The 72,089-nt window shown below is 37.8% G+C and overlaps 2 protein-coding genes across 2 annotated transcripts; both read left to right on the forward strand.

Annotated features, from left to right (window-relative positions):
• The first annotated feature begins 2,277 nt into the window (after positions 1-2,277).
• LOC134540422 (troponin C, isoallergen Bla g 6.0101-like) lies at positions 2,278-28,011 on the forward strand. The gene is made up of 6 exons (XM_063383161.1): positions 2,278-2,465; positions 4,924-4,951; positions 8,987-9,130; positions 14,270-14,389; positions 15,991-16,122; positions 27,090-28,011. The coding sequence occupies exons 1-6, from the start codon at positions 2,463-2,465 to the stop codon at positions 27,122-27,124; spliced, it is 462 nt and encodes a 153-aa protein (XP_063239231.1). The 5' UTR covers positions 2,278-2,462; the 3' UTR covers positions 27,125-28,011.
• Positions 28,012-36,968: 8,957 nt separating this feature from the next.
• On the forward strand, positions 36,969-53,779 carry LOC134540094 (troponin C, isoallergen Bla g 6.0101-like). Its single transcript, XM_063382572.1, has 6 exons — positions 36,969-37,050; positions 40,021-40,048; positions 41,622-41,765; positions 47,123-47,248; positions 49,529-49,660; positions 52,552-53,779. Exons 1-6 carry the CDS (start codon positions 37,048-37,050, stop codon positions 52,578-52,580), a joined length of 462 nt encoding a protein of 153 aa, XP_063238642.1. The 5' UTR covers positions 36,969-37,047; the 3' UTR covers positions 52,581-53,779.
• Positions 53,780-72,089: the final 18,310 nt, after the last annotated feature.

The following is a 72,089-nucleotide window of genomic DNA, read 5'->3' on the forward strand; positions in this document are numbered from 1 at the left end:
AAGGCTGTATAGACTTAAGAGGTTAACTTAAAAGTGTAATTAATTTTGGTACGTGAACACTGTGATTTTAAATGTCAAAAGGGTAGAGACTTGTGAGATAAACTTTATACGTGTAGTTTACGTTAGATTGTTTTTTATTTGTTATTTCAGTTTATTCAGCTGGAGATCGTGATTTAACATCAACAAACTCATAAACTCGAATTTATAAAACCCCTAATAACACGTCAAGAACTAAGCACATTTTGTAGAGACCATAAAATATCTATCCGTGAGAAAATATATCATTCTTTTCAGTTTTAATACAGTTATATTTTTCACTCAAGTCCCAATTGCAAGAACTCTTCAGAGTCGTATAGAACATCTTGAGAAGTAGGCTACCCTAATTACTAGGAAGCCTTCAATCAGGTCGAACATTGTGTGACATTTACAAGATTCTCGTACAGTAATATTCTCGTACAGGCATCCCACTATCTCATTCATTAGCTAATACTCATTGACAACTATAATGGGATAGCATTTGAATTCAGCACATTAAAACCAAGTGCTGGTATAGATATGAAGATGACACATTCATTATATAGAGCAATGGTGAGCATCACCTAACACTCTTCTTAGAGAATGTAAACAATTTACATCCCAAAATCGAATGACAATGGAATTGGAAAATAAAAATGGAAAATTTGCCTATCTTTCGTGTTATGGTCTTCAAAAGTTCAAATTAAAAGGTAGGTAACTGGGTGTATTATAAACCCCTCCTGCACACACAAAAAAGTGTTCACAATGACCAACTAAGTCAAAAAAATCACTCAAGAGTTTTAATAAAATGAAGAATTCAACCATCTCAGTAATCAATATGGTGCAAAAAATACTAATAGAAAGATAAACATCAAGCCATAAACCAACTACTCACTATAAAAACTGCAGAGAAATTTATTAATATAACGGTGATGGTATTTGTACAGAGCTAGAAATAACAGTTAATTTTCGGACTTTGCAACCAAGAAATAAACGAAGAGATTTCAAAAATTTCAAAATACTGAATCTTCCTAGAAACCGTACCGTATTTCAACTTAAAGAGTTTTAAGTTTCGTTCTTGACGAAGTTGAACAAAAGAAGAGTTTTCTTCCTGTAGACGTAGCCAGTTTTTGATTGTTTTGTTAATGTACCAAGAATATTATTTTGTATTCAAGTCCAAATTAAGTTAACTGAATGTCCGTAAATTTACGAAAATACCCGAAGATTTACAAAGATACCCTGATAATTTGTAACGAGCGATTTCCTAATTTAGAGGTGAAAATTTTCAACAGTGTACAAGCAGTAACCAACCAGCTAGCAAACGTTTTTAAGAAACGCGAAGACCATCAATAAAAACGTCTTGAAGCTTGTCTCCTTCAGTAGAGTGTACAGTTGCACCCGAACAACATGCTATAATACTCAAAATGCCATGCCTGGTTTGCGTAACACAGACAGAAAGTATGGTGACTACAATGATAAGAGCACGCCAGGGATAAAAAAACGAGAGAAAAAAAATTGGCCATAGCTAAACATTCATTCATTACCAGTAAAAGTGTAGATTTGAACCAATTTTAAACCATGCGTATCATGGAAAATTACAGGAACAGGACAAGACTTTAAAAATTTAAAATAGCCAAAAAACATCGGAGTAAATGGCTTCGAACCAAGTAAAATAAAAGCAAAGCTTATGGAACTGGGAAAACTGAGCATAAAGCGAGAGAATCGAAAGCATATTCACAATGTCTCACTTAAATGGGCCAATGATTAGAGGTCATATATAATTGGCCAACGGTAGGAACAACCCTTTTTCCAAATTACCTGGTAGGAGATCCCTCCTTTAATTGGCTGTTAACGTGAGCCAACAGGTAAAATGACCTCTCGTGATTGGCTACCGGAAAAAAATATATGTATCCAGAAAATACTTTCACCGCTCTACCACCACCGACGAGAGAAAGAAAAAAAAATTAATGTTAGCGTATGAGAGGGCCACCTTAGGCCTTTCTTGCACCGATGAACTGGGGCACCAGAATCGCATTCTTGCTTCTCCTCCGACGCACAAGTGGAGCGGGGGTGGTAGCTGGGGGGGGGGGGGGTCCTTCTCTTTTAGTCTCGCTCCCAGTTGTTTGTAGCGGTCTCTCGCGGGATTCGCGCACGGTGAGGGAGGAGGAGGAGGGGGGAAGGAAGGGGTGGGAAAAAAGGGGGGCCAGGCTCCCACCACCTTCCACCCACTACGAGGGGGAGGGGGTGTAAATATAGCCCCTTTCGTGGGGGGTGTCGCTTCGATCGCGGCACCTCGACTCTGCCGCGCGGGAGGAAATAAAAAGGGAGGGACCCCGGCTCGACGCCCGGGTATAAAGATAGTTGTTCGTCGAGGTAGCTCACTCCGTGGGCGTCCATTTTTTTCCCCCACAGTTGAACCGGAGTCCGCCGCCACCGCACGTATCGCCATGGTGAGTTCCTTTCCGTCCACTTCTGGTCCACAGTGACGTCTCCTGCGCTCAGTGTTTCAGGAGAAACCTGGTCAACGTATCCAAGTGACGTCCGTTTACGAAAAGCACTTGATAACGCACTGTTTCCGTGTTTGGCTTCTAAGCTGTATTTTTAGGAGGGAGAAAAATGAATAAAACACGTGTTTTCGGAATAAAATTTAAGCATGAAAGCACTTAAAGAGACTTTAATTACACCTTTTAACTTTATTTCTCTGGATTATAATGTTATCGTCAGCACTCAAATCACAACTACGAGAAGAATGCGCGCCAGTCCACAGTCATGCGCTTAGAAGCGATACTGCGCCAGAAACCCCAGCGAGCGTCACACTTATCTCCCCGCCTGTCTAATACAAGCACACTTCTTACTAGGCGTGGCACAAGAAGCCCATGGCACGCCAGACACCACTCGGGTATAGCGGAGAAAAGTTTTCGGCCACGGTAGCAGAGCCAGCCACACACGATACCAATTTCCTTAGAAGTTATCGTACATGTTCCCTGGAGTCTGGCTCCGGGTATAGAAGTTTTCACATCCGTAGTCTTACCCAAAAACTGTACTAGAACGTACTCTGTTTTCCTGCTTTACTCACGTGTCGAAGTCGTCCAGATAGCAAACACTCGTGTAACACTTGTTAACAACATAAACCCGTATCTATTCACTTTCGTTAACATTAGGAGACGTACTAAACGTACTGGTGGGCCAAATGAAACTTTATGAAAGTAAAACTACCCTGGAATATATATATTAAACATTAATATCCACACAAATAAGTTATCACACGTTCTACCTAAGAAAACTGATATTACTCGTTTTAATACCACGTAGTCTATTATCAGTATTCCCATAATTTCGGTAACGTGGTATCTGGGCGTGTGGTTGTGAAACCAAAATGACAACTTTTGACGTGGTCGCTGGAAAACGGTTTACTTAATTTAAAATTAGATTACTGGACTATACAAATTTTCCTTTTTAAAATAATGTTTTACCAAAATTTTATTAGTTTATAGATTTTCTATAATAACAATAAATATATATCACAAGACGTCGGTTTTCTTATTTCATGCTTTTTATGCACATGTTCTTGTACACATAAAATATAATTTAATACTCTGTTTTCAGTAATCAAAAAAGTTATTGTTTAATTAAAACCCATGTGTTTATTAGAAAATGGATGTCCATATATTATGAACGATTAACTAACTAATAGTAATAGAAAATCCAAACCTGTTAGCCTAAATGGAAATTCCAGGTGGTTTTCCTTCACTTCAGATATAAGTTTATTTTGAGAACTACTACTATCTTAAACTGTGTGTGTTTTTTTTTATCTCACTTTGTTAAAAACATTGTTAGATACATTTTCTCTAAATATTATAATAAGAAAATAGTCAATTAAAAATTGAAAATATTTGAATCGGTATCATTTTGAATTATTACAATTAAATGAGCTTAATTGATACTTTGAATGAGCTATATGAACTGTCAGAGTTATGTGAAAATATAAATAACCTACCAAGTACCAATATATTAAGAATATGACTTTGTGTTGTGTGAATGAACGTAAGTGAAATAAGTGTACTTTAAGTGCAAAAGGTAACATAACTTTCTCTTCTACTGTGATTGCTCGAATAGCGTTTTTTAAATTAAAACTTTTCTGGAAGTTCCTTGCTTGAATTTAATTGCGCATGCTCCATTACAACACCGACATTTCTTTCTTTTTACTCTTTTATTTTAAAATCTTCTAGTAGGTCCTCACAGTCCCATTCATAAATGAATGATAGTATGCCACTATATTTTGATTTCATGATCAAATATTCATGTAGGTACATAATTTAAATTGCATTGAAACAATTTTTTTAGTCCCATGAAGTGTCAAAAAATATTTAAATAAGACAACTTTTCTGTCCATTTTCATAATATTTGTTAAAATATTATTTTTAATCTTAATTTTTTTTTTACTTTCACCAATCTCCGCCTGTCTCTCGCTCTCTCTCTCTGCTTATGTAATCATTTATCCTCCAAATAGCGCAAAATAATTGCAATTAATATCTTTTGTAAATAAAAATTTATTCTTATTTAAATATATTCTTTTTTTCACAAGAAAATAATCTAGTCATTGAGTCATTATTAAATTGTTTTATTTTTATGTGTGATTTTATTTATTGCGTTATGCATTTTTTATATGTTTTAATGAAAAATACTTAATTTATGTATATACATGTATACATGTATACTAGTATATATATTCCGAAAGAACTTTCAAATAAATGTTACAAATATTGTGCTATAAAGTCAATGACTTTAAATGGTTTCAGAAGGAAGCGTATAAAATTTAATACATGTAAAGATGTTATTTGAAGACCCTTTAAATCTTTTTTTTTTAATGTAAGCATTCAAACGGTGTTTTTTTTATTTGTTTTTCAGGATGACCTACCGATGGAACAAATTGCCCGTAAGTATCAGTTTGCAGATGTTTGGTTTTCTATATAGTTAACACATAGGATGTTTAAAGATAATAGATGTAACTGGAGAACAAATAGACGTTGGAATGGATGTAAATTAATTTCATCCACATCTTGGAAAGACAGCCACATATGATAAATTGTTTTATGTAGTTGCCTTATATTTAAGGTGAATGGGCAGTCCACTCTAATAGTAGGAGTTCCTCGTCCAATGATCTCCAAAACAACTTTATGTACATCTGTTAGTTTACATTATATCCCTCCTCCACTTCTTGTCTACTTTCTGCTGGCAATTTTCTTCTGCAAATATCTTATTGTAGTTTATGTCGTAGTTATTAGAAAATCCTTCACTTACTTCATGTTAACTCGATAAAAAAAAACTAATTTTACAAATACTATCTTTTTTATAATTTTAAGTGTATGCTCTTTATTTAAAAATTATTCAACTATTTTTTTTTTAGAATCCTGTTTTGATACTTTTACAAAATACCATACAGATTGTACAACCTCCTAAATGATTTCCATAATTTTTCTAAATATATAATATTTAACCTTACCAAAGCTTATCTAACCTTACCTAAACTATTTTAGCCTAATTTTTTTCAAACGAACTTTGAGCAATCTCATCTTAATAATTTAACATCTTATGTTCACATGGCATGTGTATACCGGGTCTGTCCGATCCGTGGACATATGTTTTCTCGTTCTGCGCACATTCGTTACTTTGGAAGCACTGCAGACGATATTGGCTCTAATTTAGCATGAGTTTAATGGTAGTTTTAATATGAAGTAATTCAGTGCTTAACTGTGTGTCCAAATAAGAATATAAGAACAAAGTTGAACAAAATAATAGATTACACTTCTTTTTAAAACTATAACTTGACAGAATTGAGTGTATTCGCGCAAAACGACAAATTTTTAACAATGGTAAGTCACAAAGCAAGGTAGTGATTAAGTAAGTAAGTAAAAGTAAGTTTTTTTATAGCAACTGATTTTGAGAAAATTATTTTTTGTTGTGTGTAGGCGTGGGCTTAAAAAGTTAAGCAATTTTTTTTAAATAAATGTTTTATTTTTAATTAGGTTTATAAACTATATCCTTGTTACGAATGAGGATACATATGCAAGTTCACTGTTCAATGTTTATTAGTATTGAGTTTTACGTTTCATTTAGTCACCAAATACGTTGTATTCTGCTTAATTTATTTATATGTTTAATTATAATATTAAATTAACATAAAACTAACTTGAAAAAATGATAAACGTATCCCTATGTATATTTTTAAACTGTAAACCATAATTTGCTGTTAATTAAAATATAAGTTTCTGTAAAGTATTATTGATAGCAATAACAAAAATTGGCGTTTGATTTTTCTAAAGAAAAGATTATTTGAAGTTCTAAAAGTGCCTTTCATGATATTTGATGCAAATTTTCGGAGGTATTTCAAGGTTTTAACCATATGAATAGAATGTTGAGTTGTATAAATTTAGCTACAAATGTGAAAAAATCATTTGAATCGTCGTTAGGTTTGGTTAGCTACATTAAAAAATACTCTTAAATTGTTTGAATGATTGTTTGGTTCAGGTAGATCTTATTTCAAACACTGTAAAATCGGGTAAAGGGTTGGTTAATGTTAGAATTTAAAATACCGTTAATTTGTATATGTTTTTTGTTAGCATTAGTTAAATAATACAATATTTCGCCGCCTTTTAATCCCTTAAGCGGTTGAATTAAAAAAAAGTAAATGTAAAAAACTGGTTATTAAATTATATAATCTACATTATTCTTGCTTTTCTTACCTCAAGCTTTATTGGCTTGGATGTATAATTATGACTATTAAAACAAATGCACCACCGTTTCACTGCCTTTGGGGTAGAATTGCAAAAAAAATGGTAAATTCCCCCTAAATCATTAATTACTTAAGTTATTCATGCTAGTTTTCTTACATCTAGCTTTACATGCTATAGAGATATGCTTTTTCACAATAAAACTAAACTCACCCCCCCCCCCCCCCTTTTACCACCCTTAAATTTAGAATTATGGCAAATGAAAAAATCTCGTAACTAAATGTGCTTGTCCATGATTAATTTTAGCCTGTAGCTCTACTTTCAACTACTATTAATTTTTTTTCAATACCTATTAGGTGTGGAATATGGCAAAAAAGTAAAATTATAATGTGTGGTTTATTAGCTTTATTTGTCTTAATTGTCGTCGTATTTAATTAGTTTTGAGATATGATTTCTCAAAATAAATAAAAACCTATGTTTTACCCCATTAGTAGTGATTTTGTATTAATAAAAAGAAACCATTTCGAACTGTACATGTGAGTTGCTTCTTTTTAGAATCTCATTTCTAGTTTTAATTTATTCGGAAGTGTTCCTTTATTCGTTTTAACTCTTTACCTCTTTACATACCTTAGGTGTGGCATTTCGCAAAATTATAAAATTGTGTTTGATATTTTACGTATGTTTATTATTTGGAGCAAATATCCATTATTTTTCTCGATATTATTTATTATAAATATTTTATTAAAAATATATTTAACCCATTTTTACACCATAAGAGTAGAATTTCGCAAAATAATAAAATTGTGATAATCGGTTTTTGTATAGTTATTTTTAGTAACCCAAATCATTTTAAATCTTGATTAGCTTCTGAAGTATAATTTATAATTTCAAAACAGTATTGACCCCTCTTTCAGAATTTAAGGGTTAATTTCGTCTAATAGAAAATTTTGTGGTTGGAAGTTTTAATATTAAATAGAACTTAATATCATCGTTTATGCTTGATTGTATTCGGATAAATAATTATTTATCTTAAAACCATATAAACAATTGTTCCTCCCTTAGGGGTTGAATTTCGTAAAATGATAAATTGTAGTTGGTAGTTTTCGTAAGTGTATTATTGGCAACCAAAATCTATTCTTATGCGTGATTATATTCGTGAGATATATTTAATCTTAAGCCACTATACCTCCTTTTTTGTACCCCTTAAGGGTGGAATTTATTAAATTGGTAAAGTTGTAATTAGTAGTTTTCGTAGGTTTATTATTAGTGCCCAATATCTATTATAATGTTTCATTATATTCGGAGATACAAATTACTATCTGCAACACAAATCTACTTCTTTTCAACCGCTTTAGTGGTTGAATTTCGCTAACAGGTAAATTGTGGCTTGTAGTATTGGTATGTACCGGAATGCAAGAAACTACACAATTTTTAAATTTTTGTCATTTTTCGCTCATTAAAATTATATTGCTTTGGTGGTTGAAAATTTTTGGTGACATTTATTTGATAAATAAAATTTCATGTGCAGTTGATAGTAATAAATTTTAGGTTCATGAAATAAGCATGCTGTAGCTGCAAAACCTATCAAGGCTTTTCCCCTGAGATCAGAGCTCATGTGTAGGGGCATGCTGATTTCGCGAAAAGATCTGAACACTTACTGGACTGAAACAAGGTATACTTGCACCTGTGGTTTCTTCCTTGTGATTGGCGGCCGTCTGCGAGAGAAGTCGTTGCCTTGTTTGACCGAGCCACTCAGGACGCGTTCATTCCCGCAAGGAATCACTGTGATTGGTGTTCGTAAACAATCGATATGTACCTGGGAGTAACTTGCCCAATCACTAGATAGGCTAGAATTCAAACACATATACCTCTTAGATAATTTTGCTATTGGCTCACTGTTCATCTGGACGAATCTCAAACAGTTATACACCCTCAACCAAAGAAGTATCGAATCACAGACAAACCAGCTGAGACGACTTACAAAACGGCAGCCAATGGAATTGCGTTTTTTCTCTCGAGTGAACAGGGGTATGTGCAGTCTATCCTGAAGGCCATCGAAACCACGAATTTGGCAGGTCTCTACCAATCACGAAACACAGACGGTGTTGCAGTGCCTTAACATTCATCTATAGTTAGTCTCGAAATCTTTTTTCGCGAAATCTGCCATGACCCTACTCGTGTGCTACCGCATCGCGGACCAGTAACGTGGTGAACTCTGTCTTTCTGTCGCCGGCGAGCAGTGCTGCGGAAGGCGTTCGAGGCGTTCGACCGCGAGAAGAAGGGCTGCATCTCGGTGGACATGGTGCGCACCATCCTGGAGATGGTGGGTCACCACGTGGACGACAAGATGCTCAAGGACGTCATCGCCGAGGTCGACGCCGACGGTGAGCCACACACACAAACACGTGCACACACTCCGTCAGACACCTTTTTTTTTTTTTTACGTGACAACGTCTAATAAATCGATGAACGCCGGCTGCTCGCACGAAAGTGTCCCGTTAAGCACATTGTCCCGTTACGCTGTGTCCCGTTACGCTCATTGTACGCTTGCGCCGCATCTATCTCTCTTCCACTCGATTGGAACAACCGTCGATTTTACTTTTTCGAGGCACATTAAACTTGAAACACTCCCATTCGTTTCCTACTTTTCCTATCATCGTCCTATCCTTAACAGAATAACACAGTTTGGAAGAAGTTAAAATAGCAAACATGTATAAAAGTTATAGTTAAAATAATCTGTTCGTTAAGGTAATAAACATATTAGAATTAATGAGTGCAAATAAAAGTAAATTTATCAATTAAAATGTAGATTCATTTCACTCCTTCTTTGTATCCATACAAAATAGTGATAATTCAATAAAAATGATTCAATTTCATTCATAAAAGTATGCAATCATTTCATCAATGTTTTGTTATGACGTTGTCACGTTGAACTATCGTCCGTAAACCGACTTTACAGACAATTATAATTTTTTTTACCTCAAATTTACGAAGAACTTTTAAGTACAAATTATCCTGGAATCTTCGTAATATTTTGACGTGATAACGTCTTATAAATCAACGAACGCCGGCTGTACGCACGAAAAATTGTCACGTTCCGCATGAGCCGAGCGTGCAAGAACCAGCCAACCACCGTGCGAGAAAATCTCTTATAATATCAAACAGGTTAAGGCGGGCTTTTTAACTAATAGTTCGTGATTATATTAAAACAAATTATTTAAATTAAATTGCAAAAAAACTGTTAATAATATTTGAAAATTAAAAAGTATGCAATGTTTCATCAATGTTTTCTTATGACGTTATCACGTAAAATTATCGTCCGTAAACCGACTTTACAGACAACCCCCCCTTTTTTTTGTAACCTATAGTTTCTAATTTCACTCACTTTGAACACGAATCAAAACATTCAGCAATTGTCTAATACTCCTGCAAAGAACACTAATATTTCTTCACACGTGTTTCTTCACCCTTCAAAAAAAAACACTCGAAAGTTGAAATACAGTGTGTGTTTTTTTTTTTACAAAGATATAGTTATAATAAATCAGGAATAAAACTCCTCTTTGTTCATTTGAGGTGGATTCATCATTGATAATTCAGTAAAAATACGATTTCTAACAGTTTACGGTGTTTAAAGATTCATGGAGACAAAAAAAACACGCTATTTACAAACTGCTCAAGAAACCAGAGAAGTGCCTGTTATTGAAGAGCTTTTTAAAAATTCTCATAAATTATATGAATCACCATAATTCTTAAGTCAATTGTAACATAACCTATTATTACTGCACTCGCCGTGCCTGGTTCCCGCGGTAGCAGATATATATTGCGTTTCATTCGGTTTGTGTCCGTCACCGTAGATAGCAGCACGGTAGGGGAATAATATTATTTTGTTTTCATAACACAATTTTATAACAAATACACCAACATTATTTATAATGTGTTACAATATTTTTTAAAACATTGTGCAAAAGATCCCGGGTATAATTTGAATTATTATGTGTAACTGTAAAACACCATTGTTCGTTAAAAATAAGTTATTCTTTCAGGAAGTATTTTTTTTTTAATATTTCTATCTTTTGTATGATAAAATTTATCTCTGCATACTTTAATGAATAGTCGGTCAAAGCATTTAGTTTTTTAACTGTAGTTTTAGAAGAGTGAAAGTGGCTGAAACGCATGTTTTCAGAATGAACTTTAGGCATGAATCACCCGGAACAGATGCTTGAAAGCAATAAAGGAGCTTACATTGCCTATACAATGTTAATTTCTCCGTTATATAATGTTGTGGTCACCACTCAAATCTCACAGTAGTTGTCCTATGCACAACGCGAAGACTTCGCATCAGTTAAAACCTTGCGTTTAGAGGCGATGCCGTTTTAGAATTACGAGCGAACGTCGCACCAATCACCTCTGGCAAGGTGGATCTCTCAATAATGAAGGTCACGGAGGTAATACATTTAGCCAGTGTGACGCTATGCCGTTGAACCTGAAGCTTTTGCGATTTTATTTGTTCCAGATCGATTGTTCATAAGTCATATATTTGATAAATTATTTATTGCATCCTTGAAAGTCTTGCTGTGGAAAGAATATTCAACCGGATAAAAGTTTGCTTGAGTTTTAACCGCAACGGAAGAAAACGCATTGTGCGAAACGAGACTTAGAATTTGGTGTGCGAAAATCTTTATCTTGTTAACAATCGAAGTCAAAACGAGAACGACCTTACGCCTCTTTTTCCAACTGGATAGCAAAACATTAGTTTTAATATAAGGTTCATGCTGACTATTTTGGTTCAAAACCACTTTGTTTAATGACTTTCATTCCATTTCGCCATTTACATGTCACTTCTCAGCAAGTTATTTTTAAGTTATTTAACTAACTTTTAGCATAAACATTTCTGCTAATGTGGTTTGTTTTACTAGCCGATTTATTATCAGAGTGACTCTACAATCCCTATAATATAGTTCATAAATATACTACTACGTCATTAGGTATTGCCTTTAATATTTTGTGAGTTTGTTTGACTCGTGATAGAAACGGATAGCGTTAATTCAAATCCATAAAAATTTAAATAGGTTTTAACTAAAGAGATGAAATTTTTACAGTGGATGTGTAAAATACAAAAATGTTTTTCGTTACAATCGGCTTATTTTTCGTTTTTATTTTTCTTTGTGGTTAAAATTATTTGGCACTTAACACTAGATTTATTTACAAAAACAATTTTATGTTACAAAGTCGTTATACCTACTTCATTTAAATAAAAATAAATGTGCTTTTACAACCAATACGTACCTACTATATCACATGACATTTTGTTTGCAGTAACGTTACTTTGCAGTATTTATTTTTAAGCTATATTTAAAAAACTATTCTATTTGTTGTGGCAAAGAAAATTCAATAACGTTTTTCGTTTTTTTGAATGGTTTTTATGACCTTGCTAAAGAAGTGTTGAGATATAAGGAATACTCATTTTTTGTTTTAAAAAAATTGTAAGAGGTGAGTTTTTAAAGTCTAAGAAGTTAAAGAGAAAATTATACGTATCCCTGCATGTTAAAAAAATATTCTACTTTTCAAAGCAGTCTTGATCTTCACCTGAATCGACTGTGTCGTAATCCTATCTGTTATTGAAAAATGGTAGCTTGAAAAATTATTTCAATTTAAATAATGTCAATGGATATAATAATCAAACATATATCAAATTCCGTTTGCATGTACAACTTATAATTAAACCTTTCTGTAGGGTATGGAATAAATCAATTCAAGAAAGGAGCGAAGGAATATTGAGCCCGCGAATAAAGAAAATAATGAAGTGTGTAAAATTGATGGGTGGAAGCCAGGTCTTTTATTTTGACCGATGGCAATAAATTATTTCCAACACAAAATGGCTAAAACCTTTTAACTGTGCCCAATAAACAAAAACCAATATAATTTGTAAGGAAAACAATTTTCGTATAGTGTGCTAGCATTGAAATAAAAAAAACACGGATAATCAGGAAGTAACTGTGAAAATTGGTGGTTTACGACACCTGCAGTAGGTTTGTTTATAGCACCACCTTTTGAAATTCCTATTTATCACTTTGTGGAATCAAAAGAGCTGATTAATCATATCCAAAGCAGCCTTACAACTTTTTTACCACTCAAATATTTACTACAACTGGCAGTTACTACTTATAAAACCTACAATCACGGAGATTATGCTCGAAGTGTATTGAAATTTAATCCTGTAGAAATTCATTGAAACCAAGCAAAAACAATACTATAGTTTGAAATATCCGAAAGTAATAACGACAAGAACATTTAAAATGTGGACTGCCAGGTTCTTAAGATTCCATATGTGCATGTTCAACGACGCAAAGACAGCACTGGTTAGCATTATGGAAGTCTGGACTCTTAAACTCAGCGATCTGAGTTAAATCCTTGGTGGGACACTACGAAATGGGAATGCGGACAGTATTTCCGTGACACGAATTCAAGTTGCTGGTTCAGGTATACATAGTTCATGTTTAAAGAAAGAAAACTTTGTACCCATAATTTACCAGATAAAGCGATAATTTTATGAAGAGCCCTGGATAATATGTACTAAGCGTTCTTGGTAAATTTAAAGGGGATAAGACCCGCCATTCCATATTATTGCTATAAGTTTAATTTAGAACTATTAAACCCAGTTTTGGGTATCTCAAGTCATAAATAATATACCCCAGAACTTCTATACCCTTATTTCAAACACATATTTACTAACAGGATCTAGTATTTTAACGCTGCGAGGAAATAAGTCATTTCACGTGGGCGACTGCAACTCTAAAGACAAACACACCAGTTTACTACTGGCTCGCTGTAGGAAAGGTTTTGACGGAGATTAAAAACTGACGAAAACTAGCTTCTACTGCGCAGCTTAGCTTCCCCCCTCCCTTCTTGGCGTCAAAGAATTTCCGTCACTCCCCTCTCTGTCGCAAAGAAGGGAGGGGGGAACCTATGCTGCGCAGTAGAAGCTAGTTTTCGTCAGTTTTTAATCTCCGTCAAAACCTTTCCTACAGCGAGCTAGTAGTACAAGTGTTGACTCCAATAACTAGCCAAAGCTAAGTCCAATGTCACGTCAAGCAAGAAAAAAAAGTACGGAAGCTGTATTACAAGCTGTGGCCGTATATTTTAAATTTCAAATATGGTGGGGCCTTGTCCTCCTCAAAGTGATTTTTTTTTAACAATGTTGAAATGGCGTATGTCCAAAATGATGGATTTTTAATTCGATTTCTCCCCCAATGCGAGAAGAATCGCTAGATTCTCCCCCAATGCGAGAATCGCTCGATTCTCCCCCAATGATAGAATCGCTCGATTCTCCCCCAATGATAGAATCGCTCGATTCTCCCCCAATGCGAGAATCGCTCGATTCTCCCCCAATGCGAGAATCTCTAGATTCTCCTCCAATGCGAGAATCGCTCGATTCTCCCCCAATGCGAGAATCGCTCGATTCTCCCCCAATGCGAGAATCGCTCGGAGGGAAGCTGACGTTGTAATTGATCACGTGGCTGCAGGTTCGGGCGAGCTGGAGTTCGAGGAGTTCGTGACCTTGGCGGCGAGGTTCCTCATAGAGGAGGACCAAGAGGCCATGCAGCAGGAGTTGAAGGAGGCCTTCAGACTCTACGACAAGGAAGGTAAGGCGGCAGGACACCCTGACACCTTGCCTACAAACACAGAAATTTCACTGAATCTCCAACGGAAAAATTCACTCCCAGTATATATATATATATATATATATATATATATATATATATATATATGAGCGGGTCTTTCAGTCTTTCAGTAATCGCCAGAGATACGTAACATCTAACCTCAATAACGACTAAAACCGCGTGTTCTAATGTTGTGAATACACTTATGTAACACGAAACTTGGGGCTTATGACTCAAAGTTTAACGTTGAAGTTCTTTTAAAATAGTGCCGAGCATGTTAAGTATAAGCATATTGTTCATTTAACTACTTTTCCGGACGTGAATCAAACGTAGTTTCCGCACCCGCCGCTAGTATTTGTTGCCGGAGCATCTAAGTTGACTATCGAATCATCCCATTAGCAAACCTGCAATTTTTAACTATTTAATGGAACGGCTCCAACAAAAGAAAAAAATACTTCATTTTTTAACGTGATTTTCGACAAGGAAATTTTTTTTAAAACACTTGTCATTTATGTTAAAATTCATTAAATAATATTACTGTCAAATTCCCTTTGGCTTTGTTAACTTTGGTTCGCACCAACAGCCAAAGATTATAACACCGTTGTTACTCATTTCCGTTCCATTCACGAAACTGCTCCTACCGAACGCCGTTTACCGAGAGCTAAGATCTAAATGTCAAAAAACAGTCCTTAATGCATTGTTAGAAATTAAAGTGATATAAAGAACACTTTAACGGAGATCTACGAATGAACAAAGAGTTATTTGTAATTGTAGGTGAATGATTCCGTAAAAATACGCTGGTTCCCGAATTACGAGTTTCGTGTTTCGTAATAAACAAAGCGAGCGAATACAGAATTTTTTTTGCTCGAGATTTATCAAGTTTTTTTTTAATTTTTAGTCTATAAACCAAGATTATTCTTGTGGATTCATGTTCAATTGAAGTTTACGTTTACGAAAATCCCTGTATAGTTTGTAACAAACATTATTCGTAAATTTAAAGGTAATCATTTTATCAGGGTAATTCTGGATGACCAGTTCATTGTGAAAAAAAAATATCTTGAATTCCGAGTCACAATTCGAATTAACACACTTCAATTTACCTTCAATTAACTGCTATTACAGCATGTCAGTGTCGCGAACTCGCAAGATATTTACCCATCCAAATGGAGTCCAACACGCACATGATAACAGTCGAGTACAAACAATGTTAGTGTATATATGCGTATACATGTACACAGGCCGCTGCGGGTCGCCAGTCTGGCGCTAACACTTTCATAGCATGGCGGTGACGCGAACCCTCAAGTTTTGACACCACCAAAAATCGCCTTACGCGGCTAAATACATTATTACTTCAAAAACACACTTTTATTCTTTCACGTGAGCGTTTACTTTGTTCATACCGAAACACAGAATTGGGAAGTAAAAAAAGGATAGTGGTTACTATGGTGATTAGATTTATCGAAGTTACGAAGCGCAGGACTTTACTATTCTTCTCAAGGTAGTTCTTCGTTTGAAAAGTCCGTAAACCGACTGTGTAGTGTCCGGCAGTGCGGGAGTGTATTCGGACCCCTCTTGGCTCACAGGTAACGGCTACATCACGACCGCTGTCCTGCGGGAGATCCTCAAGGAGCTGGACGACAAGGTGTCCAACGAGGAGCTGGACATGATGATCGAGGAGATCGACTCCGACGGGTCGGGCACGGTTGACTTCGACGGTGAGTGCCTGATCCCCGTGTCCAGTACCCGCTCCCCGTGTCCGGTACCCGCTCCCAGTGTCCGGTGACCGCTCCCAGTGTCCAGTGCTTGCTCCCAGTGTCCGGTGCCCGCTCCCAGTGTCCGGTGCCCGCTCCCCGTGTCCGGTGCCCGCTCCCAGTGTCCGGTGCCCGCTCCCAGTGTCCGGTGCCCGCTCCCCGTGTCCGGTGCCCGCTCCCCGTGTCCGGTGCCCGCTCCCCGTGTCCGGTGCCCGCTCCCCGTGTCCGGTACCCGCTCAAGTGTCCGGTGACCGCTCCCAGTGTCCGGTGCCCGCTCCCCGTGTCCGGTGCCCGCTCCCCGTGTCCGGTACCCGCTCCCAGTGTCCGGTACCCGCTCCCAGTGTCCGGTGACCGCTCCCAGTGTCCGGTGCCCGCTCCCTGTGTCCGGTGCCCGCTCCCCGTGTCCGGTGCCCGCTCCCCGTGTCCGGTGCCCGCTCCCCGTGTCCGGTACCCGCTCCCCGTGTCCGGTGCCCGCTCTCCGTGTCCGGTACCCGCTCCCCGTGTCCGGTACCCGCTCCCCGTGTCCGGTGCCCGCTCCCCGTGTCCGGTGCCCGCTCCCCGTGTCCGGTACCCGCTGCCAGTGTCCAGTGCCTGCTCCCCGTGTCCGGTGACCGCTCCCCGTGTCCGGTGCCCGCTCCCCGTGTCCGGTACCCGCTGCCAGTGTCCAGTGCCTGCTGCCAGTGTCCAGTGCCCGCTCCCAGTGTCCGGTGCCCGCTCCCCGTGTCCGGTGCCCGCTCCCCGTGTCCGGTGCCCGCTCCCCGTGTCCGGTGCCCGCTCCCCGTGTCCGGTGACCGCTCCCCGTGTCCGGTGACCGCTCCCCGTGTCCGGTGACCGCTCCCCGTGTCCGGTGACCGCTCCCCGTGTCCGGTGCCCGCTCCCCGTGTCCGGTGCCCGCTCCCCGTGTCCGGTACCCGCTCCCCGTGTCCGGTACCCGCTCCCCGTGTCCGGTACCCGCTCCCCGTGTCCGGTGACCGCTCCCCGTGTCCGGTGACCGCTCCCCGTGTCCGGTGACCGCTCCCAGTGTCCGGTGCCCGCTCCCCGTGTCCGGTGACCGCTCCCCGTGTCCGGTGCCCGCTCCCCGTGTCCGGTGCCCGCTCCCCGTGTCCGGTGCCCGCTCCCCGTGTCCGGTGCCCGCTCCCCGTGTCCGGTGCCCGCTCCCCGTGTCCGGTACCCGCTCCCCGTGTCCGGTACCCGCTCCCCGTGTCCGGTGCCCGCTCCCCGTGTCCGGTGCCCGCTCCCCGTGTCCGGTACCCGATGCCAGTGTCCAGTGCCTGCTCCCCGTGTCCGGTGACCGCTCCCCGTGTCCGGTGCCCGCTCCCCGTGTCCGGTGCCCGCTCCCCGTGTCCGGTGACCGCTCCCCGTGTCCGGTGCCCACTCCCCGTGTCCGGTGCCCGCTCCCCGTGTCCGGTGCCCGCTCCCAGTTTCCGGTGCCCGCTCCCCGTGTCCGGTGCCCGCTCCCCGTGTCCGGTGACCGCTCCCCGTGTCCGGTGACCGCTCCCCGTGTCCGGTGACCGCTCCCCGTGTCCGGTGACCGCTCCCCGTGTCCGGTGACCGCTCCCCGTGTCCGGTGCCCGCTCCCCGTGTCCGGTGCCCGCTCCCCGTGTCCGGTACCCGCTGCCAGTGTCCAGTGCCTGCTTCCCGTGTCCGGTGACCGCTCCCCGTGTCCGGTGCCCGCTCCCCGTGTCCGGTGCCCGCTCCCCGTGTCCGGTGCCCGCTCCCCGTGTCCGGTGCCCGCTCCCCGTGTCCGGTACCCGCTCTCCGTGTCCGGTACCCGCTCCCCGTGTCCGGTACCCGCTCCCCGTGTCCGGTGACCGCTCCCCGTGTCCGGTGACCGCTCCCCGTGTCCGGTGCCTGCTCCCCATGTCCGGTACCCGCTCCCCGTGTCCGGTACCCGCTGCCAGTGTCCAGTGCCTGCTCCCCGTGTCCGGTGACCGCTCCCCGTGTCCGGTGACCGCTCCCCGTGTCCGGTGCCCGCTCCCCATGTCCGGTGCCCGCTCCCCGTGTCCGGTACCCGCTGCCAGTGTCCAGTGCCTGCTCCCAGTGTCCATTGCCCGCTCCCCGTGTCCGGTGCCCGCTCCCCGTGTCCGGTGCCCGCTCCCCGTGTCCGGTGACCACTCCCAGTGTCCAGTGCTTGCTCCCAGTGTCCGGTGCCTGCTCCCCGTGTCCGGTGACCGCTCTCCGTGTTTAGTGCCCGCTCCCCGTGTCCGGTACCCGCTCCCCGTTTCCGGTACCCGCTCCCAGTGTCCGGTGACCGCTCCCAGTGTCCAGTGCTTGCTCCCAGTGTCCGGTGCCCGCTCCCAGTGTCCAGTGCCTGCTCCCAGTGTCCGGTGCCCGCTCCCAGTGTCCAGTGCCTTCTCCCCATGTCCGGTGACCGCTCCCAGTGTCCAGTGCCTTCTCCCCGTGTCCAGTGACCGCTCTCTGTGTTTAGTGCCCGCTCCCCGTGTCCGGTACCCGCTCCCCGTGTCCAGTGACCGCTCTCTGTGTTTAGTGCCCGCTCTCTGTGTTTAGTGCCCGCTTTCCGTGTCCGGTACCCGCTCCCCGTGTCCGGTACCCGCTCCCAGTGTCCGGTGACCGCTCCCAGTGTCCAGTGCCTGCTCCCAGTGTCCGGTGCCCGCTCCCAGTGTCCAGTGCCTTCTCCCCGTGTCCGGTGACCGCTCTCTGTGTTTAGTGCCCGCTCCCTGTGTCCGGTACCCGCTCCCCGTGTCCGGTACCCGCTCCCCGTGTCCGGTACCCGCTCCCCGTGTCCGGTACCCGCTCCCCGTGTCCGGTACCCGCTCCCAGTGTCCGGTGACCGCTCCCAGTGTCCAGTGCTTGCTCCCAGTGTCCGGTGCCCGCTCCTAGTGTCCAGTGCCTGCTCCCAGTGTCCGGTGCCTGCTCCCAGTGTCCAGTGCCTTCTCCTCGTGTCCGGTGACCGCTCTCCGTGTTTAGTGCCCGCTCCCCGTGTCCGGTACCCGCTCCCCGTGTCCGGTACCCGCTCCCCGTGTCCGGTACCCGCTCCCCGTGTCCGGTACCCGCTCCCCGTGTCCGGTGCCCGCTCCCCGTGTCCGGTGCCCGCTCCCCGTGTCCGGTGTTCGCTCATTGTGTCCGGTGACCGCACCCCGTGTCCGGTGCCCGCTCCCCGTGTCCGGTACCCGCTCCGCGTGTCCGGTGACCGCTCCCAGTATCCAGTGCCTGCTCCCAGTGTCCGGTGCCCACTCCCAGTGTCTGGTGCCCGCTCCCAGTGTCCAGTGCCCGCTCCCCGTGTCCGGTACCCGCTCCCAGTGTCCAGTGCCCGCTCCCCGTGTCCGGTGCCTGCTCCTAGTGTCCGGTGCCCGCTCCCAGTGTCCAGTGCCCGCTCCCCGTGTCCGGTACCCGCTCCCAGTGTCCAGTGCCCGCTCCCAGTGTCCAGTGCCTGCTCCTAGTGTCCGGTGCCCGCTCCCAGTGTCCGGTGCCCGCTCCCCGTGTCCGGTGTTCGCTCATTGTGTCCGGTGACCGCACCCCGTGTCCGGTGCCCGCTCCCCGTGTCCGGTACCCGCTCCGCGTGTCCGGTGACCGCTCCCAGTATCCAGTGCCTGCTCCCAGTGTCCGGTGCCCACTCCCAGTGTCTGGTGCCCGCTCCCAGTGTCCAGTGCCCGCTCCCCGTGTCCGGTACCCGCTCCCAGTGTCCAGTGCCCGCTCCCCGTGTCCGGTGCCTGCTCCTAGTGTCCGGTGCCCGCTCCCAGTGTCCAGTGCCCGCTCCCCGTGTCCGGTACCCGCTCCCAGTGTCCAGTGCCCGCTCCCAGTGTCCAGTGCCTGCTCCTAGTGTCCGGTGCCCGCTCCCAGTGTCCAGTGCCTTCTCCCCGTGTCCGGTGACCGCTCTCTGTGTTTAGTGCCCGCTCCCCGTGTCTGGTACCCGCTCCCCGTGTCCGGTACCCGCTCCCAGTGTCCGGTGCCTGCTCCCAGTGTCCGGTGCCCGCTCCCCGTGTCCGGTGCCCGCTCCCAGTGTCCGGTGCCCGCTCCCAGTGTCCAGTGCCCGCTCCCCGTGTCCGGTGCCCGCTCCTCGTGTCCGGTGCCCGCTCCCAGTGTCCAGTGCCCGCTCCCCGTGTCCGGTGCCCGCTCCCAGTGTCCGGTGCCTGCTCCCCGTGTCCGGTGCCCGCTCCCCGTGTCCGGTGCCCGCTCCCAGTGTCCAGTGCCCGCTCCCCGTGTCCGTTGACCGCTCCCAGTGTCCAGTGCCTGCTCCCAGTGTCCGGTGCCTGCTCCCAGTGTCCGGTGCCTGCTCCCAGTGTCCGGTGCCTGCTCCCAGTGTCCGGTGCCTGCTCCCAGTGTCCAGTGCCTGCTCCCAGTGTCCAGTGTCTGCACATTTTGCACTGTATTTCTATGTTTGCAAATAAATTTTAATTTTAAATCAAGTAGATAGCGTTTTTATGAATGTGTTGGCCACAACGTTTCCGAACCTTCTCATGTTTGTTACGTTTCCGTGCAGTGTGGATTCAACAAATGGACAGAAGAACGTAAATATATTTCTATTTCGTGTTCCGTGTCCATGGTTTACTTGTACGCATCATAGTGGAACGACCATAACTGAAAACTTTGAGTTGCTGGCGTAAACGAACAATGTCAACCTAAAATATTATGATAAAAAACGGAAGGTTCATAACGTAACTCTTCTCACTAATATAAGTCAATTCTCTGCTTGTACTTAGGCTATTAGACATCCTCCTACAATGTAGTGTGGCCAACCCCCCTTATACCGGGGTAGTTTCACACGTCCGCACTCGCCACGCCAGTCTTGTATACGCGTCACCACTGCCATGCTGATATTGAAAGTGTAGTAAAATTAAATTCAACAGACGCGCATGGACTGGTGTAACATTTGGCCAGTGCGCAAAATAAATCATTAGCATGCTAAATTTACCGACAGCCCTGCATAACCTATTGTGATAGTTATAATAATGAATTACCAAAAATAAGATGCTCAAAATTAAGTACTGTAAAAGGGTAAAGGGATCTAAAAGGTTAATTCAAGATATCATTTAAATTGCTATAATTGAATTCAACGCATGTAGCGATATTTGAATTCAGACACTCTTACAGTAAACTTAATTATATTCCAAAGTCCCACAAAGTCTATTACGGGGAGGGGGGGGAACGAATTAGTGACGTCCTTCAGTCTAGATAAATTCAACCAGCAATTCCCGTCGCTGCACTCGGTCTTTCAAACACGTCTTCCATAAGTCATACCAGCTGGGAAAAAAAGTACAAAATCCAGTTCTCGCACTTACTTGTTACAGAAGCATACCTCTGTAGTTGGTCACTGCCGAGGTCGGGTGTAAACCCCACTCACTTTTTAGCGCCTCTTGCATCGCGCTGTATCGGTGGCCCGTGCACTAGGCCCCCAAATATCGCGTTCTCGTATACCACCACTTATGTTGCTTCGCTAAAGGTGTCGTGGCGTTACCGTCATATTCAATCTTATTCACGTAACGTAACACCCGTTACTCATCGCTGGGATGCAAAAAAAATTAACTCATCTTAAAATAAACTTTACGCAAAATAAAGGTAATAGCATTGAATATATATAATGTATAGAAGTCGCGAGCCCAGGTTAAATTTTCTGTCCGGTTTCTCAGAAGAATTGTTGTAGTTCCAAGCTCCACCGCTGCGATCGCTTTCATCGCTGGGTATCGGCCGTATACGCCCCTGGTGGTATTTGGCAGAACTTGGTTAACCAGCCCAGTCGTGACATCATCCTTCACACTCCCCCCCCCCCCCCCACACACACCCAACCTTTCGAAAATCCAAGACCAACGATTCAAATTACCCGGCAGGTCTTATCAGAATCTTTAGGCGACCTTGAAGAGGAGCTTCCTTTACCGTCGTTTGAGAATGATGAAATCCCAAAAGAAGCTAGCCACGGAAATCACAGAATGATGGGATTCTGTACCCGAGTGAAGTGAAAATTAGCTATTAAAACTTTGTATTGGGCCAATAGTCAGTGTCCCGTTCAAAATATGGTTTTATTTTAAAAGTAAAATACTTATTTTAACTATATTTCGCGTTTGTACAAATTTACTTTTAGATATTGGCAAGGAAAATCAGCATACCTTAAACAACCTTCTCTTATTCAACGTTATCTATTAAGTAGTAAAAGGGGTAGATATTATTAAAAAAAAAAAAAAAAAAAAAACGGAACTCAATAAATAAGTATTGGCAAGATATATATAAATTCAATAATAAAATATGCATATTAAAATTTTTTGTATTTAACTTTTTTCGGTAATAAAAATTCAGGATGATTTTGGTTTAATTGGTTTACGTATATTGCAATATTTTCTCAATCACATAGAAAATGGAAAAGAGTACATCAGTGAAAATTCAAAAATTTAGTTTAAGTAATACTAGCCATTCCAAAAAATCAACATGCGAGATAAGAAATTTGGTAACTGCTCTACATTTCAAATAAAAATGTATTGGTTTCATGAATACTGAAATGTATGCGTAATAAGGCATATTATGTTATTATCCTAAGCATGACTATAACTAAAAAAATTACAGTAATTTAAAACGATGGCAGTCTTAACATACAATAAGTGCGCGAGTCTTAGTTTATATTTTAATTGGCTTCTTCGTCAGATGGAAAAGAGTTAAGATTTCATCAAGGAAAAATATATTCTCAAAGTCACTAAACCGGGAGATAGAAAATAAGGTAGGTACTTAATTTTAAATAAAAGTTAAAATAGGCTTACGCTAAACCAATTAAAAATAAGTCGTAAAAATATTTTTATTTATTAAATATGTTCTATACTTGACAGTTCTTTGTGTATAATTCTTCAAAAATCTTTGGAATTTAATACATACTTTTCTTAAAATGGTAGAATATCAGCAATACCCGGAAATTACGTGAGCAAAGCCACGGGTTATTAGATATACTTTTACTATAAAATAAAAACAACTATACATTTGTAGTTCACGAATGTGATATTTTGTTTATTGCTTCACAACATTCATTTGCCAGTCTCAAATTTCATCGTACCACTTGTCAGAAATGTCACCAAAAATAAGAGATTTTTTTTGACGAATTTCAATTACGAGGAAACCTTTCGCAAGATTTTTTTCTTCGCAGTAGTCACTGGGACACCATTAATTTAAATCCACTAAGATAATAAAATTGTATGTATAATGATTTGTTTTTGTATATTTATATAACTTCCCAACCAATTTTTAATGATTTTCATGTGAGTAAAAACTTGTTAAGCAATTTAATTAAGTGTGTCATAATTCTTCTGATTAGATGGAAATATTAACTTTTCATCCGTGATATACGATGATAAAATATATTTATTATTGCAAAATAATATTCACTGTTCAAATGCAAATTTAAATAGATTATTCATACATGTTTCCTGCTAATTAATGGTTTAACATAATACTTTTTAGTATAAAATCCTTTTTCTTTTGTGTTAAAATAGGTTGCTAAAATGAGGAATTATAAATATATCACTTACTAAGTCCGTTTACAGATTTACACAAAACAGCAATGTAGATAATCTTTTTTGGTAGTTTCTAATTTTCTGCCCTGAATAACATGAATTTGGTTGAATTCATACCAAAGTGAATTTTTTCAACAACTTAAATTGATGTCATAAATAAATATTTATTTTATAATAAAAATCCACAAACTGTTTTTAAAATATAATATTTTTCACGCCAGATGAAATAATAAACAAAAAATAGCTCTTTTATGTTGTCTGTGTTTAAATAATTGTATTATATTTCATGGAAATAATATTTACCTTTCGGTTATTAAAAGAAAATACATTTGTATTCAAAATACTTGCGCATCGTTTTTACGAGCATAACTTGTGTATCTAACCTCAAAGCAAGGAATATAAAGAGTGGCAACTCAATGCTATAACAAAAACTCTTATTTTCTTTAGAGATCAGGAAATGTGCGTTATTTATAAGCAACTTAACATAGTAAATCGTTAACTTTTCAGATCTATGTTGGCAAAATTGATTTTTTTAGTGGTCATTCGTTACTGGGAATATTCACCATATAACGTTTAAGATTATTTATTTTGAATTACGAAACAACCAAAACATTATGTAAAAATGCTTCATCTTATGTTAAAAAAAATTATAAACTGCATAGCCACAAAGTATGACATCATACCATTAGTTTCAGTTACTAATAACATTACGTGCACGCGTTTGAACAGTCATCGCAGCCATAGTTGTTTCATAGCTACCAAAATCATTCAACGTTGTCAAGAATTATTCCAAATTATGTTTTGCCATTTTACTCAATGCGCCACTCCGTTAACACAACATTTTATAAATTCTGAACTACGAATGTCAGTATTTTTTTTTACGTTATTACGTTTAAGAAATTTCTGTAGTTTTCTTATAATTAAAACTTAAATTTTGATGTTGGCATCTTTTAACCGCACTTTTTTTTTTCCGGTGGTCGTACTCCTCCAATTCAGTTGCGCCCGCCCGTATCTAAGCGCTCGGATTTCAACAAAAGGCACCGCCTCTCGATAGAGTGAGACAGAGAATTACGCGCATGACCTTGAAAAAAGCGACGCTACAGCGCTCTGGCGTGGAAGCTGGTAACTACGAGCACCCTCTTGTGGAAAGAAGAGCTGTCTAGCGGCGGAGCTAACAACTACCACAGTTTTGGATCCGAAAATTGGAATAATAAATCCTATCCCCTCGCAACTTCTATAAGTTATATATATTCAATGGTAATAGTAATAACCAAGACGACTGAGGCCACCACAAGTGGCCTCAGTAGTATGCAGTGTGTATTGAATTAAATAATGATTTTAAACTTTCTTGGGGTCAATGATTGACCAAGAAACAAAGAATCAGAAAAGCAGTATGCCTATTTCGTTATTAAGGCAGAATAAAGATAAGTTCAAAATTATTTTTTATATGGCCTTCCAAAAAATCATAAAAGGAATATTTTTCATTGTTTTTTTTTTGTACAATGGATTTGAAATATTTTCACATTTGCCATCGTTATTAAAATTAAATAATTCACTATTTTGCTATCGATTATAATATAATATAACTGAGCTTATTGTGGCCCGACTAAGAATTGAAATTTAACTTGAATCAAGAATCAACACATAAATGCATAACCTATTTACAGAACCAAAACTATAATAGAAAGGTTTCATGCTAATGCAAGAGTTTCTGGCAGAATGGTGGCTATTGGCTGAATTTTTAAGTTAATGTTTTATTTCTTGGCTGCCGTTGTTTGACAGAAACTCTGTCATTATATGAAATGTAAATCTTCTTTTTCAAATTTTATCATGTTTTCAGCAGACAAATCATAATTTATTAGCTGTAAAACTATTTAATAATTTGTATATTTTGATAGCGTGAGAAATTCCTAAAAAACTGACTGCTATTTTCCCAAATTTTCTTAATTTAAAATCGTCCACGTAAATAAGTTTACTTTATTTAAAAGAAATTTATTAGTTTTTCTAAAGTAAGCCTCACAACGAAAGGGAAAATTTTTATCCTTGTACTTTGTCGAATTTTTGTTGATGTCAAGGAGAAACTTATTGTAGGAAAAAGCGGATCTCACTAAAAAATTCTCAATTCCTTTATTCAGCAAAATATAGAGTGGGAATATTTTATTGGTGCATGATGTTCTCTACAATGGTGTGTTGGTGAAGTCAGTTTTAATGTTTCATTAACATCATCAGGTAATAATCTACTTGTTAGTTATACTACTTACCGTTTATTTTGGTGGTTTCTCGTTTTGAATGCATCACAGCGAAAGTTAAGTAACTGATCTTTGAGATATTCTAGCTAAGGGAGTCTATAAGTCTTAGACAAATGTTGTACTAACGAAATTTTTTTTATTCACAAAAACCTAAGTACATACAATAAGTACATAACGAACCAAAGTACATACATAAAGGCCGGACATTAAATGGTGTTCAGAAAAGCGAACAGAAGGTAGAATATGCAAATAATCCCGGACGTGAAAAATGGCGAGAAACAATGTATGCCACTAAAATATTCCTCTTCATTAGTCTTGAAAGAATTTATGTGCCTATCGATGGCAACATAATCCAGTTTCCAAAACGTCGCTCTTTTTCGTTGAAAGAAAAACTTCTTTGCTTGTCTGTGCTGTCTTCAATGAGTCTTTCAGATTCTGAGTACAAATTTGTATGCACATTACGTCTTTTAATTGTATATGTTGTCTTCTTTGCGTTGAGTATTGTATGATTTATGCATTATATTCATCATTCATTTTATAATTTCACCCCATATATGTTGTTTTCTTACCCATTTGAATCCCCCAAAAAGTCTACATTTTTACCTAATTTTGTTTTACGGATAACAATTCTTTGTTGGTCCTTTTTACTTATTGTTTTCTACTGTTTGAGTTCTAGATTTCGGTGATGACAAAATCAAAGCAATGGCTACACTCCAGCACTTCATTTACGTATCATAATCTGCAGGAATCTTTCGAATATTAATTACTTAAATATTGCCGCCTGCTTGCAAAACAAGCTACCAGCAATCATAAATGTATATGATTTTTTTTTTAGCAAAACTAGTATGATAATCATTCGATTTGCCGAGCGAAATTTAAACTCTATAATGAAACGGCTCCGATGAAAGAGAATAAGAACTCTAACTTAATTTTTGACAAGGAATTTCATTAGAATACTGGAAAACTGGTTAAAATTCACTAAACTGTTAATACCTTAAAGTTTATATTTGCATTTTTTAACATTGATTCGCACCATCCGCCCCAGGTGTCAGCACAGAGTGTTTGTTAAACATTTCCGTTACTGGACTTACGTAGAACCCACAGAATTACTCGTACCAAATAAGCTAAGGTGTAACGCATCAGAAACTCACGAAAGCCTTAAAAAAAACTGTTTCAAATATCCACGAGTCTCTTGTAGCATGCCTCACCTTCGATCTCCTTGTTTTCTCCGCAGAGTTCATGGAGGTCATGACCGGAGGAGAGGACTAGGTCTGCTCGCCGCTGACTCCCGAGGATCCTGGTATTTTTTTCACCCCAACCGCTTGAAGGAAAGAAAAAAAGGGAAGACCGCATTCGACTGTCGGTCGGCCGCTGATCCCGGTGGTTGCTGCGCCGGTCGCGACGCCTGGGACCCCACGCAACCCGCCAGACGTCCACCACCGCCGGGCTGCCTGCCAGCCAGGCCAGCGGGTCCACACACCCTCACACACGCTTCGTGTATCTCGTGCATTGTGAATGTGTTTTATACCTAACGTGATGACGAAAAATAAAGATATTTCACCTGAGAAACATATACATTTAAAAAAAGTCCATTGCTGTACATACAGTTAAGGCAATTATTTTGTTGTGTTTGTTCCTTTTTAACAGTGATGCTTTCGTGAATTTATAACTTCCGATTAATTTGAAAATTAATTTTTACAGATAAAAAATTAAGATTTTTTAAAGATTTTATACCATAAATATACTCAATTAAATAAAAGTTTTAGAGTCTTTGAATTCTGTGCATTAATACCCTACATAGTTCATTTCATTAAAAATATTTCTGGTAATTCGATTGAACTATCCTTGTCTTGTAAACTATATTGCAAAACCTGTATTTGCTGTTGTTTACATGGTGCATATTATTGGGATGAATTTCATTTTGTTAAAATAATTTTTTTGTTTATAGCCTATGCTTGTTTAAGTTCGTAGCATACAACCATTAATTTGTAACAATTTATCTCCAGGAAGATTTAATATTAGAAAAATTTTATATTTTTATTAAAGTTTTGTTTTTTATTTAATTGTAATATTTAACACAGCATTTCCTTAATTTTTGTATGATTGTGCTGAACTGACACATTCCTGTATCGCAATAAATATCACAATCAGATATATGCAATGTTCTTTATTTATTTTAAAGACAGTTCGTGTATCAAAAATAACTACAGATGTATTAAAACATTATTTGATATGTTTATAAAACTGGTGAGATGCATTACCCTAATAATCGAACTTATGAACTTACATTCAGATTTTTGTATAGGCTGAATTTCACATAAGTTTTTATATAAATTGTAATAATCAATTATAAATCATTCATAAGTTTCTTCTCAAGAATTAACACTTATAGAACTGAAAATGGGTTGAAGTCTTAAAGTAATGTAAAACTTTATCGTGGGTAATGCATTTCTGTCAGTATTACTGCATAGTTTGGGAAAATATATAATCGTAAGAAACCCTTGGGATGATCATGTATAGATGTAATTAATTAAAATTTCACCAAGATATTAAATTACAATCGTTAAGTTTTTAATACATACGTATATTTCTTAATGTTTATCTGATTTAGATATATGTTTTGGAAAATAACGAAATATATATTTTAGTCAAACATAAAGTACAACAATTTTTAAGTAACGATGTTTTCGTGGATATATTGGATGGCAAAAAAAATTGGAGCACATGCACACTTGCTTCACGTTGGAGATTTGACTACATTGCTCTGTACACATCATAAGCGGCACGCTTTTAGCCAGATATAAACAAGGAGAAGAATTGTTTACCTAATCCAATGAAACTTGCCAAAGAATGTGACCATCGTTGACTAACGAAAACTAAAAATAGGATTCATAATTTATATACTAGTTGATTATTGGCCGAAGAAATGAATTCACGAAGTAATCTTGGCTACAAACAGAGGCTGTCGATTCATTTTTATTGTGCTTAACTATAATTAAATCAATTATCTGTCAGACACTTTCGTAGGCACCGTTTATCAAGATTTCATAAAGTGTCTTTCATATATTATAAGAATAACGATACTTGAAGTTTTAATAATAATGAAAAACAATTCAAAATTTATTTTTAAATTTTATTATCATAGAAGTTGTACTGCCTGAAGTAATAAAGAAGGCATGTCATATATTTTTAAAATAATAAAATGGTAATGTCAAAACCTTCTTATACAATTACAAAAAAATAAAGAACTAATTTAGATATTATTTCTATAGATAGCATTGTGTGTAAGGCATAAATGCAAATTCCAAATTATATTGTAGCAAGATATGCAGTATTTTTTAAAAGTTATATAAGAAATTGCTGTGTTAATGTGTTTGTATTATAAAGGAAAAAGTTTTATGAAGATATTTTCTTTAAAGTACTTTACACACGGGGGACCCTAGTATCCTCTGCTACCAGCCTTACTTCACGGAGGTTAACAGAGACGAAGCCAATGAATGTTCTTTCTTACTCATGATTCTCAGAAGTATTTAAAAAAGGCTTTCAGCACAGCCTAAAGTTCAAGGTAAATTTTTAAGTCCCGAATTCTTCTAAAACTTTCTGGAAAATCCTGGAATATTCTCGAAACTTCTGGAACAAGTTGAGAATTTAATGTGAATAACAACTTATATGTTCCAAAATTATAAAATTATCGTTAAAATATTTCCTCGTATTCCTTGCAGCTAAAGTGTTTTGACCTTCAAACACGATATGTAATTCATTGCTCTAATAATAAGTAGTATGAAAATTAGTCTTGGAAGAAAGGTTTAGAAAATGTATAGAATGATTGCAAAATTTTGAACGATTTTGATAGTGTCCGTAGTGTGGAAATTAAATATTCATTTTATTGTAACCCCCTTTTAAACTCCTTGCAATGTCAGTTAGTTCCATTAAAAAAATTAAGATCAAATGGTTGATAATGTTTTGAATATTTTACAATAAATTGTAATATGTTGTATACACTAGAGTGCTTTTATAACTTATTATTACTGTAGTGCCAGCCATCTTGAAATTTTGACACCATCTTGGAAATTCGGAATTATTTAGCTATAAATTCGGGAAAAATTCCAAAATTCATTAAAAAAATCTGCAAATGATATACTGAATGATTCGATTAGTTCTTGTTCTCGTTTCGATACTTTACCAATGAAAAAAAAGTTATTGTATGCTATAAATACTCTTATTGAAATAAATACGGTGAAAAGTCCTACCAGCCTCTTGTAAGCTTATGATAACATATTGACTGCCATCTTAAAATTCTGTAATAATTTACCTTTAAAGTTGGAACAAATTCCAAAATTTATAAAAAAGATCACTTATTAATTTACTAATTGAATGGATGGATTCCCGTTCTTGGTTCGATACTTGACCAATGAAAATAATATTTTATACAAAAAATACTTATTTAATAAATCATGTTCAAAATCCTAAGAGCAACTTATGTTCATCTAATACCAGCCTCCTATAAGCCGATATAACTACCGTCTTGGAAAATTGTGTTTATTGACCTAAAAATTCGGAAAGATTCAGAAATTCATCAAACAAAAACTTATTAAAATAATGATCCATGCGACAGATCTACCTCTTTGGTTTGATTCTCGGCCAGTGATAAGAATAAATTAAGCTTTAAATAAATTTTAAATCTGTTTCCCATTAACTTCCATGGAGCTTATTATCATTCACTATATGAAAAACAACTCTGGACAAGATACCTTTCCAACAAATTAAATATGTTGTCAAGTTTCCTAACATGGATGACTACCTTTTATGCATGAAATACAGGCAACCAGTTCATGTAAAATTCAATACGTATCGACGAAGTGTCTTCGGACCACGAGACCAGATCATGAACAATGTCAGATGTAGAGGCCAGACATTTCCGAACCTCATGAACATCTTCGTCGATAGTTAATATAACATATTTTAACCAGTCAAGACAAAGTCTTCGAACTGTCAGACATAAAGTAACATAAAATCAATTTCAATCAATTAGACCAACGAAAAATCTTATATGCTTACTTAAGGACAAATAATCCCTGAAATTTTTTTTATCAAGACCAAAAGGTTTTGAACCAGTAAATATTCAGATTCACTACATATTTTGCTACGCACACTTAACAAAATGACACACACATTCAACAAAGAATAACACACAATTAACACATTGGACACACAATTGACACACAGTAAATACACATTTAACGAAAAGGATACACATTGAACACACAGTACAAACAGTACACTCTGACCAGATCCTATCCCTGAACCGTATTCCTCCGTTGAGATTCTATCCTGCGATGAGATCGCATTCTTACTGAGATGAATTTTCGTCCAAATCTATTGTAATACTACGGTATTATCAGACTAACTGAAACTGTTTGTTATTGTTTTACGTTCGAGGTTAATACCGCTTCCCGATACTTTCGGCAGTGTTTTGTTTTGTTTCACGCATGGCGGCGCGCGCAGCTCGTGCTGCGTCGTCATGACAACTGCTAAGATAAATAATCGCGCGGCGTTTGGAACAGCTTTAACGAGCCTATGCTTGAGTAATGACATTTCATTGGCTTAATTAAAAAGGACGCTAACGTGTCGCGGCCGTGATTGGCCCTTTTCAATTAACAATTTAATTTCGGCAAAAGAGAAGAAGGAGAGTGTAAAATGACGCCATTTAGTGCGTGTGGAAGTGTATTCCCTCGGGGAGTATTTTATTCGTGGCGATGCTAATTTCGGCGTTTATGGTGTGAAAATTACGTCAAAATACTGGGAAATAGTAAGCGACGCCCTGTAATTGAATGCAGAAGAATCACATTCAAATCACGTGAGTGACGACGTATTTTACGAACGACCTTAATATTCCAGAGTTAAGGTATGGTCTGCATCATAGTTATATTGGAACACTGACGTAAATTTTACCGTCAACGTATGCGAACTGTATTAGTATAAACTTTGGATAATCATCAAATTAATTGAATATTGTCTTTCGGCGATTATCAGCAAAAATACTTAAAATAGCACAAATTTACGCACACGAGTTCAGAGGTCTTAAGGTTAGGCGTTTCATGCTCGAGCAAGCCGGAGCAAGCCCCAAAACTTTTTACTTAGTGAACAATTTCAGGAACTTTATTTATTTTATATTTTTTTATTCAAGAGTCAGGTTATCTACGACATCCCATAGACTGTATTTAATATTTGTTTGTTTGTTATCATCCATGACTCGAGGTTTCTCATATTATGGTTAAAGCAATAAAAATAATTATTGATAGTGTTATTTTGTTGTTACTTCTTGATTACCTCTGGTGCCCTATTGTTAATTCCTGAGATAGCGTTCACGAGTAATTTTTTAAAAAAAATCTTAGTTTCATCAAGTACACGTTTGTGTACACTATGTTCTTTCCGTTTAATGTGCTTGCATATTGTCAACTGTTCTTTTAAATGTGCTTCCTTTTTGACGAATGTGGTTTCTTTATTGAATGTGCTTTTTTTTTTAGAAAGTTCATCCATAAGTCGTAACTCAGTAAATGATTGGTCTCGTGGTTCGTAGACGATTTGTCTATACGCTTGACATTGAACATGACCTAATTAAAATTTTTGTACGTGTACTAATAATACCTCTTGGTTCCGGAGATGCTTGGCCTATAAACCTAACATTGTACGTGACCTGGACTCGTAGTTTGGCGACTGTTGGATTATACGGATGATTTCATACATAATTTTTTTTTATATTTTTTTCCGAATATCGACTAAAAATATATCTTGGCTATTGACTGGCTGTGGTTGATCTGGTGGTGGTTTGGCCATCTACTGGACATGCGATTCTGGCTACTGCATGGACGTTGTATTGACACGGATTTGGCGTGTTAGCCTGACCAACTAACTGGATGTTCGTGCCTTTCCCAAACGACTGGCATGCGTTGTTTGACATCAAGACGCAGCTGGTCACTTTTTACTTGCTTGACCACTGAATACACATGCTTGAACACCAACTGGATGTGCCTTGCCGCCTACTGGACGTGCGTTTCTGGCCACTGAATAGGGGGAAGCCTAAGATGCACATAAAGTTCTGCCATTCCCGATTACACCCGAACAATTCACCTTCGGCCATCCTCGGGTTTATTTACGTATATTTATATTTCTCTGTTTATTTTAATGTAGCTATACTAACCTAACTAACCGTCCATAGTGTTTTAAAAGTTTTAATGTAGCTAACCTAACCAACCACTTTTAATATTTAAATTCATTTTTCCTGCGCAAAAATAAAACAAATCACGAAGTTGGCCGAAGGTGAATTGTTCGGGTGAAATCGGGAATGACAGAAATTTATGTGCATCTTAGGTCTCCCCTGAATAGGCTTGCCTAGTCACCGACTAGATTTGACTGGCCACTGACTCAGTGCAACTTGCCATCCTGCTAGTTGCGTCTGTCCAACCGACTGGAGACACGCGATCCTGGCCGACCTTTCTTACGTTCCTAGACATCATACTGGACGTGCTAGCCTGGATGTGTGTGCCTGGCCTCTGAATAGACGTGCCTAGTCACCGACTGGGTGTGACTGGCCACTGACTCAGTGCAACTTGCCATCCTGCTAGTTGCGTCTGTCCAACCGACTGAAGACGCGCGATCCTGGCCGACCTTTCTTACGTTCCTAGATACCATACTGGACGTGTTAGCCTGGATGAGTGTGCCTGGCCTCTGAATAGACGTGCCTAGCCACCGACTGGATGTGACTGGCCACTGACTCAGTGCAACTTGCCATCCTGCTAGTTGCGTCTGTCCAACCGACTGGAGACGCGCGATCCTGGCCGACCTTTCTTACGTTCCTAGACATCATACTGGACGTGTTAGCCTGGATGTGTGTGCCTGGCCTCTGAATAGACGTGCCTAGCCACCGACTGGATGTGACTGGCCACTGACTCAGTGCAACTTGCCATCCTTCTAGTTGCGTCTGTCCAACCGACTGGAGACGCGCGATCCTGGCCGACCTTTCTTACGTTCCTAGACATTATACTGGACGTGTTATCCTGGATGAGTGTGCCTGGCCTCTGAATAGACGTGCCTAGCCACCGACTGGATGTGACTGGCCACTGACTCAGTGCAACTTGCCATCCTTCTAGTTGCGTCTGTCCAACCGACTGGAGACGCGCGATCCTGGCCGACCTTTCTTACGTTCCTAGACATCATACTGGACGTGTTAGCCTGGATGTGTGTGCCTGGCCTCTGAATGGACGTGCCTAGCCACCGACTGGATGTGACTGGCCACTGACTCAGTGCAACTTGCCATCCTGCTAGTTGCGTCTGTCCAACCGACTGGAGACGCGCGATCCTGGCCGATCTTTCTTACGTTCCTAGATACCATACTGGACGTGTTAGCCTGGATGTGTGTGCCTGGCCTCTGAATAGACGTGCCTAGCCACCGACTGGATGTGACTGGCCACTGACTCAGTGCAACTTGCCATCCTTCTAGTTGCGTCTGTCCAACCGACTGAAGACGCGCGATCCTGGCCGACCTTTCTTACGTTCCTAGATACCATACTGGACGTGTTAGCCTGGATGAGTGTGCCTGGTCTCTGAATAGACGTGCCTAGCCACCGACTGGATGTGACTGGCCACTGACTAGTGCAACTTGCCATCCTGCTAGTTGCGTCTGTCCAACCGACTGGAGACGCGCGATCCTGGCCGACCTTTCTTACGTTCCTAGACATCATACTGGACGTGTTAGCCTGACCAACCGATTGGATGTGTGTGCCTGGCCTCTGAATAAACGCGTGCCTAGCCACTGACTGTCCGTGACTGGTTAATCGACTCTCGTGTGGAGATTTCCTGAAAACACATGTCAAAGCAAGCCAAAGAACTGTCTTCGCCTTTTAAGAATACTGCAGACTTCGAAAAACGCTTGTAAATTGCTTGTTCTTTTCTTTACTTGTAGATTTTCTGTAGTAAATTTTTTATTTGCAAATTAGTTTTTTTTTTCTCGATACAGTATATTTTATTTTTGGTAATTCATATTAAATTTTATTTTATTGCATCAAGCAAGGATCTAACAAAGAATGGATGTCGATTGAATCAATCTTTATTTTAACGATTGAATTTTTTAATGTTTTTTTTTTTTTTTAGTTTTTCCCGTCTTTCAGAATTTCAAGATGGCGGCTGAAAAGATGGAGAACGCCATGGTAGTAAATACTACTGCACCATATCGGACCAAAATTAAACTAATATGGTGACTGTGCCCCTTAGCAGATGGTGTTTGAACTCTAGTGCTCCGTGAATCGTTAACTGGTAAGAGAAGGCGGTGGATTCCTCTAGCATGTCATGTGTGGTAACTATCGCAACTGGAAACGTGTATTGAAAATAAAGATGTCGACCATGCCCTCTAGCGGGTGATGACATTATTTCTTCGCATTAAATCATTTACAAGTCCGAATGTGTGTGTTATTTTTTGTATAACTTAATTCTCAGTGTGGTAAGTGTCTCGATGACCATGCTGTCAAAGGCGTATGTTTTGAAGCGGCGATTATGCCATCGGTAGCTTTCTGACGGTTCGTGGATGAGAAATCTAAGTAGTTTTTTTTATGAATTTTCGCTATATTTTAAATTAATTTTTTTACAGGAAATTAAAATTATTTTGCTTCGAGCAAGAATCTTACCAAGGACAGAATTCAATCGAATTTAAATGGCGAATTTTTTGAATTTTTTTTTTTTCAAATTTCTACCTAAATATTTGCAGATTAAAAAAAAATGGGTTTCAAGATGGTGGATGTGGTGTCGTCAAAATGACCACCGAGCTGCGGACACGCCTGAATATAGTCGAATCTTCATGACCAGCAAGCCAAAAATACAGCAAGCCATCAAGCCATAGCCCCTTAAGAATCAAGCTAGGATCAAACCAACGACAAGAAGCCATCGAATCATTTGCGGGCGGGTAGATGAGAACTTTATGCCTCGTTTAGGATTGTTCCACCATATTTTATTCAATATAATATTTTTACCTGAAATTAACAATTTGCATCCGTCAGTGATTGAACCGAGGACGGAAATCAATTGAATCAATACAAATTTTAATAATTGAAATTTTTGAGTATATAAGAATTTTTTTAATTTCTAGCTAAATAATTAAAGATTTTCAAAATGGCGAACACCAAGATGGCGGGTATGTCGTCATCCAAGATGGCCAACAAAGTTTTCGATCATATTCAATGAGCGGCGGACACGCCGGAACATGATAGACTTCTGAAGATTGGTAAGCCACAACTGAGTAAGCCACGAAGTCGTAGCCCCATAAGAATAACATTGCACCAGATTTTGCCTTTTCTTCTACTTATGTAAGTATATATTGCTTTTCTTTTTGAATTCAGATATACATATTATATTAAACAAGGTTTTAAAAGTACACCGAAAGGAAGGTTTTCTGTACTTTTACAAAAATATTTTATTTTGGAAACCATTTGCCAAGAAATAGTTTGTAATACTACAAGAAAGATTTTTAACTTTGTAATACATATGACTTGTTAATTTTGCAGGATTTCTTACAAATATAGATGAAAATTTTATATTCTATTAATATTTATTTCAAGCATAATTTCTTTAAACCAAGAAAATAGTCGAATATTTAATAATTTGACTTTTCATTCTTGTATAATGCTTATTATGTGTGCAGTTAATACTGGAAAGCTATTCAGGAACCGGTTTACAAATAACAATTTTGTAGCGATATATTTTTTTCATGTAATTATAGAAATTTAAAAAAACTCTAACTCTACATGAATATTCCTGTTCCATTTGCAAATGATATGCATGATATTCACAGTTATGAGAGAGTGTCTCACAAGGATGTTTGACGTGTATGTTTAAGACTATGACGTTGACGCGTGCTACGGCAAGAGGTAAGACCAAAAGCGGGGAAACCTCGAGGGTAAGGCGGGGTTGCGAGTTGTGTGGTTTATGCGTCCAGCGGCGCAGAGAGCTCCGCCAGGTTTTTGCAGCCGATGAACAAGAGATGCCCTGGCTCTTGATAAGAGCTCCCCCTTAGACAGACGAGCGGTGGTGAGGTCCCCGCGCTTATAATAGCCGCCCGGTTACACGGTCCTCAACGTATTCCTCCGCGGGCGCCGTCGGCGAAGGGTCGGATCCTTGGGTTCGGGTCAAGACACCGCAGCAAAATGGTACGTACCCAGTTATAGCTAGAGACCGGAACAATTCGCGGTTTCATTTTGCGATATGCTAGAATCCAATCGGGTGTTTAACATTTAGCTGATTCAGCGATTGGACCACAGGTTGTCTGAAGGAATCACAGCCGATGAATAAATCCTCAACTAAAGGAGTATCGAATCAAAAGCATCCTAGTTAATAGTTGTCACGAGTCAATGAGCCAATGAGCAGATGTAATTTGTCCGAGTGCATAGATTATCTTGGAGTCTATCCTGTAGGTCGTTGAGTTCGCGAATTTTTCCTGTCTCTTTTTATGGCCTGTCCCACGCTTAGACTGCAGTACAGAGTAAATGGTAACCACTGTTGTCATATTGTTTCCACCTAGTCTTTTACTATCAAAAATTTATAACTTTAGCATTAGATAGATTTTTTTAAAAAGGCCTTTTTATAATATGCCTTTATTATATTATACTTAGGTAGCTCATGTGTTTCTTATGTGCTAAAATTTATTTTCATTTTTGTACTGATATGTTAATTCATATTTTATTTAAATGTATTTGTGGCAATTTTTAGTATGTCCAGGCAATAATATTTATCAGGCTTATATTGCATGTACCTAGTTAATAAAGATGTATTTGGTTAAGTGTAAGACGTATTTGGATAAGTGTACGCCCTAACTTCGGCACTTAAAATAAGGCAATAATTAAATAAATTAAAATTTTATTTTCTAAACCATCTATAATTACCATTAGTTTTCAATACATTTCTAATTTCACCAAATGTTGATTTTCCAAGACAATAAATTATCATCAAGTGACAGTATAATCAAAATTGTAGTAACAATCAATGCTAAACACCAATTTTTATTTCACAGGACAAAACTATTTGTAGCAGTTTGTCACTATAAACAAGTAATTCCATAAAATCATGTGCTATGGTCGAAAGAGCAACAATTTTTAATGTTAAAATTTTTTTAAAAACTTTGAAAAAAAGTTGGCATTTTAATTACTACTCATTAGAAATAAAAAAAAATTATTTTATCAGATTAGGTTCTTGGTGAAAAACTACACGCAAATATGCATTTCAAAACTTCTGGTTCCAATTTTACTTTAAAAAAAACGATGTTTCATTTACATTTTAAATATCTTTCATTTAATTACAAAGTTTTATCTAAAACTTTTTTTTGCTCCCTGGTGTAAATCTGGCAACGGAGCACACCGAAACCAATGACAGCGCTAATGGCAGAAATCTTGTATTGAAAAGAGATCGTAAATGCGTATTTCAATGCACACTTCAAGCTAAAGATGATAACGTGCAATTAAAACTGAGGATCTTGGGTGCATATAATGACAACCCTGTAAACAATGAAACCGTCGTACTTGAAACGATCCTTGCAAATGGGGAAGATAGATTCAAATCAGTCTGTTTGTTTTTGATGCCTGATGACAGCAACATATATTAGTTCCCGAAATGTTGCAACTGTTCGGTCTCAGGGAGCCTTGTGTGTTCATCCGTGCCATCGTCGTCGTGTTTTTTTGTCCAGAATATCTATTAAGTTGCGTTGCTGGTTTCGTATGTGCGTCGCTGTGTATTCCAATTTCGTTGTTTGTCTTTATTTTTCCTGTACCTCTAACAAATGTCTCGTGATCAGCCATGTTCGTCTGTAGCGTGATAATTTTTTCTATCTAATTACTTTCACAGAATTAATTCTCTGTGTTGTCAATTCATTTAACATTCTACATAGGCACCCCATGATTTACCCGACGGGTGAATTACATCATTGAGGTTAACATTCTTTAGGCTTTCAACAACACTGATATAATTTTCTAGGCCCTCAAACAATTGTTTCAACAGTCTTTGCCAGTAATTGCAATTAAGGTTTCCTTTGATAATACGGAAAATCGATCAATCGAAGCTTCGATATTCGAGACACTACTGTATCTGGAACTATGAACAACCCTTCGTTTATTTTAGTAAATCTTTTCGTTGAAAAGTTCATAAATAAACTGAAAATTCGTTAAGTAAAGAAATATTTCCTAAAAAATTGTAAAGTAATAAATCTTTATCATTCTTGTAAAAAAATATATCACGATTGTGCTACGGAGACATCTAATGTTTTTGTGTGTTCTTCTAAATACATGATTAGAGGTTCTACAAACATATGATCCAAATTCAAGCTTATGTCAACGAAATATTTACTAAGTAAATTTGATTAACTATTTTCTTGTAGCTGTAGTAAAAATTAATTTGTGCAAGAAACTTAAGAGGAAGTTACAATCTTTCAAATTAAAGTTTTTTTTTTCTAACTGAACTGTGCTAACTTATGATTAATTAATGTTGTCATCAAATTCAATTGTTTTCATTGGTACTGTTTTAAACAGAACTTGGTTTGTAAGATAACCGTAAAAAATTACTAATTTTATTCATGGTTTTTTGTAGGAAAAGTAAACGTAGAAATTTTTGGCCAATCCAGAGTGGTTACTTCATTATAAAATAACCTTTGTCTCAACAAAAATATCTTTGTTCTTAGCTTCAAACTTTCAAATTATCTCCTTTAGTTTCAACTCTCTATTAATGATAGACAGGCTCCAAGACTGGAAAGTAACCAAAATTTCACATAATTTTATGAATTTTCTGAAATAAGCTTTCATGTTTTAAATGTTTATTTTAATGTAATAACGTGTGATAGATATCAATATTAGGTTCTTTGGAAGTTATTACCTTCTATTTAAAAATATTACCTATCATAGAACATAGAGTACATTATAATAGGTGTAATTTATAACGTATTAATAAAACTTTTAGCTTGTACAGTTGTTAAAAGTCTTAACTAATGCTTTCTTGTTGCTCAAACAATACATTTACCGGAAACTTGAGCAGATATTTGCATGTTATGATTTTTTGATAATGTTTATTTATAGTTAAAATGAATATATATAATATATAATATATGTAATACTACCCATTTTGGTCTATGATTATAGGAGGAGATTCCAAAGGAACAAATGGCATGTAAGTACATATATCAAAATACACACTCTTTAATATATTAAGATAAATTATATAAACACTTAAAAATTCAACAAATAGTACCGTTATAGCTTAGAAAGAAGAATAAATTAATTAGTCTAAAATGAAGTGTTGGAATAGCTGATTTATTTTATCAAATATCCTTATACTGGTTAATTCATATGGGCGAATTATTGCCTATGAATAAGAAACAATTTAATAACAACTTCGTAAGAAAATACTTTATTTGTGATATACTTACGAATCTAATTACTCTCAAAAACTTTCGGAAATGAATTGTGTGGACATTGTTAATTTTAAATTGCTAAAGACTTTTAACTTTCGCCATATAAAGATTAAGTGAACGTTTTCCTTTTAACTGTTTATAGAACTGATGGAGCCAGATACTGAAAAAGCGCTGTTTAAATTTTAAATAAATGAATCAACAAATACTCGTAGATCCAGTATTAAAAACCTAAAAATTTACACAATCCTTTTTTTCGAGTTGGGAATTTAGCAAATCATATTTATGTTATTTTTAAAAAGTGCACTGTTGTATCAGATCATTTAACAATTTTTAAATCATAAAATTGATATTATTAGAACAGCCTTGAAAAATGACAAGTCAAGCAGTATTGTTATTGTCGAGCAATGTTGCTTATTTGTAAAAAAGGTTTTAGTGAGCCAATCATTAAAAAGAACCTGAAAAAAAGCCCAATGTATAATATAAACACACGTATTTGCAAAACTGGTGTTTGGTCCGACTCGATATTAGATGAAACGAAACATCAGCTCATCCAGATGTCGCGCCCGGAACACGACATTCGACACGAGTTTTTGACGTGAAAACTTCTATGGGAAGGTTCGGATAGGGAGTAGATTCATGTAAGTCGTCATCGACATGGTCACGTGACGTGTTAACGATAACACTTTATCTGTTCCTATTAGTGTAACTAATTATTGCGCTTTTATATCTTAAGTATACGATTACTGTGCAGTAAAAAGTGAGTATAAAATATATTAATATTTTCATATCGATATATAGTTTGAATAACGAAGAAAACAGAGTCTTTGTAGCATTATGATCTAAAAATTAAGAAGATCATTTTTTTTAATACCTACAATTACTATGCAACGCGTATTTGGTAGTAATTTAGGATTTATTTTAATAACGTGAGAAAGCATATTTGTTGTGTGATAATATTTATTCGTAAAAAAATTGCGAAACGGTTTTCACCTCTGTCGGCAGTCCTCATGACTAGGGACCGGAAAAATTCGTGGGTTTCAATGACCTGCAGGATGAACTCCACAGTTCTACGTACACTCGGTCAAATGCCACCCACTCATTGGCTGCTGTCTCGTGAGACGTTCCAGCGTAGCAGCCTGTGATTCGATAAAGCTTTGGTTGGGTGTCTCTCATTGGCCCAGAGTCATCCAGTTGAGTTGTGAACCAATAGCAGAGACAGCACTGAGGTATAACTATTTGTATTTTAGCCTATCGCGAAATGAATTCGCGAATTTTTCCGGTCTCTACTTATGACTGCTTTAAATTTCTTCTTCTTCTTCTTCCTGCCAGTGCTGAAGAGGGCGTTCGACGCCTTCGACCGCGAGAAGAAGGGCTGCATCAACACCTCCATGGTGGGCATGATCCTCGACATGCTCGGCTCCAAGCCCGACGACGAGACCCTGCAGGAGATCATCTTGGAGGTGGACGCCGACGGTGAGGCCGCCTGCAACTCCACCTCCAACTCCACCTCCAACTGCACCTCGAGGCGGATCAGCCCCCGCGCCATCTTGCGATTTAAAATACTATCATACCGCTTGAAATAAATATTCCGTGATTTTTTTGACGTTAATCCGTACTGGGAGGAAATTAAAAAAAAACAAATGACGATAAAATTGGGGGATACAGTTTGGTGTTGCAGCCAGGGGCATAACCAGGGGGGGGGGGTTTAGGGGTTCAAACCCCCCCCCCCCCAGCACCAAATCTTTAATTAATTTCTTATTCATCACTTAAACAAATTTCATATTAAAATTAATAAAATTTTTACCATTACAATATTTAAATATAAGTACCTGAAACTGCTAAAATAGCACTATTTTACACCTTAAAATCCAAATTTTTCCGGGGGAGGACCCCCAGACCCACCGCTTTAATACGGGGGGGGGGGGGGGGCCATGCTTCTTAACACCCCCCATACACGAATCCTGGCTACGCCACTGGTTGCAGCTACACATCTATAATCTACATCCAAAATTTTAATTACACCACTGGATAGCTAAAGTATCAAAGAATTCGTTACGCTAAGTGAAAACAAGTGACACATCGCGCGCGGTGGAGGGGGAAGCGCCGCCATTTCGATGTCATTTTGCTGCTTTTTGAGATCTCCATTTAATATAAACTTTTGACTCGGAGAAGCTACGACGTTCGTTTGAGTTTCAATCGTCAGCTCTCGTCAAAATCTGTAGATTACATTTATAAAACATTAGTGTAAAATAGTTACAGTGAATATATATGGTGTTAAAATACAACAAATATATTAAAACATATATTATGTCGGCCTAATGTTCAAATATGATTATAACATACATAAATAGCGTATTTTACATTTTGTATAGAAAATATTACCTGTTACGTACACGTATTCACGTACAACACGCGGCCGTGTCCACGACACAGCCACATCCAAAAAAAATTTTGTTTGTTTTGGGTCGACATGGCTTAGGACTTAGCTTTGGATACTTGTTGAAGTCAACACTTGTAAACTGGTGTGGTCATCATGACACCCGCTTGAAATAATAAGTCTTATTTCCTCGCGCCACTTTGCAGACTAGAGCCTGTTAGTAAACACGTGGTTGCAACAAGGTATGGAAGGTCTGGGATGTATGATTTATGCCCTTAAATGCCAAAAATTGGCATAAATATTTGAAAGTTTGAGTTATAAGACCAAAAGTATGGATAAAATCTAAAATAGCGGGGCATAATCTCATTAAGGCTCGGCTTCACCCCCTCCGTAATGTGTTACATCCTTTTCACGCCGTTATGTTTATTCTGGGACAATTTCTTCTTATGATTCATTACTTAGACTTTGCGTTTGTTTTCTGAATCGAATTTCATTACTAGGTACTTGCTACTTGTTAACTGCCGTTTGTAAAAGTCAGACAAATAAATATGCGTAGTTCTAACTTTTGTTTAACTTATGCTTCGCAGTCACTCACTAAAAGTTGCTTTCCTGAATTTACATAGATGAATAACAGATTCTTAATTGCGTATAGAGCATAATCTTCGATAAATATTTTTATGAAAATCCGTGATGAGCGAAAAAAAAAAATGTGGAACGCGAAGCCAAGCTTTAAGCCCCTGCCACATTCACACAGACGCATCTGTCTTATTTGTATGACCATGTAGTCCGATACGTTTTCTGTAGCAGCATGCCTGAATCACTTGTGTAATGCATCTGGTTCACATGAAAATACATAGATGGCAGTGCGGTAGCGTTTTATACATACTTATTTTGGCTTTTCCTCAGGAGGCATACCTGTTATTCTTATTCCTACAAAATTATATAGTTTTTAATTACATTTTATGTTGCTTAGTTATCCGTTTCAGCCTAACGGAAAATAAGTACAAAAAAATGGTCTCCAAAATTATAAAAAAACAAAAAATTGAAATTTTTCACTTCTAAAACCTAATTTTTTGTTTCTTGGAATACCGTCCTAAGAGTATATTTTTAATAGGACTTTGTCTGGGATCTGGAAGGGGGAAATATTTTAATAACATGATCTTTAAAATTTCATTTTGATGCTATCTGAACACTCCTACTGATCTTAAATGTATTTAATTCTTATTTGTTTAAGAATTCAGTGCTATGTGTGGAAACCTATGATTTTTAATAGGTAATTATATTTATAGTATACATGATAGTTCGCCATTGTAGCTTTTGCAGCTAGCGTACAGTTCTGCAAAATAACTGGATAGATATTTCAGATGTTTTTTGGTTGAACCTAGCTGTGGCCGGATCGTTTTGACGCAAATATTTATTCACGCTCATCAAATAACATTACATTTTTTTTTGTTTTTGGCATATTATAGCATTGACTTATTTGTTCATTTATACTTTAACAAACTTGTACTATTGAGTTTCCCTTAAAAAACATACATTAAAAAATTGTGACAAAGATTTTAAGTCTATAATTCAATACAATGAACAAAATGTATAAATAATATAATGATTTAACATAAGGCCATAAAAAAATCAGCTTTTCTGCAAAATATTTTACCTTCCTCGTTTCTGTGAATATTATAATGTGTTCAATTTTCGCAGATTAAAGTATAAAGCATGTGCTTTTCCAAAAATAAACTCATACGAATATGATTTGTATGTATTTGTGTGTATAGTTCTTGTTTTATATAATTTGATTGTGAAAAATCGTTTATTCAACATTTGTCAGCTCTTAGTCCTCATCAGCTACCTGGTTAAATGTTAATTATTAAGTAAATATTGCGAAATTAAACTTAACTTGTTTTGAGCTGGAAAAAATTTATCAACAATCAGAAAATTATTAGTTTTTTCATTATTTTAACTCGATCTATAAGTGTTGGCCACCGAAATCTTGACTCCCCAAAATGTAGTCAAATAATATAATAATAAAATAATCAATATATTTTTCAGTGCTAAATTCAAACTTACTTCGGTTATTTAGCAAAGTCTCATGAAAAAGAAAATTATTAATAAAAAAGACACTTAGTTTGAATTGTAATTCATGCACACGTAGTATATTTTATCAAGGGATTTTATAAAGTAGCTTGGCTTCTGGGTTGTAGCCATGTGTGTCCTTGGCGAATAATTCACCGACGTTTCGGTCGAAATTGCAGTAGCCATCTTCAGGGAACAGTTACCTACCGGTAAGCATGTGCTCCCTGATGATGTCGACTGCAATGTCGACCGAAACGTCGGTGAATTGTTCGACAAAGACACACACGGCTACAACCCAGAAGCCAAGCCACTTCAGACAATGGCCGTGTTAGCCTGCGAACATCATTAAGGGATTTTAGGGAAGTCTTCATTTCACAGACGAGATAGCCACACCCGAAGTTCCCCGAGGTTCATGCTCGCTTTTTTTCTCCGTTCTATCTCATTGTATAACCCGGTGTGGGATTATATTTTGCGGTCGCTTTTGATAGATTAGCCTAGCTGCATTATAAATACTTTAAAACATTGTGGATGGTTGGTTATATTAGGTAAGTAGGCCTATAGCTGCATTAAAAATACTGTAAAATCATTTTATGGTTGCTTAGCAAATAACTTTTTAACATGTAGCTATCCAGAGCTAGGAAATAGTTGACGTGATTTCACAGTATCTTTAATGTAGCTGTCCTAACCAAATCAACCGTCATCAATGTTTTAAAGTATTTATAATGTAGCTAACCTAACCTAATTGACCATTAGTTATCATGAGTTACAATGAACAAAAAAAAAAAAAAAACCGAAGATGCACGATCGGGCGTTTGGCTCTCTCGTCTATGAAAAGAAGGCTTCCCGGGACTTTAAACTTAAACTGTATTTTTTTGTTTTACCCTTGTCGCGCCGTCGGCAAAAGCGTATTCGATAGCTCCGTGACCAGAGGTCGTGGGGCGAGCTGGCGCTGTTTTAGTTAGTTTTTTTTTTTTTCGTCGGAGCGAGTCGGTGCCAGCCCCGAAGAGCGACGACACATCCACTCCTTGTCTGCAGGCGCGATCTCAGCGAGCTGCTTGTTCATCTCGGGGTTGAAAAATTCATCACCCGTCCGAGAGTTGACTTGGCCAGCGCACAGGCGGGCGATTGTGATTCGTGACCGCGATCGAAGCCAGAGACAGCACGAGACCCCGTCATTATTTTTTTTTGACGTGACAACGTCTAATAAATCGATGAACGCCGGCTGCACGCACGAAAAAGTGTCCCGTTACGCACATTGTCCCGTTACGCTCATTGTACGCATGCGCCGCATCTATCTCTCTTCCACTCGATTGGAACAACCATCGATTTGACTTTTCCGAGGCACATTATACTTGAAACACTCGCATTCGTTTCCTACTTTTCCTATCATCGTCCTATCTTTAACAGAATAACACAGACTGGAAGAAGTTAAATAGCAATCATGTATAAAAGTAACAGTTAAAATAATCTCTTCGTTAAAGTAATAAACATATTTGAATTAATGATTGCAAATAAAAGTAAATTTATCAATTAAATTGTAAATTTCATTTCACTCCTTCTTTGTATCCATTCAAAATAGTGATAATTCAATAAAAATGATTCAATTTTATTCATAAAAGTATGCAATCACTTAATCAATGTTTTTTATGACGTTGTCACGTTATACTATCGTCCGTAAACCGACTTTACAGACAACCAATTTTTATTTGTATGTAGCCTTTTTTTTAAATTTACAATTCGTTTATACTACACTGAGAATTTCGGAATAGTTGAAATACTTTTCAGTTTGTTCCTCGAATCTAAATCCTCGCTGTTCGGCACCGATTCACACTGCATGTTCGAACGGTCCAAACTCGCCAGGTCGACCCCTTCAGTTTGGGACGTTAGAATTGTATCCCCTCGGAAAGGGTACCTTTCATACTTTTGGTGGTGGTAGTACAGCTGGGTAGGAACTGGAAGACGCGCTGTGACGGCGCTGTGACCTCAGACCTCAGCCCCCGGGTGCACATTCATCCACCCCACATTCATCCGCCCCACATTCATCCACGCAACCAGAAACCGAGCTCTCCACCACAGCCGAAAGGCCAAACAGCCACCCCCTACCACAGACGCACGTAAAACAGACCATAAACGCACACACACAGGCACAGACCAAGAGGTAATGGGCGACAATAAAAGACCTGGGACTCTTCGCGAGTCCCATGGTTCAATGCCGAGGACAGGCGTGCGGACAGGGGTGGCTTGCTACCGGCAATGATGACAGTGTCAGTTCCGCTATGCACTGGTGACTGAATGTGCTTTCCGCACTAGCAACTGATCCGAGCCTTGCCTCCGGGGAGTCGAAGCCGTGGAAAGGAGTACCCGTCGTGACTGCCCGCAGGGTCGGGCGAGCTGGAGTTCGAGGAGTTCGTGACCTTGGCTTCGCGGTTCCTGGGCGAGGAGGAGGAGAACACCGAGGCCATGCAGGACGAGCTGCGGGAGGCGTTCCGGCTCTACGACAAGGAAGGTAGGCCTACTGACCAACCTGCCGTCGGCGGCTCCGCGTTCAGGACAAGATCCAGTACAACGGGCACGGGGATGTTTTCCAAGTAGGTAATGCAACATTAAGGGGCCCGCCTACCCGGGCACACACACGGTGTGCAGAGCTTTAGGAAAAACAACGTGATTTCTAAACTAGTCAAGATATCCGGGTGGAATCTGCTTACGAAAAACCATTTAAGAGTTCGCCGAGGACCGAAAAGTACTTTTGATTTCGGATGAAGTTTTTAAACTGTAGTTTCAGAAGAGTTAAAATGGCTAAAAAGCATGTTTTCAGAGTGATTTTTAGGCGTTTTAAAACCAGTACAGATTCTTGAAAGCACTTAAGGGACTTGCATTACGCCTTTATGATCATTTCTCAGCCATACAATGTTACGGTCACCGCTCAAATTTCACAGTTAACCTGTGACGACGAGAAGACTGCGCGCCAGTCGAGAGGCTATACCGCGCTAGAAATACCAACGATCGTCGCGCTTATCATCTCGCCTCACCAAAACACTTACACCCCTGACGAGGCGGGTCCCTTTACCGATTCTTCACATTACATTTCCCATTACCACCTATAATCATATAAATAGTTATAATACGTACGAATGTCCATGTATCTGGATCCACGAAAGATTCTTAGTTTTTTATCTGAAGTGGATTATCCGTTGATAACGGCCAGTTGCACCCAATCTGCTCGTCCGTCCGCGATCCAGTGATATTCGCCCAAGAATGATCCAAGGATCGTCCCGCTGAACGATCATCATCGCTCGCATGAATTGAAGTTCGTAAATTTGAAGTTACGTTAAAATTAAAGTCACGTTAAACTCTCGTCCGTGAACCGACTTTACAGACAACCAATTTTTTTTTGTCATAATAAGGTAGCAAGCAGCACATATTTCTATTTCTAGTTGTGACTGAAAAAACAACCGCTGGTTTTTAAAAGCTTTTGTCAAACTAAATAGTCTGTAAAAATGATTTATTTTTGTTAAGAAAAAGCATATACGTAATATAACAGAAATTGAAACGAAAAAAAAAGGAGCCTTATTAAAGCACTTAACATAAATTACGTACATTGAAAACTCTTAAAATATTGGTATTGTATGCGGAATGTAGTTTTGTAGATAAAAAAATATCAGTAAAAATAATGTATGATCTGATAATGTATGATACTGATCTGAAATTGGGCAATGATCTAATTTTTAAAAACCAATTACAAAAGTAACCTCCATATCTCGTATCATCGTCTCTAACCGCCCCAACTGCCCCTTTGACTCAAAATTCCTAAAGATTCTTGTTCAGCACTCGGAACAAATAATGCAACAGAAAATGTGGTTTAATGGTTGGACCATCATCAAAACCAGTTAATGAAACGAGATCACGCCTGAACTCAAACGGTGCAACTGACCATTAATGCGTTTTACGGTGATTGCAAACAGCGCAGTACTGCACAGTACAGGGACACTTACTGTATATTTTTATTGTAAACGGAACAGAAATATTGATGTTTAATAACAGATATTAGTTAATTTGTACGTTAAAATTAATTATTTTAATTACTGCAAAATTACAGGATTTTATAGTTTGTGTTGTTCCGGTACCTCCACTTTTGTAAACTGTTCCCTGAATAGCTTTACAGTATTAAACGCGGAAGTAATAAGAATGATACAATAATATAACAAGCAAATATTCAATATTTAAGTAACTTTTCTATGGTTAAAAATTATGTATATGCTTAAATGAAACATTAATTTAAAATACTCAGTAGTATCTCGTAAAACGTATCTCTTTCTCATGTGTCGTACGAAGTTACAAACTCCATCTTATAGTTAGAGACCTGCAAAATTCGCGGATTCATTCGGTGACAGGCTAGAATTCAAACACATATACCTATTCGATAATTTTGCTATTGACTTACTGTTCATCTGGACGAATCTAAAACAGTTATAAACCCTCAACCAAAGAAGGATCGAATCACATACAAACCAGCTTAGACGACTCACAAGTCGGCAGCCAATGAACTTGCGTCATTTGCCCCGAGTGTACAGGGGTATGTGCAGTCCATCCTGAAGGCCATCGAAACCGCGAATTTTGCAGGTCTCTACTTATTACAGACTATTTCTCGACAACTTCTTTCCAAATAAATCTTTCGTTCAAGCATGGGAAAAAATTTTTCTTTTTCCCTTTGTGAAGTACGCAGAGGTGACAAGTCCACAGCCGGGGTGCTCGAACGAGGACATGACCCGTGTGTCCTGCCCCGCAGGTAACGGCTACATCACGACCGGAGTCCTGCGGGAGATCCTGAAGGAGCTGGACGACAAGATCACGGAGGAGGACCTGGACATGATGATCGAGGAAATAGACTCCGACGGCTCCGGCACCGTGGACTTTGACGGCAAGTCCTGTGTGCGTTACTCGACAACTCTGCAGTCGGTCGTCTCGTCTCGACACTGATGGTTCTCAACAAGAGTAAAGTCACCAACGGCAGCACCCGTTACACAAATATCACCGACGAAATATCAATCACTAGAGACCGGGAAAAATTCGCGAATTAATTTAGCGATAGGCTAAAATGCAAATGGTTATACCACAGTGCTGCCCTCACCTATTGACTCGCAACTCTCCTGGATGACTCTGGGCCAATTAGAAACACCAAACCAAAGCTTTGTCGAATCACAGGCTGCTACGTTGGGACGTCTCACAAGACAGCAGCCAATGAGTGGGTGACATTTGACCGAGTGTACGTATAACTATGGAGTTCATCCTACAGGGCATTGAACCCGCGAATTTTTCCGGTCCATCTCAATTACGAACAACGTGAACGTTCTTTAAATTATTACGTTGAATGGGAAATTTTGAATTTAATACAATTTATTGAACATGCGCCTTTGCAGTTTTTGCACTGTTCGTCGTGGAAAAAAAATTCAAGAACGCAAACTAAGAATTAAAAAATGAAAATTAAAACCCACAGAGAACCACCGTTAGATAACTTGATGCCGCAGAGCAAAAACCCAAACATGAACTAAATTCCTCCAGCGGAATTCTCATGCTATCTGATATTTATAAATTTGAATGTGTTTCGTCTGTGCAGTCGTCGTTGTGTTATCAATAATATCAGTTCAGGTTGATCGCTGGGTTTATCTGTATGACATCAGCTGATTTAAGCTGGTCCTCTGTGGTTTTATGTTTTCGTTTTCAACAAGTCTTAGGGCCGTATTCCAAGACACAAAAATAAGGGTTTAGGTGTTGAATATGCAATACCTGTACCCTAACCATATTCTAAGTGCACGATAGGACACGGCCAGTCCCTTATTTTTAGGGCACTGATTTTTGGTGTCATATCTGTTGCCGATTTGATCCATAACTGTATATATTTTTTTTCCTTTTTAATGAACTTTAACAGAACTTTTACGATTACAATTTACCCCCCCCCCCCCCATAATATCTTAAAAAACAGAAAACATATACGGCCAAAAATTCATCGTTTATTATTGTACAACCAAAATTCAATATTTTATTTCACATTATAATTCCATAGTTTTAAAAAATAAGCTAAAATTACGATGGATTCCACGAAGTGCAACTGTTTATAGCCTCGCACAAGTCCTCGTTTATTAAAACGGCTGCCGATATGATACCTTACAGGGGTTCAGTTAGGACACGTTTTGGAATATGACTCGAGAGTTAGGGTACGGCAGTTGCCCAACAAGACAGTGCATATTCGCTACCTTACTCAAACGTCTTGGAATACCGCCCTTAGTTTAAGTTATTGAATATTTCCATGACGAACAACGCAAAACTGCAATGGTGTATATCCAAGAAATTGCATTACATCACGTGAAGTAGTTTGAAAACACCGTTGAGAGAACAACAGAGTTAGAAGGAAATTCGTACTACTTTTTAGAACTGTTAAATTTGAAATAGTTTGATGACACATGAGTTCTATAGAAGTTTATTTTTTATAATAAGAAGTAATACGCAAGATTTTATTATAAAGCATCATAAAAATGTATGCTTTTGAAAACTGTGTGTGTAGGTTTACTTATTTAAAAAAAAGTTACGTAAATATTTGTTCGTATTTAAAGTCGCATTAGTGTGGAGTTTTAATTGTTATTAGATATAAACTACCAAAAATCAACATTATGTGATATTAATTTCTAGATTTTCTCTTAAAAATGTCTGTTCATATTTTAATTCTTTATTTCTTAACCAAACTTTTACCAATAACATTTCTAGAATAATATTGAACTGTATGTATTGTAAATAATTCCAATATATATCTGTGTGTGTGTCAAACAAGTGATAACGTGAATTTTGGTTTTAAAATTTTACTCAAATATCTAAGAGTTCTATTTATAACTTAACTAAAACTATTTTGGAACGCAAATATTTAAGCTTTCTAACCACAAAGGAAATCACTCTTGTGACAAAAGTCCAAGCCAAAACAAATGACCAGAAAAATTAAATTTAAATTTGTTTTGGACTGTCAGCGATATTAGTTTAATATAAATATTGTGATGTTGCCTACATTGATACAAAAACTTGAATTAACCATGCTGGTTAGTACTTTAAATATTAACTGCTGTTTTCTACAACATGTAAAGGTTGTCTTTTAGAGCAGCAAATTAAGAAATGTGATATTTTCATTTCCGCTGGAATGTACCTGTTCACAGATAAATTTAATATATATTTATTCGGCTCTCAATCAAGTTTGATAAATATCAGAAACTACTGTCATGTATTGTAACAGGTAGCCATAACAATAGACGAAAGTAATTTTATATCGTATCATTTTTAGAAGGACTGCAGCATCAATATAAACCTTTTTACAGTATTTGATCAATTCACTAAACACAAAGAAAAAATATTAACTTTAATGTTTTCTTTAGTATATTATATTCTATTCCAGTTATTTAAGTAAAAACATTAGACATTAAAGATTATATTAAATGTTTGCTTTTATTTTAGATTAATATTTCTCCGTACAGTGGTATAAATGAGACAACCGATATGTAAATGTTTTGGATCGCCATTAGAATCGTACATTTTTTTTAATACATGGGAAACTTGAATATAGATATCCTGTTTATTTAAAACTTAAATTTAAACTCTGATCGAGAATCTTTCACATAGGCATATTTTTCTGCCTACGCTGGTATATATATTCCTTAATTTTGTTTAGTTATGAGTGTGATGGTCTTATTTTCTAATAAAAGTTTGTGAGTTGGTAATTGTTAACTGGAAGTATATGTTTGCTGATAACATTTTTCACACATTTATTTTCAGAGTTCATGGAGGTAATGACTGGAGAATAAATTCCTGCCACACACCGGACATGCAACAAAAACATCACGCTATATCTTCTGGAGAGTGCTTGGATAACATATTTTTAACGTAAACGTACTGAGCATAAGCGAATTAAAATTTAAATCATTTATACTTTTACTATAAACATTTCTAGCAGTGCCAATTATCATGTTGGCTTTACTTTACACCATTTTAAATTACAACAAAATATAATTAATTTGAAAAGAAGAATTTAACTCAAACGAAGATTTCTTCTTAGTTTAAAAAAGCTCTATCTTCGTGAAAACTACGCATATTTAAACTTCGAAGGTTGTATAATGTTTCTTTGTAAACAAAGACAAACACACATTTGGACAAAATAAGAGTGTTCTTACTGTAGACTTAACCAGTTTTTGAATGTTTTGTTAATATACCAAGAATATTCTTTTGTTTCACGTTAAAAGTAATTGATCTCAGTGTCCATAAATTTACGAAGATGGCCGTAAATTTGCGAAGATCCCTGAATAAATTGTAACGACCCTCCTTCATAAATTAAAGGTGAAAATTATTAACAGTATATATATTTTTTGAGATTAAAAAAAATATGTCACTTGTAATTCACTCCTAAGATAAATGAAATTCAATGTTTGGGACTTACTTACAACTACTCTACCATTCAGACTTAGGGAAGAAGAAATCAAGAACTGCCAATGAAGAAAAGATCGAAATCAGCAGTAAACAAAAGTAAAGTGAATCCAATTTCCACGCGTTATATTTTATTGCATGCACTTTATTTCAGTGGTGGCAGAGTCTTTGAGCCTTTTAAATATTTTAAAAAATTGCAATCTTTAGGAAAGTTAACAACAGCAATAATTTGCCAAAAAATCGTTTTACCCTCGAACTTTGACCGGTGTGTGAATTTTTTAGTTTGTATTTTATTGCGAGTTATCTCGAACAGTGTTTTTTAATGTAAGATTTTTGGTATCTGATATTCACCTACCAGAACAATGACATAATTACCAATAACGTATTATACACATAAAGAGTGTGAATTTTTAAACCATTATAATATTATTTTCTCTATATTCAATAAAATTTTAATAACCTTATAACTTTTATATTAAATGTTTATTCCACTGGTCTCAGTAAGTTATAAATAATTAGAATTTAGAACATTTTAAATATTTTTTGTAAACCATTTGAGAAAACATTATAAACAATATATTGTATGGTTAATTCATATTTAAATTTTTTCTAAAATTTTAAATGTGATCGTGATAAACAAAATTTATAATTAAAATGTTTATAAAATATTCATATGAAATTGAGAGAGTTAATAGTACAAATTATTGTAATATTTTGTGTGCAATTGTTAATAAATTACAGAAAAAACTGTGCACTTCACTAACCTGCTACCTCAAAAAATATTTTGCATTATTCTTTTTGAATTAAACAAAGATTTACCAACAGATCTAACATTACTGGAACAGCAAAAACCATTTATATTTTCTAAACGTATTTTATTGGAATTTTAATTAAAGAATTAGTGAAAATGGTTATTAAAATCAGTATTTAACATGAATTTCACCTGCTATAACTAAAAATTTACAAAGCCGTTTTATATTTCTACGTCGAATTTAATTAGTCGAAATAGAATTCCATTCTCTGTTAAATCCAGCCGATAATTATCAAGCAAACCTTTTTTCAGTTCATTATGAATAATTTTATAAAACTGCAACAACAGCTGCTGTCATTGTAGCGAGGCATGGGCACTTTCGCTTATTTCGGTGCATTTGTGGCCATTATTGAGAAGAATATATTTTCAAACAGCCTATGTATTCATTTTAGACTTCATTTCTTTTCTCTTGATACGTTTGCCTACTCGCGTGTTTGAGTGATCATATCTCTCACGCTCCTTGGAGAAGATCCTGTTATGGTTCCGGGAGGGCGGATAAAACTGGAAATTTTCGGCAAGTTTGAGAAACGTGGTGCTGTGTATCACTGTAGAGACCGGAAAAATTCGCGAATTCATTTCGCGATAGGCTAAAATACAAATCGTTATACCTCAGTGCTGCCTATGCTATTGGCTCACAACTCACCTGGATGACTCTGGGCCAGTGAGAAACACCCGACCAAAGCTTTATCGAATCACAGGCTGCTACGCTGGAACGTCTCACAAGGAAGCAGCCAATCAGTGGGTGGCATTTGACCGAGTGTACGTAGAACTATGGAGTTCATCCTACAGGTCATTTGAACCCGCGAATTTTTCCGGTCCCTATGTATCAGTGGATACCCCGTGCACGTCTGGCATTCGCACCTGCAATCAGCAAACAAATACTCCTCTATATTTCCTCCGCATAAATTTTGTAGTCGTCGAAAGGTTCTCGCATAGTGCAACCTTCCCGCATGAACCGTTCTCTGTGCAATCTCCGTACTTTCCTCGCATCGCTGTGATCTTGATCCGTGCGTGCATCCATCTTGGAGATCCACAGAGTGAACTGGGACGGTCGCTGTGTACAAGAGCGTTTCTTACGATCATGGATTTTATGGCGACTTGTGCCCGTTTAAAAGTGTCTCGTACTAGGATTGAAGCGTGCATTTTAATGGGCATTTATAGAGACCTGTAAAATTCGCGGGTTCATTTCGCGATAAGATAGAATCCAAATACATTTGCCTTTCTTGATGCTTCAGTGATTGGGCCACAGTTTATCTGAAGGACTCTGGACCAATGAAAAACGTTCGGCAGAAGAAGTATCGAATCACAAGCTTCCCAGTTAACACGTGTCACGAGTTAGTAGCCAATCAGCAGGTGTAATCTGCACAAGTACATAGAGGATCATGGATTCTATCCTAGAGGTCATTGAAAATGCGAATTTTTCCGGTCCCTATGCCCCCTCTCTTCCCAATGCGCGGTATCTGATATAGTAGAGGAGACTGTGGGAGATTGACCTTCACCCATCTGATAACCAGGCGAGACGTATTTTAAATTAAATTTTATTGATTTATTAACACGAAAAGTGTTCATGACTATTTTTATTAAATTAATTTTGATAATTTTTTTTTCATAACTTTCACTCTTTTGATAACCGAACAAATTTATTTTCAACAGATAGTTTTTAACATGGAGAATAATGCCTTGGTAGGCTTTTCTACTTATATCTGTTCATGGCTACCTGGCAAGCAGGTATGAACAGGTAAGTAAAAATTGGTATCAGAAGAAAGATAATTTAACTACGAAAATAATCATATAGGTTTGCCTGCAAAAAACCGTTCATGGAATATTATTGTCATGCTTTGAATTTTTGAAATCGGAGCAATTAAACATGTGCGAGAGAGAAAGTAGCGAATATTGACTAATATTTGCGTTGTCCTTGTTTCAGCGTGCTTTGTGGCCAGATATACACAAACAGCACAAAAGTTATAGACACAACCTTACGGTTTAATGTCTTGTTTTTAATAGAAACCGAATTTTACAAATAGTTTGACATGTGATAAATAATATTATCTCCTCAAACTGTCAAATGACACTATATAATGGTATTGGAAAAATAGACTAAAAGTAAAATTGTATACCTTAAAAGGTTAATTACTATAATAACTATGTATAAAATACAAAATAATAATTTTAATATTAACAAACCGGGTGGTATCAATACGGCAACGGTGTGAGCTATTGGTTCTGTACTTCAATCTGAGCGTGAGACTTATTTTGAGTCTTTATTTTCCATCGTCAGGAATTTTTCGAAACACGCTGTATACGACAATTTCTCGACTCGCATCGCCGCGGACACGCTTCGATACACTTCGTGACCCAGAAGGGAGGGGTTTCGGCGGCAATCACGGCCAATCGGGGGGGGGGGGGGGGAGGAAAGAAAGAGAGCGATGTTCCTCTGAGGGAGTGGTGATGTTTCAGGCCCCACGGGCGAATGATTGAGGGATGGGGGGAGGGGGGAGGTGAGTGAAGGCAGCGACCTACGGCCGTAATCAAGTCACGTAATCTTCGCGTATTGTCGGGGGAGTCCCGTACGCTGAGGCACGCAGCGACTGTTTATTGCCCTTCTCCGGCGCACGCACCCAAGTCCTCTTGCCCACTGCGGCCCATACACTGTCAGAAATCACAGCGAATTTCCGGATAATTTGACGTGAACTCGTCTTTAAAATGGCTTCCATAGTGGGAGGAAATTCAAAAAAACGATTGACAAACAAAATCGGGGGATACAGTTTGGTGTTACAAATACTTATATATCATCTTCATCCAAAATTTAAATTACACCACTGGATAGCTAAAGGATCAAAGAATTCGTTACGCTAAGTGAGGACTGTGACGCATCGCGCGCGGAGGAAGGGGGAAACGCTGCCATTTTGAGGTCATTTTTGCTGCGTTTAGAGATTTCCATTTAGTATATAACTTTTTGAATCGGAGAAGCTACGACGTTCGTTCGAGTTTAAATCGTCAGCTCTCTTTAAAATCTATCGATTGCATACATATATAAATCACTAGCTGCCCGACCCGACTTCGCACGACTATACTAATGGAAAATAATTAAGCCACATCTCCCATTTACAGTAATGGTGCATAAAAAAAATTCAGTGAAAATTTATTACTATTACAATGCTGTATAATGTACTGGACAGAAAATGAATAGCACCGATGGTTTCCCGACTCGTGCACGCAACGTACAACTAATGTACCCGTACTTCGCTACGGCAGTCTACAGGAAGATCACTCTTGCGCCGCTCATTATGCATGCCCCTCCTTGTGGGTACGCCACTACCGCGCGATGCCCGTTGCCATAGAGACGAATGAAGCATCAACAAAGCAACAGCCGTTGTCATGGTGATTTCCTACCAAAAACTGGAAATTTTGATATATTACGCCCCCGAAACTCCCCTTGGGATCGGATTTCCGCAGAATCCGTTCTTAGTGAGCGTCTACATCACAAAATGAGTAACTATGCTAAATTTCAAGTCAATCGGGTGTATAGTTTTAGAGATCTCGTGATGAGTGAGTCAGTGAGTGGTATTTCGCTTAATAAACTTCTAGCGCCTGCGGCATTGTCAACACACACTTCGTACGTGTACTGCATGTTGTATCTAACCCCCTCCAACGCATTTGATTCTAAATTGGACTTTTAGTAAGGATCCCTTATGTTATTGATAGTATAATATAGCCTATATCCTTCCTCGATAAATGTACTATCCAACACTGAAAGAATTTTTCAAATCGGACCAGTGGTTCCTGAGATTAGCGCGTTCAAACAAACAAACAAACAAAATCTTCAGCTTTATAATATTAGTATAGATAGGTGTAAAATAGTTTCAGTAAATACCTATAAATTGTGTTAAAATAAAAAATAGCGTATTTTATATTTTCTATATAAAATATGACCTGTTATGTACAAGTATTCACGTACAACACGCGGCCGTGTCCATGACACAGCCACACCCCATTTTTTTCTAGCGAGGAATTCACTTAAAATAAACGATTATTTCTTCGTAATTTCAAATGACTGAATCTACATAGCCGTAATTTGACTCCCAATTTGCATGTTCCTTTCTTTACAAAGGGTGGAAACGTGTGGAAAAGGTGTGTTCTGGCTGTAAATTTAACTATAATTTTAATGTTTGGTTAACACACCAAAAATACTCTTTTGGATCCAATCCATAAGTAATTGATCTCCTTGTCCTTAAATTTACGAATATATACGTAAATTTACGACTATCCATCGACAGTTTGCAACCAGCGGTCTTCGTAAATTAAAGGTGAAAATTTTCAAATGTGTACGAATTATCCAGAAATCTTCGTAAATTTACAGCTAAGTATATCTGCGTAACTGCAGGCTCTGTGCTTAGTTGATTTGAACACGTGGAGTTTAAAAAAATTATCTTGGAGCACTGAAAACATCTTCGAAAACTTGTCAAATACACAATTAACACACAGTTATGCCTTAAAAGGGGCATTAACAGTATGTTTAAAATGGAACACATATTCCGTGCGTTTGCATCTAGGGTTGTTTCTATGAAGATACAGTTATTTGTAACTATGTGTGACGTGCGTTATTCACTGGAAAGTCCTTATATTTACTTAATTTCTAACAGCCTATGTAGCCGCATCCACTAGGGTGTATACACTAAAAATGACCACTTTCGCCATTCTAAAAGATTTTGTTCTCATTAGCTCATTTTGTTTTGTTTGAATGAACTATGGGATGAATTACAGCCAAAAAATAATTTATTGAATATTAAAACAATTGCCCTCATATTTATTAATTAAATGTTCTTGGCTCATTTTACACCACAAATCCTTTTGGTTTGCAATACTTAACTTGTAACATAACGTCATCTTAGAATGAAAACCTAATACATATATTTATTTGAAATGTATACAGTTGCAAATAATTTGTTTTGTAGCAGGTTCCTTCTGCTGCAAAAATTTGTTATTTCATTCCAAACCCGCAATAAGTTTTACTGTTTAACTTTTTTATGGCAATAAATCTTAATTTTAAATTTCAGCCTGAACATTTGAAATTAAATGCCTGTAGCAACGAAAACGTAGACTTGCAGGTGTTTAAATTAAAAACAATTTATTTTTTATAGCAACTTTTCATAATTATTTTATTTGGTATACAAGTAATTTGACAGAAAAAAAAACACCAGCAGCGAAATATTTTGTAGGCCTGGCCAGCAAGTGGTTTTAAAAATCTGTGCACATAAACAATCGATACAACACGAAACGATCGATACAGATCGAAACAATCAACTCGAGGTAATTATTTGAAGCTGGCTTACGGCGCATTAGTTATTATTTTTACTGCCTCCTTTTCGAATTGGACACCCGAGCACGCAGGAGTCCCCGCCCATATTGGAACGTATATTACGAAATCGTCTAGGTGGGTGGGTTTCAAACAATGTGCTTGTGGGAAGCATTGTAACTGTACACTGTTAAAAATTCACATTTGATTCGCGGAGAACACAGGGTACACAGGATATACATTACCGAAGGATCTTTTAAAACTCACGGGTAGGCCTTCTGGGTTTAATTCATTTTAAAATAAACACCACTGTTATCTTGGAGTACAAACAAAATTTGCAGAAACTTTAACAGTATTCATTAAATCTAAAACTGAGTAGCATTTTTTAATAGGAAAATTTAATTAATGACTTCTTATTTTTTAACTGGGAAATTAATTTTTTGTTCAAAAATTTTATAATAAAATTTTGATTTATTTGTAAGATTACATATTAGATTCCCAACTAAATATAACTGGCGACAGTTCTGCAAAAACGTGTTTCGCAAAACAGCTGGCCCGGCGAGTGGAAAGACAGCCTCAGAAAAGATTTTTTACCGTTTTTCACGACTGGGAATCCCGCCATGTGCGGAGTCCGCGATATCGTAAATCTAAGACTTTGGTGAGCTGTTTTAGTAGCCGTTGTACCAGAAACGTAAATAAATTGAAAGGAAATTAAAAAATAACAATTAAAATAATTTAAAAAAAGTATTTGCCTCAGCATGAAAAAAATTTCTTCGTTTAACTATAATCCAGAAATGAATCATGAATTAGTTCATTATTTATTTTAATGATGTAGTCTGTTTTGAAAACTGAACTTCGAATAAAATGCGAATAACGTTGCTGGTTCTACGTCTTATTCACTTGTGGGATATACGTAAAGCATTTTGAAGACTTGTATATTAGGCTTTTTTATTTTTAAATATAAGAAAATTTAAACGAAATTGTATGTCTAGAAGAAATCAGTAATTTTTAAAACACATTTCTCATAGACGTTTAAGCATTAAAAATGCTAGCAATTACAATATTTTATTATTGCTGACAGCAATATCTTACTTCATTTTATGTTAGTTATCATACTGTTAAAGCAACCCCAAATATATTCTCTTCTGCATTTTAAAAATATAAATTTCAGGATGATTTTCACTTTATAGTTTTCTGTTCAAAATGTTTCCCATAACATTTATCATTGAAATAAAGCATTTTTCTTTGGCGTGAATCAACAACACGTTTTAGATAAATTTACAACCACACAAGAAAAAATATTAAACATTATTGGCAGAAATGAAAATTTTGCAAGCTCCGAGTAAAATATTTGTAATTTATGCATTTCGTAGATAATAAAGTTATTACAGATAAAAAAACTACTATGTCCCTATTTAGTTCTGAAATCATACACTTAGAGAAGGATACTTTAAACTAGCTTGACATCATAAAATATTTATTATATTAAATTTATAACAGCACTGAAACCCGAAAAATAAATCACGTATGCAACAAAAGGAATGGTCATAATTTTAACGTTACTATACTTATCTTTCTTAAACAAGCTTCTTCATTTTATTTTAGATTTTACTAGTTTCATTGCGATCACAAAATGTGAGTAAATGTTCTATATTTTAATGTCGGGGTAATGTATAAGTATTTAACTAGGTCTGTATTTAGTTTCCAGTTTCAAATGTCTTCATAAAATGAAATAAATCAAAAAAATTGGTTGTCTGTAAAGTCGGTTTACGGACGATAGATTAACGTGACGTCATAAAAAACATTGATGAAATGATTGCATACTTTTATGAATAAAATTGAATCATTTTTATTTTAATAATAAAAGAATAAATACTTGAAATTATACTAGTAATCAGATTTTTAAAATGCAAGAATAATTAACCTTTATTGCCGAAATTTTTGTTGTAATAAGCATTGAAAACCACATTAACTTTTCACTTCACTTTATAACCAGTCGACGAAACAGTTCACGTGTATATGTAAGTTGTGTGCTGCCGCTGTCTTTCTTCTCCTCGGACACATAGGCCAATCGAGTGGAAGAGAGATAGATGCGGCGCAATCGTACAATGAGCGTAACGGGAAACAGCGTAAAGGAACAATGTGCGTAACGGGACACTTTTTCGTGTGTGCAGCCGGCGTTCATCGATTTATTAGACATTGTCACGTCAAAAAACAAAACAATTAAACTTTAATTGATACGTGTGTCCAAGCCCTAGTACATCCATTACCTGGGAACTAAGAGCCAACGTCTTGGCCTCAAATGAACCGATACTTAGTAGTGGTTCTCACATCACAAGCCCTCAAGCAGGACATATATGTTTTTTTTTTTTTTTTTTTTTTTTACAAATTGAACAGAAATATTCCTGTAAAATAACACACGCTTGTAAATTTTTTACTTAAACGTGAAACAATACTGCATCACTACAAGATATTGTTAGCAGTATTACTGGGTTCGGGCTCTTTCCCGGGCATACATTCATGCTTTGTGCTGTCCCAGTACTTCCAGTAGCTGATTTTATTTGTATCTCGTTCCCTGAATAGATTAACAGTATTAACGGCGGGCATAATAAGCATGATAAAAAACATAAATTTTAATTAATAAATATTCGATTATGTTTTACATGGTTAACTTGATACAACGGCCGGGTACCGTCTGCCCGGGCATACACACGGTGCGCACAGCTTCAGGAAAAACAACGCGATTTGAAAACTACTCAAGATATCTGAGAGGGTCTCTTTTGGGTTCTTTCAAAAGCAAAAGTCTCTTGAGGCATTCCGAATTTTGAATTTTTGTGGAATCAAACGGGAAATTTTCCTTTGAAATAAGGAAATTTCTAGGAATTTTGAGTCATTTTGAGTCATTTTTGAGGAATTTTGAGGAATCTTTACTCCAAAATGGCCGAATCCTTACGATTGGCAAGCCACCATCACAAAAATCTTAGTCCCATAAGAAATACATTGCGCCCGAACATACTTTTATATACTACTATTAATATATGTTTTTACTTCATATTTCAAAACGGAATTTTAGTACATTTTTCACCCACTTTCTAAATCCATAATTTTTTAAATGTTGATCTCACTTGCTCTTCATATGTGTGTCCGTTTACTTTTTTATTACTAGAAACCAGAAAATTACACAATTTAATTGCGTGATAGAAGGATTCTGAGCCAGTAAATAACCCTCAACAAAAAGTAGTATCGAATCACAAGCATCCCAGTTAACAGGTGTCACGAGTCAGTAGCCAATGAGCAGGCGCAATTTGCCCAAGTAAATGGAGGATTTTAGAGTCCATCCTAAAGATCTTTGAAACTGCAAGTTTTACTGGTCCCTACGTAAAAATAAAAAAAAAGTTGAAAATTTTCGGCAACTCCAATATAATTTTTTTTGTTATAGAACTCAACCAATATTTGGGTTGATATTTGGCTTAATAGTGACATTATTTTCTTGTGACAAACAAATTTATTTTTGAATGTACATAATATTTTGCTGTCATTAATAATTTTTTGGTGTTGTCTGTACTTACAAAAATACTTTTTGGTGGTTTAAAACTTTTTTTTTCAGTGATCCCTTGTAGAACAAACACTTATGCGATTCGCAGATGAACTCTGTGCATCATCACCAAAATATTTGTTTATCTTTTATGGTAGTAATATTTTACTGTCCCGTATCTAAATTGTGCTCTATCAGTTTATGTGAGATCGATTTCCTATACAGATACTAATTTTGTTTTTAATTTGTACGGCAAGCCTCCAAACCATTTTATTTTAAAATAAATTTAACTATCATGATAAAATAAATTTTGAGGTTTTAAAATGGTGAACGAAAATTGCTTGAGTAGAGTAAAATTACAAAAAAAAAAAAAAAAAAAAAAACTAATGTATTCTCGCTTACGAGGTGAGATTTTTTTTTTGCTGATTGACTTTTTGTTATAAAATTGACGTACTCCTTTAAAACTGAAAATGACGAGTCATTCGCCTAGGATGGTTTTCCTCACTTCAGGTGAGAGATGAGTATCACCATACGTTATTGCAAAATAAAATTAAAGACTTAACTAACGATATATTTTACACGAGTTCTTTTTACACTTATTTTTGAGGAGTTGGTAGGACTTTCTGGAGGAGCAGTTCCGGAAGCAAAAAGGAATAAAAAGATAAATGTGACACGATATACGGCCAGAGTTATTAAACTACGGATTCGGGAGTCCTAGTGGTTGTTCCGGGCCTTGTAATTTTGACATCGCTTCTTTTTATTTTTCTTTTCTTCGAAAACTGACTGGCACTTGTCATGAAGACACAAATGGTTATTTTCTCTTCTCGTTCGGCTGAACTTATTTAAATTTAAATATGCGTGTCTCGTGAATTATAACAGATTGCTTGGGGGAAAAAATACGGATGCTTCGGAGTAATTTGTTTCCTTTTTTAACGTCGTTCACACGGATTTTAAGAAAAAAATCTCCTAGTAACCTAAAAAAAACCTAAAATAAGTAATAAAGAAATTTTTTCAATATGTTTTGAGGCAATAGTTCTTTTTGCAATAGGCTAAACAGTATTATGCAGAACATAAAAGTTGTTACCTACTACTACCTAATCATTAGATTAAATATTGTTGTGAATGAAAGATAGATGTAAAATTTGTCTCAATTAAAAGACTTACCTATTAAATTCAATGATTACAGCAGCAACAAATTTTTTTTACTGGCTGCAGATTTAAATTGAAATATATCTTATTTCCAGGATACAACTAACTAATTGGTGATAGGCTAAAATCCAATTTCGTTTAAAATTTTTCTCCGGTGATTGAAACACAGTCTGTCTGAAGTTTTTTTTATATTTGTCTGCATTTACTGTTACGATTGAAACACTCTCGTCATTTTTAGCTCACTGTGTTTGTAGTTATGTGCTGTTATTATTGACGTGACAACGTCTATAAATCGATGAACGCCGGCTACACGCACGAAAAAGTGTCCCGTTACGCACATTTTCCCGTTACGCTGTGACCCGTTACGCTCATTGTACGCTTGCGCCGCATCTATCTCTCTTCCACTCGATTGGAACAACCATCGATTTGACTTTTTCGAAGCACATTAAACTTTAAACTCTCCCATTCGTTTCCTACTTATCCTATCATCGTCCTATCCTTAACAGAATAACACAGATTGGAAGAAGTTAAATAGGAAACATGTATAAAAGTTATAGTTAAAATAATCTGTTCGTTAAAGTAATAAACATATTTGAATTAATGAGTGCAAATAAAAGTAAATTTATCAATTCAATTGTAGATTTCATTGCACTCCTTTGTATCCATACAAAATAGTGATAATTCAATAAAAATGATTCAATTTTATTCATGAGTATGCAATAATTTCATCAATGATTTTAATGACGTCACGTTAAACTATCGTCCGTAAACCAACTTTACAGACAATGACTAAATTTCTTCCATGGAATTCTAATGCTGTTTGATATTTAAGTTTGAATGTGTTTGTCGCGCTCTCGTGGTTGTGTTGTCCATAATGCATGTTAATGTTCATCGTCGGGTTTATATGATTGAGATCAGCTGATTATAGCTTGTTTTCTGTGGGTTAATGTTTTCATGTTTTTATATTTATTATTGTGCATTTATGAATTGTTCTCACGACGAACAGCCAAAAACTACAATGGCATATGTCCAAGAAATTATATTAAATTCATTTACATGTTTAAGAACGTGATTTATTTTCAAATGTAGGAAATTAAATACGTAATGAAAATAAATTATTTCTTACAACCTTTAGCTGCCAGTTCATCACATCAAAATATGTCGGAAACAAAAAGAAGACTTATGGTCTAAAGTTATTCCCGGTATTCATATACGTCTTTGAATTTAGAGCTGAATAACAAATTTTACTGCAAAAAATGGAGAAAGTATTTACGCTTGAACACTGTCGTATGATGATATTTAATTGCATGATACTCTGCAACGACCGCAAATTATGACGCAGTAGAAAAATTATTTCATCTAAAAAATGGATATTTTTTACTGTAAGTGTATTTTCTATTTATTATTTGACTTAAAACCACCCCTAATAATTTCAATGAAATAACTTAACTACAGCGAAAGATAAAAATTCACAGTGACTGTAAAACATTTTTCATTTAAACATAACTCAGACGCTCAGTGATCCAAAGTAGGTACTTTATCTATTACTCTATTAGATACCCGGCAAACAGGGTGATATGTTGTCCACGAGTTAAAGCAAAATAAAGTTTAAAAATTGTGGTTGCTAGTTTTGTATTGTTTTAATTTGTACACAAAATATTTTACTATCCTTAATTATATTCGGAGATGTATTTAATATTCTTAAAAAAATACACTCAGCTTTTTCACCTATTAAGAGTGGAATTTCGCAAAATATAAAAATGGTGGTGATTAGTATTAGTTTGTTTATTATTGGTACCCAATATAACTTATAATGCTAAAATAAATTTGGATATATTATTATTGGTTTTAAACATACTTACGCCTCTTATCACACTTAAGGAGTGGTTGTTCGCAAAGTTTAATTTTTATAATAGAATAGTTTTGTATGTTACTTATTGGTACTGTACCAAATATCTTCTCTTTAGCTTGATTAGTTTCAGAGATATAATTAACTATCTTAAAAATATATTAACCCTTCCCCCATAATAAATAGAATTCTGTAGTTATATATATTCTATTTTTAAGTTGGCCAAAGACCTTTGAAATAAAAATAGTTCGTCTAAATCCGCCTGATAGTTTTCGATTGATACTTGAACAAATGGATAAAAAAATTACAAAACTATAATTTTTAGTTCTAAATAATGTAAATAGCCCTTTAGAATGGTTTCTTTTATTCATTTCATCCAATGTAGGATTTTTTTCCCTCGGATAGTTTTATTATTAGTGTAGAAAAACTGTTGTTAAAAGACGTTACTTAAAAGACGTACACAAGCCTAGTGAAGCACTTAGGAACATAATTCGTGTATATGTTTTCAACTTATTTTGTCGTTATGAACCAGCAGTAGAAGTTTGTCAGTGGAATTCAAAATCGCGCTATGTTAAGGTAAGCAATCCTCCTGAGGTCAGGCATATATGTTGTTACGATACGATTACAGATGTAAGATTATGAATAAGACATGGCAAGTTGAAAGAACGAACAAATAAAAAGGCCTACGCTCGGATTCAAAATTGGAGCTGAAAAGCGTTATTTTTTCTTCCGTGGTTAAATAATTATTTCCATTTGTAACCCGGAAACAAAAGTATTAGATAAAAATTCGGTTGGAAAATCAAAAATTTAAATAATCCCTTTAAAATATAATTATTTTTGTCAAACTCAAAGCAACCACCGCACGTTCAAAAATTCTAATCTGGTATTTATCCTGTAAAGGAAGCCAGATCCTTTTATGAAAACGGATGATCAATATTTATCTCTTAATTAATTCGTCTCGCAGCCGGATCCTATTTTTTACATTTGTGGAATACAATAAAAAATTATCGTTGGCGTTGATTAACAAAGCTTACAACATGCTCACAGGATACAACCTATCTTGATAGCAGCTCCTAAGGCGCATATATATATATATATATATATATATATATATATATATATATATATATATATATATATATATATATATTAGCTATACAAGAAAGTCACTTCTTAGGAAATCCTTTCCCCCTCCCAACGTCTCAACGAGTTTACACATGTAACTCTCGCTAATGTTGTGAAATTATCTCCCGGTTAACGAGTAACCGGTTTGATGAAATTTTAAAAGTAAACACGCAGAATAATAAATTTTTCGTGTATGGCACCGCGACCTGGCATTTACAGGTTTGAAATCCCATCTTTAGTTTGCGATAGTAAAACAATTATGTTGTTAAACTGATAGAAAAGAACGTTTAATATTCTTAGGTCGTGGCTTATATTAAAGATACACTTGCGACCGTTACACTTCACTAAACTTTGTGGTTTACAAGAGCAGTTTGGACGAGAATAAGTGTTGGTCTCTACAAATGTAATAAGGCAGATGAATACGTTATTTAATATAAATTTTTAACAATAAATACATTTTTCGTTAGCAGCAATTTTTTAGTTACAGTCATATACAAACACACCCTTTGTTTGTAAAACAAAAAAAATCATTTATTTGCTGAAATGTTCTTAAAACCATTTCTATAGATTAATATTCTAACAAAATAGTCAAATTTATTATGAGAGTCCTTTAGTTCACAGTAGTATAGGAATGACGGTCCGAGATCTGGCTTCTGGCTGTGGATTGAGATTGTCGGTCCGCCATCTTGGATTTGTGACGTCACGGCGGCAAAAATTCCTCAAAATTCCTCAAAAATGACTCAAAATGACTCAAAAATTCCTGTTTTAAGAAAAAATTTCCCTTTTTCGAGGGAAAAATTCCCGTTTCGAGGGAAAATTTCCCGATTTAGTCCTTAAAAATCCCAACGGCTAGAAATGTCCCGATAGAGGCTTAAGCATCCTTAACTCAAGCCTCAGTTAAGCCTCTATCAGGATGTGACCTTGACCTTTGACCTTGACCCCGACGGCCATCTTGGATCCACCATCTTGGATGACGTCATTTCGTTTTCTCGAACATTCCGGCATTGTGTTATCGGCCATTTTGAATTATGACGTCACCGTTGCAATTTCCGTTACGGCCGCCATCTTTAAATTTATTATCCGATTTTAATGAAAAAAATTTAAAAATTATAAAAAAATTAAATAATAAAATTTTTAATAAAATATTTAAAAAACAAACATTTACAACACGGAGCTCGGAGTCCTCGGTTCAAACCCGACGAGTGCAAAAAAAATAAAAATGGCGACCGATCCTTCCCCCGCGGTGGCTGCAGGCATACTGGCTCCCACCACTTTTTTTTTCAAAGCATATATATATCGTCAGGTAGTATGACGTCATGTCCACCATCTTGTCCTCGTCTGCTGGAAGCCATCATCATTGTATCGTCGGCTAGAGTGCGCCGATGACATGTTAGTTTAATTCGTATCCGCTAGAGTGCAGTTATAATTTATTACTGTGACACCCGCCATCTTGTCATTTGGCCGCCATCTTGAAAATCCGTAATTATTTAGCTAGAAATTCGGGAAAACTTTCAAAATTCATTAAAAAAATCACTCATTAATTTACATATTGATTCGATCGATTCCCGTCCTCGGTTCGATCTTGGATGATGCAAAAAAAATTAAATATAACATCAATTTAACATAATAGTAACAGGTTCGAGGAATTAAACACTGCAAGTTCTTTTACAAACATAATATTTATTACATAATTTCTATTCTACTACAGGATCATTTGCGAAAGCCAGCAATCTTATAATCATTTAGTTCCGCAGCGGTGTGAAATGACTAATTCTTAGCTCCAATCGGTTTATACTAGACAGAGTCCAGCCAGAACCTTTACAGACATAGTCCACCTCTTCTTGACAGAGTTTCTGGATACCGTTTTTAACAGTTTGCTTCACATCGTTAGAACTGTAAATTACTGCAGCCGATGTCTTGAATGCACACTTCTTCACTTTGTCATCGAACGGATATGGCTTTCCATATATACAGTCCAACCACAAGTTATATTTCAAAGGTCCGTTTGTTGCTACATCATCAGTAAGCTGATTGATTATGTCCTCTCTGATATCATCAAGAAAATTACAAATGTCTTTCGACTCACCTAACGTATTTAAATAATAATAGTCCTTCAATTTTCCACGAAATGCAGACTGCGCCAAGTAGAAGCCATTATCGTTCACTTGTAATGCTCCGAACACAGTCTTAGGTTTATTTTCCTGTTCAGACGTCATACCAATCGGTTGCTGCACATCGGTTTTCTTGCTTGTACGCTCACGAGCCTTCAACCTAAACCGAGGAGTCGAAATTTCTGCAGGTAGTTCAGCAGTAGGCACACGGACTTCACCTTTACAGTTTTTCGCATGTCGTCGCAAATTATCAATTCGAGTAAACCATTCATGACACTCATCACATCGAAACTTCATGCGAGATGGATTCTTCGTGCATTTGCTCCGCTCATGTCTTCGTGCATCATGGGAAAATGCGAACGACGTATCACAGTAGCTGCAAGGATACCGTGGTGATGAAGACGATCCTTTCAGACCCGATCCAGATACAGGCGTTACAACAGTAGTACCATTTCCAGGCATTCTCTTATACACATCGATGCATCGTTGTTGCGACGAAACCTTTACTTTCTGCCGAACAGCAGGACCTTTGCATGCCTTCATGTGCGTTTTCATATTATCTTTTCTGGCAAACTGCTTATGACATTTCTCACAAACAAACATTTTACGATATAGGTTCTTGGCACATTCGCTCCTCTCGTGTCGCCGAGCATTGCTGCTGTTTGAGAAAATCTTGTCGCAATAACAGCACCGATGTTCGCTAGTTGTCAAATCAGCATCCATTGAAGTCTCCATCGAGGTCGTATCGTCGATCGTCGTGGTTTCCTGCACATCCAGCTCAGTAGTCATTAAGCTATCTTCTGCTGGTGGTATCACATCTGTTGAAATCTCCTCCAGTGTTGACATCGATGTTATCAACGGAATCTGCTCCTTCTCCGTCGTAGCTGTCGTCAAGGTTCCCGTAGACGATGGTACAACCTCCATCGAATTCGTCGTTAAAGTCGGTAAAGATACCATCGAGTTCGCAAGAACAGGTAATTACGTGATTAATGCACCAGAAGAAACAAACTAGGTGATCCTTACACCGACGACGTCAGTAACAAACTGAGCGTCCTGTTGTCTAGGACTCGCTTATAAACATGCACCGTATGGAATAAAACGCTAGTCAAATCAAGAACCATTTACAATAATACTAGAGTCAAAACAACATTAAAATAGAAGGACCATCAACGAAAAGGCAGCACATTTGGAAGCACCGACAACGAAACGGCAGCACATTTGGAAGCACCGACAACGAAAAGACAGCACATTTGGAAGCACCGACAACGAAAAGGCAGCACATTTGGAAGCACCGAAAACGAAACGGCAGCACATTTGGAAGCACCGACAACGAAAAAACAGCACATTTGGAAGCACCGACAACGAAAAGGCAGCACATTTGGAAGCACCGACAACGAAAAGGCAGCACATTTGGAAGCACCGACAACGAAAAGGCAGCACATTTGGAAGCACCGACAACGAAAAGGCAGCACATTTGGAAGCACCGACAACGAAACGGCAGCACATTTGGAAGCACAGACAACGAAAAGGCAGCACATTTGGAAGCACCGACAACGAAACGGCAGCACATTTGGAAGCACCGGCAACGAAACGGCAGCACATTTGGAAGCACCGACAACGAAACGGCAGCACATTTGGAAGCACCGACAACGAAACGGCAGCACATTTGGAAGCACCGACAACGAAAAAACAGCACATTTGGAAGCACCGACAACGAAACGGCAGCACATTTGGAAGCACCGGCAACGAAAAGGCAGCACATTTGGAAGCACCGACAACGAAAAGGCAGCGCATTTGGAAGCACCGACAACGAAAAGGCAGCACCATCATCAAAAAGGCCGCACATTTGTCATTGGCTCCAATATTCATTGGCTCCATTATTCATTGATTCCATCAGTCTATTGATTCCATCAGTCTAGTGACTCCATCTGTCATTGGCTCCTACAGTCATTGGCTCCTACAGTCATTGGCTCCAACAACTGTCTTTTGTCTCACCAACTCCAAATATATATATTTGGCTAGAATTCTACGAGTCTAAGAGACTATGAGACCACATGGCTACGAGTCTAAAATGATCTAGCTGGTTACGAGTTATACATGGCTTGCGAGGCTATAGAGCTACGAAGTTTCTAGTACACAGGTTTACATGACTGCGAGGAAACAGGACTACAAGTCTGCAAGAGTACTTGACTACGAAGGTACTCGTCTACATGACTCCAGTTACCGCATCTGTCTTCGACGGAATTTTCTCTTTTGCTCCAACTGCTCCATCAGCATTATGTTATAAGATTACAAGGCCTCTTGCTTACGTAGCTTCAAGTCTACAAGCCTCCAATGCATCATGACTGCGAGACTACGATCAATGAGGTTACGAGTCTACGCGATTGCGAGTCTTCTAGGTTACGTGATCGCGAGGCTATAGGACTACGAAGCTTCTAGAACGCATGGTTACGAGACTGCGAGGCTACAATTCTACGAGGTCCCAAGACATCCAGGCTACGCGACTACGAGCCATGATGTTACGAGACTACGTGACTACGAATCTTCAAGTTTACGAGACTGCGAGGCTACAGAGCTACGAAGCCTCTAGTACACAGGTTTACGTGACTGCGAGGATACAGGACTACGCGACTTCGAGCCATAAGGTTACGAGATTACGTGACTACGAATCTTCATGTTTACGAGACTGCGAGTCTACAGAGCTACGAAGCCTCTAGAAAACGAGTTTACGTGACTGCGTGGATACAGGAATACAAGTCTGCATGAGTTCTTGACTACGAAGCTACTCGTCTACAAGGCTCCAATTGACACATCTGTCTTCGATGGAATTTTCTCTTTTGCTACATCTACACCATCAGCATTATGTTATAAGATTACAAAGCTACTTGCTTACGTAGCTTCAAGTCTACGAGGCTCCAATACATCATGACTACGAGACTACGAGCCATGAGGTTACGAGACTATGCGATTGCAAGTCTTCAAGGTTACGTCATCGCGAGGCTATAGGACTACGAAGC

Source organism: Bacillus rossius, chromosome 16, assembly GCF_032445375.1.
Source record: "Bacillus rossius redtenbacheri isolate Brsri chromosome 16, Brsri_v3, whole genome shotgun sequence".
Classification (NCBI taxonomy): Eukaryota; Metazoa; Arthropoda; class Insecta; order Phasmatodea; family Bacillidae; genus Bacillus; species Bacillus rossius.

Bases quoted from the DNA above. Each gene is read 5' to 3' on its own strand.
- LOC134540422 (XM_063383161.1), top strand. The intron at 4,952-8,986 runs GTAAGTATCAGT...GCCGGCGAGCAG, and splicing joins ACCGATGGAACAAATTGCCC to TGCTGCGGAAGGCGTTCGAG. The intron at 9,131-14,269 runs GTGAGCCACACA...ACGTGGCTGCAG, and splicing joins CGCCGAGGTCGACGCCGACG to GTTCGGGCGAGCTGGAGTTC.
- LOC134540094 (XM_063382572.1), top strand. The intron at 40,049-41,621 runs GTAAGTACATAT...TCTTCCTGCCAG, and splicing joins TCCAAAGGAACAAATGGCAT to TGCTGAAGAGGGCGTTCGAC. The intron at 41,766-47,122 runs GTGAGGCCGCCT...GACTGCCCGCAG, and splicing joins CTTGGAGGTGGACGCCGACG to GGTCGGGCGAGCTGGAGTTC.